A 72,089-nucleotide genomic window follows, 5' to 3' on the forward strand; every position below is an offset into this window, starting at 1 on the left:
TTCTATATTTATGCATTTATATTTACATATATTTGTACACACATATGCACGCACGCACGCACATATATATCTATATACATACATACATACATCTATATCATATTATATTATATAAAGAGTATAATGTATATATATCTATCTAGGAGTAGGAGAGAGAGAGAGAGAGAGAGAGAGAGAGAGAGAGAGAGAGAGAGAGAGAGAGAGAGAGAGAATAATTTGAACAGAGCACGAAACTTGGCATACTTGTATACCAAGGCACCATGCTTTGCATATATATCCACCAAGGGAGATCCACTCTCACACATTGAAATCTCTCTCTCTCTCTCTCTCTCTCTCTCTCTCTCTCTCTCTCCTCTCTCTCTCTCTCTCTCTCTCTCTCTCTCTCGGGCTACACCAACCCCTCCAAGAACTTGCAATGAGAAACATGAATTTAGATCTCTCTCTTCAAAAACTAAATGAAAAACTCTCTCTCTCTCTCTCTCTCTCTCTCTCTCTCTCTCTCTCTCTCTCTCTCTCTCTCTCTCTCTCTCTCTCTCTCTCTCTGTGGCGCACAACACACAATGGAGTAATGATCTCTCTCTCTCTCTATCTCTATCTCTAGTCCCCTTATAAGAGTGTATGTATCTATAAGAGTGAGAGCCTACCTACTTGTAACCTTCCATGCAGACCCCAAAGGGGGAATAAAATTTAAAAACTATAAATATAGAGGTTGCAAAATTAAGATTTTAATTTTGCAACCTCTACATGCCTTCACCAAAGATCAGCTTGTTGAAAAGCACAAAAAAAAACATCCACGTCTTTTAGTTTTTTCTAGATTTTACCATGCCCCGTCCTTTTGTCTGTAGGTACACTCCCCCAACCTTCCAACAAATTTGACTCACCCAACCCGTCCGATTGGGCCACGTTCTCTGAGTGGGTTTACAGAGCCCATGCCTTGCATGGATTCTCTTTGGGTAGTGAGGAAAAACCCGCCAAGTAAAAAAAGAACTCTACTACAAGAAACACCAGATGCAATAGTCTTTGTCCTACTGACTACACATCGCCTCTCTCTCTGCACACTATAGTTGCGGCCCAGCTCCTCTCTCTCTCTCTCTCTCTCTACACTTCCCAACAACAACCTCCTCTCTCTTTGCACACTGCAGCCGGCCTAGCACATCTCTCTCTCTCTCTCTCTCTCTCTCTCTGCACTTCCCAACACCCGCCTCTCTCTCATTTGCTGCACTTACCTCAGTATTTTGTAAAGATTGAGAACCAAGAAGTTACGTCTTTTGACGGCATTGACACCTTTGATGAGTGTTGTAAAGTGGCAAAACATCACATTGATAACTTTATGAGATCATAGCCAATCATCCAAGTGACAGAACTCCCTCAAAGGCCTTCCAGTAGAAGTCCTATCAGAGGCTTACACTTAGAAGGAAAAGGAAAAGCCCATAACAGAAATGTTTATTGACAAGTTGAGTGAGGCCTTTCTCAATAGAAAAGCCCTATTAAACTCAAAATAGAAGAACACTGCAACCCACAAGGACACTTCCATTTGTATGCACAAAATTGGTTTGTTCCGTGGTATTGACAAAATCACACCAACACTAAGTCCCACAGCTAAGGCAACAACCTCTCCTACGTCACACTTGGTTTATATTATCATACATCCTTAGTAACCAAGAGCAAGGAATGTTCATGGTCCCACGTGTTGTGTTACTTTCACCAATCTTTCCACCTCAGCCCTCAATACTATAACAAGAAACAATTGAGGAGGTGCAAGACCTAGACACAAGGATTGTGTATACTCTACTGAAGCTTAAGAACCTTGACGAAACTAAATTAAAATGCAAGGAAACACACCCATCCAAATATTCTAAGACAAGCGTGTAGACTAGAGAAAGAGCCATGTACTCTATTAAAAATAAGAAGGCCATCTGCCTGCTAGTACTACAAAGGACCACACAAAGTAGCCAAAGGCCACTCATTTGGTCAACCTTCTAGGGCAAGCTTGCAGCAAGTGTGTAGTGGACAAGAGTAGCAACGGCCAAGTGTGTAGTGGACAAGTAGATTTCTGTAAGATATAATACACATGGTCACCTACGCATGCATGAATGTGTGCCAATATGTGTCCATAACGCCATACCAATGAAAAGGCAAATTAGATACTTATTTACATGTTTGGACTCTTGCGACCCATTCCAATGACAAGATAAAACTATCCAATTTATGTTTGCCGTTACGCGTTGCAGAGAAAGACAGTAGCCCAAATACATGGTTCTTTCCATTGGGAAAAAAAACAAATATAATAATTAGAATTTGTAACATCTATCAACCTTTGAAAATGTGGAAAGGGGTGCGGAAAAGCTCTTTTTTTTCCCGATATTTAGAGCGGAATCTCTCTCGTAATGCACAATCCCTGTCTGTGTTTAGGTGAACACAATAATGCTTAAAATAATATCTAGTCTCTAGGCAAAAACGGTATTTATATATATCTATATTTATATCTTATAAGAAGAGAGCCCTTCACATAAAGGAGAAAGGAGAATTTTTTAATGAGTTGTTTTCTCATTTAATGAGTCTCTCATATATATATATATGAGTTTCATATTTTTGAACTTTTTAAAAGGAAATGTTTTTTTTCACAAGCCTAGATGCATTAGGACTCACGTTTACTTGTCACCATCAAGTCATTTGCTCATTGAATGAGTTTCTCATCTATATATACCTTATAGGGCTTGGTGGGTTCTGTCACGTGGAGAGTTTTTAGGCTTGGGTGGTATTTTGTAGACCCGCAAGGCTTTTTCATTTTTTTCAAATTTTTGCAAAGACATTGCCCAAGTGTTTCTTTAATGCAGAGACGTTGGGACTCTGGCTCACTAGGGCGCGCCCATAGGTGGCTACTCTCCTCTCTATCATCACTATAGCCACAAGCAGCTTCTATTTCACCATCACCAAGCGGCCTTTGTTGATGCTCCAGCTCATGACCCTGCTCTGGAAACAAGCGACGATTTTTGTCATGAATCTTGGGTCTGTGGCCCTAGCGGACTTGCTTCAACACCCTTCTGGCGGCCCTCATGCTGAGTTGCCTCAACACCCTTCACCTTACTCTCTCTAGGCTTACTGCCAAAGATGGTTTCATCTACGGGCTCACCATCTCCTCTCAGATGCCCTATTGCTGGGTGGCGAGACATTCCCTGGGCTCTCCATCTGCTCGCTAACATTTTTTTTCCTTGCAGCAACACATGGCCTCAACAACTCAATCGTGTCCTCATTTCCTCAGTTGGTCCAGGTTTCGTCTCTGCGACATCATGCTGGCCATGCTGATGCTCAAGCTCACGTCGAAGGCGGAGGTTGGGATGCTATCGGATCCATGGCGCAATGGTATCCGAGTGATAGGCACATAATAGGAGGAGAGGAAGGCAACATTCTGATAGAAATTGAAAGAGGCCGCGAGGTGGCTGGTTCTAATCTGCCGACAAATAGATAGCGTGTGCTGGTGCCAAAGAAGGGGATGGAGACGAGGAAGAGGGAGGTGAAGGAGAGGGAACAACCACCACCCCGTCGAAGGCTTGCAAGATGAGGCTGTTGGTAGTGGTGGTGGAGGTGCTATAGCCGAAGGACACGTTGGGGATGGTGCCTGATCCGAATCCCAACCCAAACGTGAAGTTGTTCCAGCCAAGGTTGCCACGATGTGGAGCTGTCACTCATCGGAGTGTACACAGAGAGGGGGGGTGGTTTTGGAGTGTGCAGAGAGAGAGCGATGCTGTAATGTGTGCGCAAGAGAGAGCGGTGCTGTAGTGTGTGCGCAGAGAGAGAGATGTTGAAATTAGGGCAATGTGATGAGCTATGGTGGATCAAACACTAGAATCAACATCATTAACAAAGTGATTAGTAAATAATTAAGATGTAATTAGCAAATAGATTAATGTAGGCATGGATAATCAAAAACCAGTAAATTCTCATTAGGACAATGCCTCAATTTATAGAGTTTACATCCAAGCATCAAATCCCACTGATTTCTCCTTGATTCACTCCACCTCTCCCTAAATATCTCCATCTCTTTTGTTTGATTCTCTCCACCTCTTCACTTTTCCCAGAATATCTCCACACTTCCTAAATCTTCTCATGGTACCCTTTATTCTCTCCCAGTAGATTCTTCTCACCTTTTCACAGGTTCTTTCACATTTACACATTCTCTTTTACAACCTCTAACCAAGGGCTTGTTCCCGCACACACCCTATTCACTTGTATATTTCAATACCTCCCCTCAAGTGAATACTCCTAGCACACCTGGACCCTATACCAAGTTTCCCTCTTACTTGATAGTCCGCGACCAATGTCTAGCACACCTCCCCTCAAGTTAACTTAGCATATCTGGACCCTATACTAAGTTTCTCTCTTACTTGATAGCCCGTGAGACCAGTGCCTCAAGTCCCTAAACTCATAGTCCTTGACACTCTCTCTCTCTCTATGTGTCCAAGGCTTACTATAGTTGCCCGTGACCTTGACTAAAGTGCTCACACATACATCTACCACGTGGCCTACATCATCGGTGGCTCAGAGGTGGTTTTACTTTGTTGGGGCAAGTTACATTAGGTTGTGGGGTCTCTCTCTCTCTCTCTCTCTCTCTCTCGGAGATTTTCACATGGCTCCTCACTCTTTGGAGCCTCATATCTTCTCTTTTCTTCAGTCTTCTTGTCGTGGCAGCTTCTCTCCACGTATCTGTCTCTTCTTTCAGTCTTCTTGTGGCAGCATCTCTTCTTGTGGCAGCTTCTCTTCTCGTGTCCATGTCTTCCTTCAGCTTTTCTTCTTGGTGTGGATCCTCTTCTTGGAAAGAGATATTCTTCTTCTTCTTTCATGGTTGGGGCCATGAGCTTGTCCGTTAGGTCTTCTTGCTCCATGTGAGCAACATGTTCAAATGTTTTGCTGACAGTTCCTTTGGGTTTTTGATGTTTATCTTGTATCATTATGCAATGCAAACCCAAATTTATGCGGAAGGTCTTATCTCTTGCCTTATTCTAGACAAGAGCAGTGTCTGATCCCATATTTACACTGATGTAATGTGCCCAATACATCATGCGAGCATTAACTAAGGGTTAAATGCACAATTTTATCAACACAATTTTACTAAAAATTACATTTAAATCAAGGGTAACCAATTTGTGCGGGATGGTTGGAGTATCAAACCAACTCGGAATCGCAATCTGAAGTTATAGGGATCTGTATCAGATATCTAATGGTTAATTTGAACCCTCAATTGCACCAAAATATAGTGATTAGCACTGATTAATCACTGATTAATAAATTAATCCAATGTTTTGTGTGCAAAAAACAGAGATGATGCAGGGAGTCCAGATCTGGTGCCTTAGACTGCAAATGAGCTCAAATGCTTTCAAAGCCATCAATAGTAATGAGTCTAGTAGAGGATTAAGCCAAGAACCACAAGATTTGACCAAATATTGAAAGCTTAATCTCTGTTTTACCAAAGTCACCTACAGATTTGATGAAGAGCTTAGATCTCACTGTAGACTTGATCAAATTGAATTCTGTCTTCACCAGCTTGTAACGCATGCTAGAAAACCCCTGGAGCTATGAGGAATTAGAGCAATTTGATTTGATGAAGTAGAACTTTCATATTTTCTCCAAAAAAACGGTGCCTGCATGGAACTGCTGTGTTTCTTGGCGGTTTGCGCTTTTGATTAGCTTGGCTGGAGGAGCAAGGAGTTGGCTAGCTATGGCTAGAAGGGTTTGGTCTAATGTGATGTGTGCAAGGAGCTAGAGCTCCTCCACCAGCTGGAGGTACAGAGGCTAGTTGAAAAAAGAGGAAAATTTATAATTTTTTACTAATCCTAATTAGCAAAATAATTAGCAAGATAATGAGCTCACAAAATGATGGATTCTAGGCATGGCTCTGATACCATGTTGAAATTAGGGCAATGTGATGAGCTATGGTAGATCAAACACTAGAATCAATATCATTAATAAAGTGATTAGAAAATAATTAAGATGTAATTAGTGGGTAATTAGCAAATAGATTAATGTAGGCATGGATAATCAAAAACCAACAAATTCTCATTAGGACAATGCCTCAATTTATAGAGTTTACATCCAAGCATCAAATCCCACTGATTTCTCCTTGATTCACTCCACCTCTCCCTGAATATCTCCACCTCTTTTGCTTGATTCTCTCCACCTCTTCACTTTTCCAAGAATATCTCCACACTTCCTAAATCTTCTCATGCTACCCTTTATTCTCTCCCAGTAGATTCTTCTCACCTTTTCACAGGTTCTTTCACATTTACACATTCTCTTTTACAACCTCTAACCAAGGGCTTGTTCCCGCACACACCCTGTTCACTTGTATATTTCAACAAGAGAGAGAGAGAGAGAGAGAGAGGTGCTGGGTTGTAGTTGAGAGAGAGGGTCTATCTCCGACGGGATGTTGTTGGGTTTGAACTTGCAATAAACTGATCACAACAAACTGATCAAGAAAATGCAATGTAGGAGATTGGATGGCGAGGAGGCTGGATGCTGTGCAAAAGTAAATGGGGTGGGGTGGTGGAGAGAATGAGAGTGCTGGAAACTGGCATGTAGAGAGAGAGAGGGCACGCTATTGTAGTGTTCACAGGGAGAGAGACAGAGAGAGAGGTGGGGCATTGCAAATTGCGCGAAGACAGTGGGATAGTTGCCATCAGCAGACAAGATGGCTTCGTATGCACAGGCAAGGCACTTTCTCATCGCATGCAATCTCTCTCTCCCCCTCCTACACAAAACACATGAGCACCTCCCCTTCGGAGCCACCCAAAACACGCCACCAGTAACAGCACAAGAAGGCATAGCTTGACCACTTGGCTCTACATCCAGGGTAGTCACGGTCCTTGTTGGAACTATAAGGTAAATACCATCATGTCTAGGCCTCAAGCAAGTAAGGGATTCCATACAATTGTGGTACTTCCATCTGAAGACCCAATTACCAATTTACGAATTTCAGTTTGAATATTAATTTGTATGAATTTTATCACACAATTACAACTTTTTACTGCTTCTTCATAAATTTTTGATATTTTTGGCTTCTCTGTTGATCCTCATTATCCAATTTGCTCTGATACCAGCTATAAGATCCCTGACCCCACTGCGCAACGAATTTGGAGGGGCTAGCAGCGAAAGTAGCACTTCTTGCACTGGGCAGGGTCCCACACTCGGGGCCTCGCCCCCACAGATATCCAAACAAGAGACTAATCCATGGGTTCTTCCAAAACCGAACTCAGAAAAACTTCCGTTACCCGAAAAGCACGGGCGATTCCTCCAGGATAACTTTTCTCTAACGTAGACAAAAGCCTGAACTAACTGAACTGATCTGACCGAACCCGTAAGTCCTATAATCAGTCAGGGAAAAGATTGTACTTGGATCATAGAGACCAACGCTTTTTTCCTCATTGAGAGGCACAGCCGTTCATTCTTTTCCATAGAACAATTTTTATCCAGGATTTACCTCATCATCGTACTATATAGAAATTGAATCTCGATTTACGGATCCATCAGTCCAGCCTAACCCCATCCATCAGTCCAGCCTAACCCCATCCAGCTAACCCCATCCAGCTAACCCCATCCAATCCCATGGGTTAGCCAACCTCCCAACCCCTGTAGTGATGGGATCCAATTAGGAATTTGGTTAGGTTTTGCCTGGGGTACCAGGGAAAAGAGTTTCAAGGCCCCCTAGGATCCTTCGCAGGTCACCTAGTGCTTCACTCATAGGTCGCTTCCTCAGTCCCTCATCCACTGTACCGGAAGCTCACCATTTAATCAAACCGAGGCTGGTCAAGACCTCGGCCGACCTTTCTACGCGAGACGTCCTCTGATGACTCTCCGTCAACAGTTGCAACTTTAATAGATAGGTCTCCACGACCTCATTCACAAGATGGTCAAAATGCTTCCCCAGCATTCTTGACATAAAACAGTCATTTAAAAATAGATTTCACAAACAAATACAGTTCCAACAATATTTCCATCTTTTCTCATTACTCCACATGCTTTCACATTAGACCCCATCTTTTTTTCATCTTACCATAATTTTATTTTCATCATCGATCCCTATCACATCACATCATTCCTACATGAAATCACATCCAATCGCATCATCCACACATCAATCCACATCATCCATACATCCATCCACATCAATCCACATCATTCAAACATCCATGCATATCAATCCACATTATCCACACATCAATCCACCTCATCCATACATCCATCCACATCATCCACATCAATCCACATCATTCACTCATCATACACACACCAATCCACATCATCCACATCAATCCACATTATCCACACATCCATCCATATCTTCCATACATCCATCCACATAAATCCACATCAATCTACATTATCTACACATCCATCCATATCTTCCATACATCCATCCACATCAATCCACACGTCAATCCACATCATCCAAACATCCATGCACATCAATCCACATTATCCACACATCAATCCACCTCATTTCATAAGCATTCCCATTCTCATCTAATCACATCTTTTTCTATCTCATCACTTATTTTCTCATTTATCCTCATCAGATCTCACCCACTTGCATCTACCCATATATCTCATCACTTCACATACATTAACATCTATCCAGTTTACATCGCATCTTATCACATTCATTTCACTTCACATCTCATTCATTCACATCCTGATTCACATGCTAACACATTCATTCATGTCCTTTATCGTTCATTCACATCCCCATTCACATCACATCACATCCATTCACATCCCTTATCTTAATTCACATCCTATATCATTCATTCACATCCTGATTCACATCACAGCACATCCATTCACATCCCTTATCATTCATTCACATCTTATATCATTCATTCACATCTCGATTCACATCCATTCACATCCCTTATCATTCATTCACATCCTATATCATTCATTCACATCCTGATTCATATGCTATCACATTCATTCACATCCTATATCATTCATTCACATCCCGATTCATATGCTATCACATTCATTCACATCCTATATCATTCATTCACATCTCTTATCATTCATATCTATCCAATTTACATCATATCTCATCGCTTCAATTCTCGTTCATATCCATCATATTTACATCCACATATATTCTCCCACATACATCCACATCCATACTTACCACATACATCCACATCCATACTTATCATATACACATCCACATCTATCCTTTCACATACATCCACATCCATACTTATCACATACACATCCACATCTATCCTTTCACATACATCCACATCTATATTTATCACATACACATCCACATCTATCCTTTCACATACACACACCCACATCCATTCTTTAACATACATCCACTTCTATTATTCACATACATCCACATCCATCCATCCATCCATTCCCATCTATCAGATTCACATTACTTCTCATCTCATCTATTCACCTCACATTCTTGTCACTCCTATTCTCATCACATCCATCCATCCATTCATTCCCATCTATCTGATTCACATTACTTCTCATCTCATCTATTCACCTCACATTCTTGTCACTCCTATTCTCATCACATCCATCCATCCATTCATTCCCATCTATCTGATTCGCATCCCATCTCATCCCATCTATTTATCTCTCATTCTCATCACATCTATTCTCATCACATCTATCCATCCATTCATTCACATCTATTTAATTCGCATCACATCTCATCACATCTATTCTTAGAATGCAAGAGAATCCTTATTTTTGATATAAAGATTCTTAGAATGCAAGAGAATCCTTATTTTTGATATAAAGATTCTTTACACATCTATTTATGCATAATTTCAATTTTAAGGAGAATAACTCTTTTGAATTAAAAATAATTTCTTTATGCATCTTTCTATGCTTAAAATCAAAATTGATGAGAATAACTCTTTTAGAATAAAAATAAATTCTTTATGCATCTATTTATGCATAAAATGAAAATTGATGAAAATAACTCTTTTGGAATAAAAATAAATTTCTTTATGCATCTTCCTATGCATAAAATGAAAATTGATGAGAATAACTCTTTTGAATTAAAAATAAATTTCTTTATGCATCTTCCTATGCATAAAATGAAATTTGATGAGAATAACTCTTTTGAAATAAAAATAAATTTCTTTATGCATAAAATCAAAATTACACTTTTAGAATACTTAATTGGTGGGGATTACTCTTTTTGGATAATAAAAGATAAAACTTATTTCACCAATTTTAAAAAAATTTTGCCATAACCTCCTTTGTATGGCTGACCATTTTTAAAAATTTTCTAACTTAAAATTACTTTAAAATTATCCCCAATTGGTTTTAAGCACTCTAAACTAATCAAATTTCACTTTTAAAAGAGAAACAATATGAAAAGTTTAATTCCAACAATTAGATTACTTAACTGGGATAAAGAAGGGCTGAATTTAAGAATAAGAGAGGGGGAAAGCCTTTCCAGCAAAGGCATAGCTTCAGATTATCATTTTAAAGATAACAAAAATTAGAAAACCATTAAAAGAATAAAGAAAATTTAAGATTTCTAACTTACATAAATTTCTGAGAGCTTTCCTTTGGCTTGATGGTTTGAGGGATCTACTCTTGTTTGCAACAAGAGTGGCCACCAATTTTTTAGAAGAGGGAAAGGTCAAAAACTAATGAATTATTAAGAAATTCATAGTTCTTGGCTCTGGGGTGGAGTAGAGTAACAGTGCATAAAACACTATTAAGCTTTAACAAAGGGGGAGGCTTCTATTTATAGGAAAAAGTGAGCCTCTAACCAAGCAAACTGATTCTAGAATTTTCTAGATTAGTTTGGTCAATTTTTGACCATTTTTAGGTCAGTTTAGCTCACTTTTTGGATCTAGTTGAAGTAGGAGAGAGGAGAGAGGAGAGATGAAAATATCTCATTATTTGTGAGTTTAAAACTCAACCACACATGTGATTTAGGCGCGTCCTTCATGAGGGGAATTCCCCCACACTGAGGTGTCAAAAATGCATCATTTCACTAAATATCTTCTCTTTTTTAACTAATATCCTTGTCCTTAGTCAACTCTTCATCTTATGTGAGTATTTACTCATTTTTAGGAGGATTTTCTTTATTTCTTCATTTATCTTCTCCATACATTTGGATGAATCTAATTGGCCCCTCAGAACCTTAATTTAAAATTTTTCGAAAATCTAGACCCCCACCAGGATAAGGCCTTTTGAACAGATTATAATTGATTTCTAATGCACCTTCTGAAAATCTTTTTGAACTTCTGTTTTGGGGAGATTTATTTTAATAAGAAGAGATATTTTTCCATCCAAAAATATCTAAAATCTGAATAATCTCTCTCTAGAATATTTTCTCTCTCTAAGCCAGAATAGCTAGAAACAAGATCTTTTATATTTCTGAAGAGGGATTTGATTACAAGGCAAGATACTGCACATCCTGAGAGGTTGGGGAGGAATCTTACACCCATGGCATTATGGAGAATGGTAGTAGTGCCATTCTCCCCCATTTTCAATTCTGAGAGGTTGGGGAGGAATCTTACACCCATGGCATTATGGAGAATGGTAGTAGTGCCATTCTCCCCCATTTTCAATTCTCAATTTTGAATGTGATTTTGAATTTAAACTTTAACCCCCATCATCCTCACTCTCCCTCCTTGTTTTGAATATGAGTATAACACCAATTTCTATCCATGGAATTTTGAATTTCCCCCCTTGGATTCCAAAAATCCTAGTTTTAAAATTTCCCTCCAAAATTTGAGCATTGCCTATCTAATATCCCAAACAAATCTCTCCCCATATTTCAATCATTTTGGACGTGGAAAGAGTGCGCAATCGACAATAGTGAAGCCATAACAATCAAAGGTACACTTTCTTATAGTTTGTTTTTTTTTCTAGTCCACAAAAATAGGTTTAATTTGTACCCATCTACTACTTTTTAACCTAGCTAACTCTAAACTAGACTAATTAATCAAAATTAAATTAAACTAATCAATATAAATTAGGTTATAAAGACTAATTAAGAATAAATTAAATTAAACTAATCAACACTAACTAGATTATTAATAGTAATTAGAAACACATTATAATCTAAACATTGATTAGATTTTTAACTAATTAGTGTAATTAGAGAGAGAGAGAGGGGGTTTGTGTGTATGTCTGAGAGAGAGAGGGGTGTGTAGGTATTTGAGAGAGAGGATGTTGGTATTTGCCAGAGACTAGAGAGATAGAAAGAGAGCAAAGAGATTATTCTTGAAAGAAAACGTTGCATACCTGCCTAGTGTTAGTCTTCTTGCTTCTGCTCTCTCTCGAGTGCACCTACGGCCCCAACGCTCCAACGGGTTCTCCTCACGACGGCTCACGGAGGACTTCAACGAATGAATAAAGGCATGAAAAAAAAAGCTAAAGCTAAGCTAATTAGTTTAACTAACATTAGTTAAACTAATGTTAAATTAATATTAATTATTAGATATAATAGATATATATTCAATTATTCCTTTTAGATATAATAAATATAATAAATATTTTAGGTATATTTAATTATTATTATTAATTATTAAATATATTTAATTATATATTAATTATTAGATATATTTAATTATTCTTATTATTATATATATTAATTAATTAGATATATTAATATATTCAATTATTCCTATTAATTATATATATTAAACTATTAGATATATTCAATAATATATTAATTATTCCTATTAGATATTATTAATTATTCCTATTAATTAAAGTACTTATAAATAAGGAGCTACATGTGGGTCATTCTCTCCCTGACATTCGAGGAAGAATGGCACTGGTGCCATTATCACAGCCTCCCATCACCTTCATTGAAGAGGAGAATAGCACCATTGTCATTTTCCTTACATTCAAGGAAGAATGGCAGTGGTGCCATTCTCAAGGCCTCCCATCACCTTGAATAAAGGGGAGAATGACACCACTGCCATTCTCCCTTACATTCGAGGAAGAATGGCAGTGGTGCCATTCTCAAGGTACCCCATCACCTTGAATGAAGGGGAGAATGGCACCATTGCCATTCTCCCTTACATTCGAGGAATAATGGCAGTGGTGCCATTCTCAAGGCACCCCATCACCTTGATTGAAGGGGTGAATGGTGTGAGGTGAAAACAAGAAAAAAAGACCATGCCTCTATAGCCCTTCACCTCCCAACTTTGGAAACACTAACACCAACGGCGGGGGCACCACCAGCCACCACAGGCTGGAACACTTCTCACGGTTCACCACACCACCCACACCAGAAAGACAGCACAAAACAGGGGCACCATAGACAAGGTAAACACCCAGTAATATATTCCCATTCAACACATCATACAAGCTTCTCCCGACAGAGAAGCCTTACTCACACAACCTTACAAACACTCAGGCCTCGATTTACTGCCAAGGGAATTCGACCATGGCCACACTGCCTCAGGAATTACGACCTTGCGTCTGACTACCAAGCCTCTTCAACCACACAACCCATCAACACTTCTCTGCACTGCACTCTCTCTCCTGATGGCAACCATACACAAACGACCAGCCACCAGTAGCGTCCGTGGCTGCGCCAACCACACCAGAAAGAACCCGGCCACTGTCTCTCTCTTCAGAGGGCGCCCCACCAACAACCCTCAATCCCTCTGTAGCCCATCACTTCTGTGTGTGTCGCCAGCACTCTCTGAAACAGCTACCTCTCTTGCCTTCGCTTGCGTCAGTCACCATCAACACCTCTCTCTCTTCAGATGGTCCTTCACGTTGGCACCATCTGCCACCAACACACAACACCCAAAGCACTTTCTATCTTCACACTGTCACCCTGTCGCCTCTTCTCTGCTTCACTCGGCACCAGCCCTCTTTTTGGCGGCTCCCCAGCTCTCCAAAACCCAACATCAGCACCCTTCTAGGCGGCTCCCCCACCTGTCTCACTGGCGGCTCACAGTCGTCACCCGCTTCTTTGCCAAGACCCTCCACGTCAAGCGCCTTGTCTCACATCCAGTCCCTCGCCTGCTCTGGCGGACGAAACCCAAAACAAAGGCCACTTCTCTTTTCGTGCGCCAACACCAACTTCTTTTTCACGTGTCAGCCACTGCCACGACCACTTAGCCCAAGTAAAAGTAACCTCTGGGCATCCAACGGCGGTCCTTCACCACCTCGTCGCCCACCACCTGTGCTTGCTAGCCCTTGCACCTGCAGAGGTGCGCCCTCAGTTGTCGCAACAGCTTCACGACAACTCCCCAGCAGTCACCGTCCCTTTGTTTGTCCAGCCTCTGTCTACACCCACTGCTCCTAGGCGATTCTCACTAGCCCATCGCCAGCAGCTGCTCTTCTCTTGCATCCAGCTCTGTCTCCCAGCAAAACCCAATGCAGCTTTGTCCCTGCGCCTGTGTGCTGCTAGCCACGCTAGCCCACCAAAAAACCAAGGCTACCTCCTGTACCCTTACTCCCCCCAGGTGGCTCCCTCTCTCTCAGCACCAGCCTCTGCTCCTGCACTCGCAGACGACCATCACCCCCCTGCTGAGCCACACCCAGTTCTGTCCCTTGCGCCTCCACTTAAGGTAATCCTCCCTTCCGCTTTTTAGCAACTGCGCCTCAGGCGCCTTCCAGAAGAACCCGCCGGGTACCCTCTCTTTACGTATTCTTGAAGAACCTGCCAGCTTCCTCTATAGGGCATCTTTTTACATTCTTGCGCCACCTTTCCCTACCATTTACACATCACCCTCAAGCCTTCCTTCTATGCCATATTCAATGCAACATTGGCCCCTTCATCTTTAATTGCTCCCATGCTTCCACACACCTTCAAATACAACCCACGAGTGCCCACTTTATTTTTGGAACGCACACTCATTCATAGTGATCGAACAGCTGATACCACCTCCAGCAGACCACACTCCGGACAAACCTGCACAAGCTCATCAAACCATCTACCCTGTGCATCTGCCAAGGCATTCCAAGGCCAAGTCTTCACACATGCCATGCATCCATATATACACAAGCCCAAAACACCTTTCAGAAAAATGCCTGACAAATGGCACCACTTCCATTCTCCCTTACATTCGAGAAAGAATGGTAGTGGTGCCATTCTTAAGGCCTCCCATCACCTTGAATGAAGGAGAGAATGGCACCACTATCAGTATCCCTTACATTCAAGCAAGAATGGCAGTGGTGGCATTCTCCCACAAGCTTGATCTATGAGAAGCAGAATGGCACCACTGCCATTCTCCTGCAAACTTGATAGGGAGAATGGGAGTTGTGCCATTTTTCCTAATACATCGAAATGAAAGCAAGGGATAATGCCAGTGCCTTTCACGTAATATAAGAAGAATAACACCACTACCATTCTCCCCTCTCATTAGTTTTTCTACTCTGGTTGAATGGCACTGCTACCATTACATTGTTTGGAGCTTGATGTATGTAAAGTAGAATGGCACCACTGCCATTCCCCCCCCCCCCCCTTTTATTCAAAGAAGAATGGTATTGGTGCAATTCTCATGTCATTCCAACACCTTTAAGGGGGGAATGGCACCACTAAAATTCTCCCTTCCTTTCACTTCATGGGGAGAATGGCACCAGTACCATTCTCTCTTACATTCAAGGAATGACAGTAGTGCCATTCTCAAGGCCTCACATGCCATCATCTTGGTAAAAACCCACCACTGCCATTCCCCCTTACTTTCAGGGAAGAATGGCAGTGGATGCCATTCTCAAGTCCCTCCATCACCTTGAAGTGGATAATGGCACGATATGCCATTTACATTCAACAAGGAAGAATGGCAGTGGTGACATTCTCCCTTACATTCTAGGATGAATGGCAGTGGTGACATTCTCCCTTACATTCTAGGAAGAATGGCAGTGGTGCCATTCTTAAGGCCTCCTATCACTTCATGGGGAGACTTACATTTAATGAATGGCAGTGGTGCCATTCTCAAGGCCTCACATCCCATCATCTTGAGAAGTAGAATGACACCACTGCCATTCCCCCTTGCTTTCAGGGAAGAATGGCAGTGGCTGCCATTCTCAAGTCCTCCCATCACCTTGAAGAGGAGAATGGCATGACATGTCATTCTCCCTTACATTCAAGGAAGAATGGCAGTGGTGCCATTCTCCCTTACATTCTAGGAAGAATGGCAGTGGTGCCATTCTCAAGGCGGCCTCCCATCACTCACCTTGAAGGGGAGAATGGCACCACTCCCATTCTTCCTTGAATGCATGGAAGAATGGCAGTGGTGTCATTCTCAATGCCTACCGTTACATCACCCTTTAAAGGGGAGAATGACACCACTACCATTCTTCCTTGAATGCAAGAAAGAATGGCAGTGTGGTGCCATTCTCAATGCCTCATATCCCATCATATTGAGGGGTAGAATGGCACCACTACCATTCCCCCTTACTTTAAAGGAAGAATGGCAGTGGATTCCATTCTCAAGTTCTCCCATCACCTTGAAGGGAAAAATGGCACGACTACCATTCTCCCTTGCATTTGAGGAAGAATGGCAGTCGTACCATTCTCCCTTACATTCAAGAAGGAATGGCAGTGGTGGTGACATTCTCAAGGCCTCACATCCCATCATCTTAAGGGGTAAAATGGCATCACTGCCATTCCCTCTTACTTTCAGGGAAGAATGGTAGTGGCTACCATTCCCAAGTCCTCCAATCAGCTTGAAGCGGGTAATGGCACGACATGTTGTCTCCCTTACATTCAAAGAAGAATGGTAGTGGTGCCATTATCCTTTACATTCTAGGAAGAATGGCACTGGTGCCATTCTCAAGGCCTCACATCCCATCATCTTAAGGGGTAAAATGGCATCACTGCCATTCCCTCTTACTTTCAGGGAAGAATGGTAGTGGCTACCATTCCCAAGTCCTCCAATCAACTTGAAGGGGGTAATGGCACGACATGTTGTCTCCCTTACATTCAAAGAAGAATGGTAGTGGTGCCATTATCCTTTACATTCTAGGAAGAATGGCACTGGTGCCATTCTCAAGGCCTCCTATCACTTCTTTGGGGGAGAATGGCAGTGGTGCCATTCTCCCTTACGTTCAAGGAATGGTAGTGGTGCCATTCTCAAGGCCTCCCATCACTCACTTTGAAGGGAAAAATGACACCACTGCCATTCTTCCTTGAATGCAAGGAATAATGGCAATGGTGCTATTCTCATCAAGGCCTCACATCTCATAATCTTTAGGGGTAGAATGGAACCATTGCAATTCACCCTTACTTTCAGCGAAGAATGGCAGTGGCTTCCATTGTCAGGTCCTCTCGCCGCCTTGAGGGGGAGAATGGCACGACATGCCATTCTCCTTTACATTCAAGGAATAATGGTAGTGGTGTCGTTCTCCCTTACATTCTAGGAAGAATGACAGTGGTGCCATTCTCAAGGCCTCCTATCACTTTATGGGGAGAATGGCAGTGGTGCCATTGTCCCTTACATTTAAGGAATGGTAGTGGTGCCATTCTTAAGGCCTCCCATGACACACCTTCAAAAGGGGAGAATGGCACCACTACCATTCTTCCTTGAATTCAAGGAAGAATGGTAGTGGTGCCATTGTCAAGGCTTCACATCCCATCATCTTGAAGGGTAGAATAGCACCATTGCCATTCCCCCTTACTTTCAGGGAGAAGAATGGCAGTGGCTTCCATTCTCTCCCATCACCCTGAAGGGGACAATGGCACGACATGCCATTCTCCCTTAAATTTAAGGAAGAATGGCAATGATGCAATTCTCGCTTACATTCTAGGAAGAATGGTAGTGGTGCCATTCTTAAGGCCTCCTATCACTTTATGGGGAGAATGGTAGGCAATGGTGCCATTCTTATGGCCTCCTATCACTTCATGGGAGAATGGAACCAGTGCCCTTCTCCCTTACATTCAAGGAATGGAAGTGGTGCCATTCTCAAGGCGTCACATCCCACCTTGATATCATCTTAAATGGTAGAATGGCACCACTGCCATTATCCTTACATTCAAGGAATGGTCTTAAGGCCTCACATCCCATCATCTTTTGAGGGGTAGAATGGCACCACTTCCATTCCCCTTTACTTTCAGGGAATGGCACCACTGCCATTCTTCCTTCTCAATGCCTTCCATCCCATCAACGTGAATGGTAGAATGGCACCACTTCCATTCTTAAGGCCTCACATCCCATCATCTTTTGAGGGGTAGAATGGCACCACTTCCATTCCCCTTTACTTTCAGGGAATGGCACCACTGCCATTCTTCCTTCTCAATGCCTTCCATCCCATCAACGTGAAGGAAAAAATGATAGTATTAAATTCATGGAGTACTGGCAGTAGTGTCATTCTCTAGGACTGAGGACTAGGGAGCACACATGTATGGGAAGGGATCTTATGGAAGAGTTCCTGGAAAATAACTCTGAGAGTATACCTCACAAAAGTAGAACCATGTTGGATGGTACTAGAGAGACTCAATTGGTAATACCTGAAGTATATAAAAAGGTAGATATCCAACATGAGATAAACAAAGGCCTATTCCATTTGGGTTTAGAAAATATGTCGAAATCTTCTTTTGGTAGGATATGGAATGAGGAATTCAAGAATGTTTCCTTGGTCAAAAGTAGCGACTTCTCCAAATGCAGTTTGTGTTGTGGGATAAAGGAGGCACAGCTGGCAACCATTAAGAGTCGAGAAAAGTGTAATATACTGATGAAGGAAAGAAATAAGCATATGATACATCAATAGAGTTGTAGGTACCTTCATTATACATGGTGCAGGTACTATGAGATGGATCCTACTAAATAATTTTGCATAATTCATGACAAGATGGACCAAAAGAAAATAGCAATCCCAAGACTTCGGGTGAAGTCAAAAGGACACTGATTCTTCTTGGCAATTACAAGTGTCTCTAATTGGAATGATTACTCATGGGCATGGGCATGGTCGTTATATGGACACTTTGTAAATGGTTTGTAGCCCTTAGATCCAAATCTCATAGTTGTCTCCCATGCATTGTGTTTGCTCAACTTGGAGAGGATGGACATGCATGTAATTGGGGGGACCTATCTACTAATGGAGTCCAAGAAAGCAACAATGTTCCATTACTAAATGCTCTAAACTCAAGAAGTGCCTTGGATTGTCATTATACTTCAGAAGGTAAGGAACCTCTCTAGTGTGGTGGGTCTATAAGTTTATTATAGGAAAGTGTTACTAATGCAAACTCAGGGGATATAAATGCCATGACTTCTACTACCAGATACTATAACAAGCACTACCTACTCATTTCGTAAATTGCCAGAGAACTTGCTACTACAACTAGATAATTGTGCATCAGAGAGCAAAAATCGGTACTTATTTGCATACCTTTCTCTACTTGTTGCAAGAGGTGTCTTCAATACAGTTCAATTAGGCTTCTTGATGGTAGGGCACACACATGAGGAAATTGATGCAATGTTCAGTAGGTTATTTGAGAAATTGAGACTAGGTCAAACATTCACATTTCCACATCTAATGGATATATTTAGATGATCTTTCGAATCCAAACCAGCACCATTTCTTCTCAAAAGGATCCCCAACTTCAAGAGTTTCATTGACGGTTATCTTAATGATGGGCAGGATATGCTTGTGGGTCATTCTAAACCATTGCAATTTCATTTCTTCATGTTTGAAGAAAAACCGATGATGCAATACAAAGTGCCTTCCAATTCACCTGACTGGATGACTAGAGAAGGAGGCATTGAGTTGTAGAAGAAATATTTAGATGGACGGCCACTTCTTCCAACAGGGTTTCCAAACATGCTACCAATGGCTGAATTTGTAAGGGATCACTTGCAAGTAATGATAGGTATAAAGGACTACATTAGGTTTTGGGAGAAGTGTGCAGATAGAAGGGGTGAGACAACATCATATGAAACCTATATTAGACCAGTCATAGATTACTGTAAAAATGTGCTAGAGGAACTTGAGCATCCAATTTTATCAGAGACAAGTGTGTACTCAGATTTTTGGCCAAAGAGACAATTGCTAGATCATGTGGATAACTTTGATAGGCACAATAATGAGTTCATAGACTATGAGGAATAGAACAATCACTATTGCGATCCTTTAAGTGCTAAGCCAAGGGAAGAGTTTAGCCCAATGATAGATGTTAAGAAAGGAAACTTTGTCTTGGTGAGGCCATCTGATCCAATTTATCCTATATGGCTTGGTGATGCCCAATCACAAATAGAGATAGATGCAACATCACCTAATTTCAATAAGGTACTAATTTAATATTGGGTACATTGTGCTAAGAAAAAAGGACTAAGTGTTGGAGAAGTCTACGAGAATTGTTGGAGCAAGTTTTAAGTAGAGAATAAGAAGGATCCCCAAGTTTGGGAATGTGTTGATATAGTTGTATGGTCATGGATGTCAAAAGTCACAAATACTAAGAGGATCAAGATTCCACAAAATGTGCGTACAAAAGCACAAGAAGGCTTGCTTAGCAATGGAGACTTGTAAATCAAATGACTTATCTGGTAATGTGTTCTTACGTTTACTTTTCTCAAATTCTACATAATTCTTGTACACATTTTGAAAAAAAAGGTCTTTCATGGATTTTATTATTGGTGTAGGAAAGCATTGTAAACCCCTAGGAGAACATATATTAAATGGTGTTTATGAACACCACCCACCCATTTGTATGATTATCAGCTTGTATTAAAATCCATTGTACCCCTAAATGGTGTGAAGAAAATGATCCGTTGTTTGATCATTCAATCTCTTAAAGTTGTAAAATTTCACCCAAATTTAATGAAATCCATCCAATCTTAAATTCTGAGAAGGCTTGCTTAGCAATGGAGACTTGCAAATCGAATGAAATAGTTGAAGAGAAATTCTAGAATAGAGGGAACATGAGTTCATATCATCTTGGCAGCATGGGAATCACACCTCACATGTGTACAACACCCATGTGTGGATATAAAGTTCCAAAAATTAAGAAAGCATATACTTACAGGTCGAGGAGAGCAATTAATAATAAGGAGAGGAAACCATGTTTTGATAGTGGAACACATCGAGATGTACTAGTGGAAGATGTCTTGTCTCTGTTTCTTTGTTTTTCACAATTCTAATCCCTCATCTGAAGTTGATCCATGAAGTGGATGATATGCAATATCTCCCAATGCTTCCCTAGCCTTGGAGGAAGCTATTGAGCTTCTGGTATGCTAAGAACAAATGATACAGGTGATTGTGGTCCCGTACACCAACTAAAGCAAAGACACAAGATGTGCTCCCCGCTTCAAACTTAGAGGCCAGTAAGCATGGCTCGAAGGCCAATGAGTGTGGCACAAAAGGCTTAGACGCTCAACAAGCATGGCTCAGAGGCTTAACAAGCATAGTCGTAGTGAAAGACTCAGAGGTTAAGTCCTGTCTCATGTGACAAAGTCAGTCTATATCGGCATACCAAAACAATATCCCTTGGCCTAAATCAGGGGGAAAAGGGCTGTGATAGAGAGGAGCCCTTTATAGAAAATAAGTCATTAGAAAATCCAAAAGGATCCAAAAGATAAATAACTCAAATTTTGGGGTACTACCGGGGTACAGAACCCTAGACTCGTAAAAAATAGAAAACTTATAAGTATAGGACGAAACCCCCCTCGGTGCCTGCGTAGATCATTTTTGGGAGTTGTTTCCAAGCCAAAGTTACTTGGGCCGTCATTTTAGGCACATGGACTAAGGTAGAGAACCTGGGATAGCTCAAATTGTGAGTGAAAATCACGTGCAATGTCCATTGATGTAGCATATTCGACTTGATGCACAGGGCTGGATTTCGAGAAAGCCACGATCGGTGGGGCTGCCTATAGAAGCTTCACATTGATGATTACAACCATATTTGAAGCACATGTGAACCTCCCCTAAGCTGACTAAGGTCGATTATCTAGACTAGAGCGAAGGCTGCACATGTGAAACGACCAAAGGCTGCAGGTCTGTCATCAGCAAGGCGCGTCAGAGGAGAAGTCACCAAGAAGGAGAGGCTGGTGGCTAGGGTGTAGGGCGGAAACACATGCCAGAGAGGGCGGCCATGGAGGAGACACTCGAAGGAGAGGCTGGTGAAGAGGTCCAGGCAGCAGCAGCTTACTGACGTGCGATGTTTCACAGAGGAGGCAGCCGAGCCGAGCTGGATCGAGGAAGGAGATGCTAAAAGAGGACAGCCTGCAACGAGGTGACCTGCTTGTAGGCGAGAGGAGGCAGGTGGTGACTCCAAACAAAAACGCACGTAGGTGGGTTGGCTGGCTATTACACATTGGAGAGTGCCATGCGATATAATTATACCATGGAGAGTAGCTGTTTGCTGCTCTGCAGCAAGAAGAAAAGCATTTAAAAAAAACGCAAAATGAAGCTTGAAAACGAGCCGTGTGCTACTCCTGCAGGTGGGCTGGAGATCCGGCGTGGAGCGCCCTGTAGTGTGTGCAAGCAAGCGGCAGAGCGACAGTTAGGAGGGCGGAGACGATGCAGTTGGCGGTTGGTCTGAGTCGTGCAAGAAACTCAATAGGTTGATCAGCAGCAGTCGGTGAAGATGGTGGTCGTAGCATCAAAACGCAGATCTTGTTGAAGGTGTTGATGAATCATGATGATGGCAGCTCAGATGAGAATAGCAACGATAACAGCAGAAGTGCACAAGGAACAAAAAAAAGAGGAAAACACTAGGTGAAGATCATATTAAAAAAATGCGTTATGGGTAGGGTGATGAAGAAGACCAAGATGAAGTTGGTGGCTCTGATACCATGTTGGCATCCACAAGATCACACATGGAGCTATGGAGGATGAAATATCATCATCATGGTGGAGTGTGTGAAGGAGAGAGAGAGAGAGAGAGAGAGAGAGAGAGAGAGATTGCACAATTTGAATGGTACTCATATATAAGAATGAAGGACCCAAGTACATGCTTTTATAGGTACCAAGGCCTTTGTCTTTTGACCCTAAACCTAAATAAGGGGTGTTCACACCACAAAAGACACTAGACTAGACTCCAGACTAACTCCAAATTAATCAACAGGTACAAGGTAGATTTCCTTAGAATTTTGATGAAGCTATTACTTTACCTAGGCAAAAGATGAATTTCCTCATAATTTTGATGAAGCTATTACTGTAGCTAGGAAAAAGGAGAGGAAAACCAGATTTGAATAGGAAGAGAGGAGGATCACATTTCTAGAGAAGATCAAGGAGCTACTAATTAGACAAATCAAGGATGTGCTATAAATTCTCATCTACTTCAGAGGATTACTCACAACTGGAAAATCTGAATCTACATATGATGCAAGGTTTGACACAAAGATAGGATATTCCAAGGGAACCAAATAGACCAATTAAGAGGCAACAACTGGAATCTGTGTGCCATAATTGTAATGAAAGTGGTCGTGGAATTAAAAATTGTCCATATCTTAGAGGAGATCTTGTCAGGACTATGGTCCTACGGAAGTCGAGCCCTAGCATAAGTTAATAGCTTTCGGAGTCTCGAGAGTATTATTAGTGCTAGCGGGGTTCAGGGGTTAATGGGCGTTAGGGTTTGGTCGATGTGTGTACACATCTAAGTTAGCACGACTCTTAAGTAAGATGGGCGGCCGGGCTAGGAGGTGTGGACACAGGATAGGGTTTTGGTATAAAACCCAACGAGAAACCCTAACTCGTCATTATATGGTTGGGAGGTGAACCGACTTCCACCCTCTCTTCTTCTCCACGCCTAGGCTATGGCGGCTTGAGGAAGACGCAGCCGTAGCGGAGGCGTTACACTGGTATCAGAGCCAGCGGCGGTAGGCGTGACCTGCACGAGAAAGAGCTCGACGCTGCAGCAAAAGAAACGAGCGCAGCCGCCGCCCGTACGATGACCTGCACGAGCGCAGCCACAGCCTACGCGCAGCTGCGTGAACAGCCCACAGCGAGCGCCTAAGGCGGCGACCAAGGCAGACCGGCAGTCCTAGAAGGCGATCGGTGAGCGATCGTTGGCGCGCCGTTGGCGAGCGCGCGAGAATTCTCCCTTACTTGAGTGGCACAAGGGGGAGGCTTCACCATCCAAGGAGTGGGGTTTTGAACCCACCACCTCAAGCTCCAAGGCAAGTGTGCTAGCCACTTCACCTTTTCACTTGTGTTGTTCTTCTCTTCAAAAGAGCTCTACTTATTCTTTCAAGGGAGGACACAAACTACAAGGAAAGTGACACAAACTACAAGGAAAGTGACCTTTTCACCTTCAACTTTCCTTCTTTCAATTTGTGAGAGGAGTTTTCTATGCTCCAAGTTTGGAGTTTTTGGTGGACGGATCTTCAACGACATGCTACATGCAACACACTTTTTTGCATGCATGTGTTGATTGACGACTCGAGTGGTGATTTCTTCTCGATTTTTGTGCATGCAAGAGGAATTCTTCTACGACGCTTCAATTGGAGTTCGCTTTTGAAGGTAATCCGTTCTCTATTTGTAAGCACGTGCATACCATGGCCTCAGCAGAACCGTCTCATGTTCACTTCGATTTTGAGAATGATATGCATGATGTTAGTGAGGCACACCCTTTGGGTGGTGGTGTGGGTGATTTGCGACAGGCCGTTGCGCCTGATCGGAATGACAACATGACCGATGCCGAAGGGGGTGCGAGTCCAATAGATGATTATGGTTTGGTAGACACGGTAGAGTTTGGGCGTCTCACTGCAAGGGTAGTTGCACTTGAGCGCACTATAACAAATGTCAATACCAATCTCACAAACATGAGCACGCTTTTTACTGAATTTATGGCACATTTTGCAAGTGGATCGGCGGCAAGTGGAGGGCCTATTCCGATAGTTATGCCTCCTCTTGTTCCAAATCCTACAGCAGAATCTATTGCACCATCTGCAACGCAGGAAGGGGCTATGTTGAAAAACGTGAAGCCGCCTGTGTTTAAGGGAGAGGAGCGCGATCGTAACAAGGATTCGGTCCATACATTTTTACACAAGTGGACGGACTTGCATCGCTTACGCCGCACTCCCGCTGCTGTTATGGTCACTGAGACGAGTCTCACACTTGAAGGTAAAGCCTACAAGTGGTGGATGAGTCTACCTATTGAAACTCGCCCTAAGACTTGGGAGGAGTTTGCGGCAGCTTTTAAAAAGGAGTTCTTACCGCAAAACGAGAAAGATCGGAGTTGGACAGCCTAGGACAAGTGCAAGATGGAAGGTCTTACACTTAATCAGTATGTGTCCAAATACCGTGAAGTCATTCTCAAGCTAGACGGTTTGGACGACTTTCAAAAGGTTCGTGGGTTTGTTAGAGGCCTTCATAAAGAATATCAGGCAAAGGTTAAAACCCAGTATCCTAAAACTTTGGAAGCGGCTATCCAAAGTGCCCTTATCTTTGATGACACCATGGATAAGAAGGGCATGGATAGACCGGCCAAATTCAATGGCTCGCAATTTAATGCTAATAAGCGTAAACTTGCCAGCAATTCTACTGAAAACACAAAGAAGTCTAAAGGGTCAAGTGGTCCGTTGTCTCCACAAGACTATGAACGGGCCAAGAAGGAGAAACTATGTTATCATTGCTTAGGTAGTGATCATGAGAAGAAAAATTGTCCACAGTTGCCTCGCAAGAATAAGGATAAGGTCAAGGAGAAGGCTGTACACATGGTGCAAACGCTTCCCTTGGATGCTGATCCTAAGTATTCTGCGGTAGAGGTTTCGCACACTGTCGAGATGCATGAGTGTAATCTCACTGCATCTATGTGGCAAGAGACAGTTGGACCACATGATTTGGTCCGTATGCATGGCTCCATTTATGGTCATCGAGTACGTATTCTCATTGATGATGGTGCCACGCACAATTTCTTGAACTATGCATTAGTTAAGAAATTAAAGTTACCGGAGACAAAGAGTTCTCATCGTTATGTGGTGTCCACCATTCAGGGGGATGATCACGATGTGTGGGATACTCTAGTACGGCAAGTGCCTGTGTTTGTGCAAGAACACACTATGGTTCTTGACTTCCAAGTGATGAATATGTCTCATGCGGATGTCATCTTAGGACGGGAGTGGTTGTATGGGTTAGGGTCATCACTCAAAAGGAGTTATGAACATAATACGTTTACGTTTGAGGCCAATGGTAAGCATGTTTTACTTATTGGGGAACGTGATGTACCCCCAACACCACTCATATGTAATGCCGAACTCTCTTTTTTGGAGCATAGTAATCAAATAGAAGAAGTCTATTTTTGTTATTGTGTGTCTCAAACTAGTGGGTTTGATGTGCATGATGTTTCTTCTTCAAATGAATCTTCCTCAGCGATGCCTTCTTTCTCTTTACCTTCTTCTAAAATCTCTTTAAATAATCTTAAGCAACCAGTTAATGCTTTGTCTTTGCAACAACTGTTACAAGAATTTAAAGATATTTTTCCTAATGATTTACCAAAGGGTTTGCCACCCGAACGAGCTTTGCCTCATCGCATTGATGTCGTTCCGGGCACCAAACCAATTAGTAAGCCGTCGTACAGGCTTAGTGCGACTGAAGTAGCTGAGGTGGAACGTCAGCTTGCTGATTACCTTAGTAAGGGCTTCATTCGCCATAGTGCTTCACCATGGGCATCGCCCATTCTTTTGGTGAAGAAAAAGGATGGATCCATGCGCATGTGTGTGGATTATCGCTCCTTGAATGCGGTAACCATTAAGAACAAATACCCGCTACCTAAGATAGATGAGTTGTTTGATCAACTCAAAGGTGCGAAGTATTTTTCTAAAATTGATTTACGTTCCGGATATCATCAAGTGCGTATTAACGCTGATGATATAACCAAGACTGCGTTCCGGACTCGCTTTGGACACTATGAGTTTTTGGTTATGCCGTTTGGGCTTACTAATGCCCCGGCAACGTTTATGACGCTTATGGATAGCGTACTAAGGCCGTACTTAGGCAAATTTGTCATTGTCTTTCTTGATGACATTTTGGTCTATAGTTCGACTTTAGAAGAGCATTTGGAACACTTACGAAAAGTTTTTCATTTACTACGCGAGAATGCACTTTACGCGAAAGAAAGTAAGTGCGAATTTCTCAAGGATAGCATACAATACCTAGGTCATGTAATTTCTGCAGACGGAATTGCTATGGATGCTAGTAAGGTTGATGCTATTACGCGATGGCCAACACCTCGAAGTAAGGAAGAACTTCAAATCTTCTTGGGAATGGCAGGATTTTATCGCAAATATGTGAACGGTTATGCAAAGATTGCCGCTCCCATGACTGATCAATTGAAAGGTGCGGCAATTACCTTTCAATGGCGTGAGGAGCAACAACGTAGCTTTGATAAGCTTAAAGTTGCTTTGGCTACAGCTCCCATCTTGGCAATTGTGGATCCTCAAAAACCATTTGTGATTGAAACAGATGCCAGTGCTAAGGCAGTGGGTGCGGTTCTCATTCAAGATGGTCATCCTGTTGCCTATGAGAGCAAGAAGCTCAATTGTGCTCAACAAAACTACTCAGCTTACGAGCATGAGCTCTTTGCCATCATATATGCCTTACGAAAATGGCGACATTACTTATATGGTGCGCAATTCGAGCTTCTTTTTGATCACGAAAGCATAAAGTGGTTTATGAACCAAACAGATTTGCAGGGTTGAAAGGCCAGATGGGCTGAGATCCTTCAGGAGTATGATTGCAAGCTACGCTATCGCAAAGGACGTTACAATATTGTAGCTGATGCTTTGAGTCGTATGCCGGAGATTAATTCGCTGCTATTCACAGAGTTGAAAAGTGAATTGTTAGAATCTTTACGAGGCAAATGCAAGCAGGATTCAACATACTCAAAGGTGTGGAATCATGTTCAAATGAGGGGTCCCTCTCACTCAAACGGTAGTGTTCCCAGTTCTTCCACACATGGTTCTTCTTTATCACAAGATGAACTACAGCAATGGAAAAACTTTTCCATCGATGATGGATACTTACTCCACAAGGGGAGAGTTTGTGTGGACCGTTTAAGATACTCAAGAAGGTGGGCCCAGTAGCCTATAAACTTGAGTTACCAGCACATTCCAAGGTTCATCCCATATTTCACGTAAGCCGTTTGAGGAAACGCCTTATGGGTCATGAAAGGCCGGTGGATGATTCTTTCTTGGTAGAATATGTGGAACCTCCAATACTGCCTCATGAACCAGAAAGAGTATTGGATTACCACATGTTACGTACTTGCCACCAAGTTCGGAAACAAGATCTTATCAAGTGGAAGGACCGCCGTCCAGAGGAAGGCTCCACTTGGGAAAACATTAGTGTGATGCGGAAACGTTTCCCCACTTTTGTTTTCGAGGACGAAAACTCTTTTCGAAGGGGGGAGTAATGTCAGGACTATGGTCCTACGGAAGTCGAGCCCTAGCATAAGTTAATAGCTTTCGGAGTCTCGAGAGTATTATTAGTGCTAGCGAGGTTCAGGGGTTAATGGGCGTTAGGGTTTGGTCGATGTGTGTACACATCTAAGTTAGCACGGCTCTTAAGTAAGATGGGCGGCCGGGCTAGGAGGTGTGGACACAGGCCAGGGTTTTGGTATAAAACCCAACGAGAAACCCTAAGTCGTCATTATATGGTTGGGAGGTGAACCGACTTCCACCCTCTCTTCTTCTCCACGCCTAGGCTATGGCGGCTTGAGGAAGACGCAGCCGTAGCGGAGGCGTTACAGATCTAGGGAGAATACTTCCTACCCAAATCACAGACTAGAAATTAGACCAGCCATATTACATGGGCAGAAACTAGTAGGAAGGATGTTTAATCAAGAGGATGGGCTACCCCCACTAACTATGCAAGAAAGAAGGCATGTGTAAGTAGGAGGACCAGGCCCAGTAAATCCACCTATTCAGCCAATTCAAGGCATGGGCAGAAACTAGTAGGAAGGATGTTTAATCAAGAGGATGGGCTACCCCCACTAACTATGCAAGAAAGAAGGCTTGTGTAAGTAGGAGGACCAGGCCCAGTAAATCCACCTATTCAGCCAATTCAAGGAGCTGACAGAAACATCAACATCATAGTTAGTGGGCTACCCCCACTAACTATGCAAGAAAGAAGGCATGTGTAAGTAGGAGGACCAGGCCCAGTAAATCCACCTATTCAGCCAATTCAAGGAGCTGACAGAAACATCAACATCAACATCATAGAGGTTGAGGAAGCTAAATTGGAAGATGATGAGGAAACAAATGAATTAGAGGTTGATCTTATGATAGTGCAAAAAAGAAAATTTAGATCAAATCAGAAAGAAGGAGAAAGAACTGGAACTTCTAAAGACTATGTAAGAAGGAAAAAGGGAAAGGATGACAAAGGCAAAGATGTGAATATGCAAGAGGAACCAAAAACAAGTAAGAAGAAGAAGAAGATTAGAAGGAAGGTAACCCTTGCTGATTTTCCACTAGGATATGGTCAGAGATCCTTAAAACTTTTTCAAACACTTAAACATAGGAAAAGGAGCAAACATCACACAATCTCAGGTTTTGGAGTTAGTACCGAAGATGAGAAGGCAATGGAGTAGCTACGGCTATTAGCATTACATTACCCAAGAAGAAGAGAATTGTTTATTCAAATCTGATTAAACTCAAGCCAAAATCTGATGTGGGGCCCACCTTGGATGCTTGAATAAAAGGACATAGGATTTCAAGGTTCTACATAGAGGGGGGAGCACATGTGAGTATAATGACTGAGGATGCCATACATAAACTTGATTTGAAGACACACTCATTCTCTCCATTCAAAGTCAAGTTGGCCAATAACTCTAGGGAAGGTGTGTTGGAGTTATACAAGCTCTAAAAATTACACTAGGTGAGTTTTTGGAAAATGCCACTACGCACAAGAAGATAGTGGGTAGCTTAATCTACATAATGATCACCAGGCCATACATGAACTACACAGTTGGGTTGAAGAGTTAGGTAGGAGAACTAGTTTATGCAAGTTCCTTGAAAGTCGCATTTGGATAGTGTGACGCACACAATACACTACGTGAGGTCCATAGTGGATTATGGCCTCTCTATAAGTCTAGTATATACAATTGTAGGTGTATGAATACATTGATGCAAATTGGGATGGTAGCATCTTGGATAAAAAATCTATTTGGCAGGTTTACATTTTCCTTTAGAAGTGGTGCTATGACATGGAGCAGCAAGAAGCACTTGATAGTTGCCTTGTCAAGTGTAGAGGCAAAGTACACGGGTGTTATGATGATAGCATGTGAGGTAGCTTGGTTACATAAGCTACTTGGAGATTTGGGGCTACATATGGATAGGCAGGTTGTCATCTATTATGACAGCCTTAGTAGCATATAGCTGGCTAGGAACCTAGTGCTTCATGCATGGACTACACACATAGAGATCCATTATCACTTCATTAGAGAGAAGGTTTGAGCAGGAGCATTGGATCTCATGTAAATTAGTACAGTGGAGTAGGTAGCTAACATTTTCACCAACAAGGCCTTGGGAGCAGAGAAGCTTCATAGATTTTGCACTATTCTTGGAGTCTTGGAGATGGATTTGAGCTTGAGGGAGAGTGTTGAGATGTCAGACTCAACACAAGCCAACATATTAGATTTTCCATCAACATATGAATGCCCTACTGAAATGTCAGGAATACTAAGAGGCTCATCAACCTTCTCTTTAACTTTATATAATGCACTTGTTACTAAACTCGTAGGCCTAAGTTTCTAATGTAACTTGCCACTCCATGGTCTATCAATAGACGCACTGCTGGGACTCTATTAGTCCACTCAATGACTGTATACTGACTTGTATTCTATACAACCACCTATCTTGTGCATCAACCCCAATAATCAAGTCTTGTACATTAGTACACCAACTTATCATTACTCATCCCATCACAAAAGTTTATAACATATGTACCCCTTTTGCTCAAAGGAGTAACCAATGAACACACCATTTTCAGCCTTTGGATCTAACTTACTGTGTGTAGCTCATCAGGAATGTGTACATATGCAATGCATCCAAACACTTTCAAGTGTGACAAATGCAGTTTTCTTCCAGTGTACTTCTCCTCTGAAATCACACCATGCACTACTATTATGGGGATCATGTTCATAATGTAGAGTGTAGTTGTCTCACAGCCCAATAATGGTGAGGCATACTCTTCTCAACCTTCAATGCACGAGCAACCTCTAATATCATTTTGATGCGGAGTGTACCTACATGTGAATTGCCTCTAGATTCCATGATTTGTCAACTAATCATCACTGCTAATCATCACTGAACTCATTTGAGAAGTACTATCCCCTTCCATTTGACCAAGGTAAAAAAATAAGGAGCATATCCTATGGTCAAAGTAGAGATGGATTGGTGAATCTTTCTTTGAATAGAAGGTAGAGTTTGTAGGAAACTTTGGTGAATGTTTGAAAATTTTTAGAACATATGCTCACTTTTAGTTTCAATTTGGTGATTTTTCCTCCTAAAATTTACCCAACCAAAAATACTAGGTTGGGCTAATATATTTAAAAAATCACCATTTTTTAGGTTTAAAATAGCCCAAGACTTTCGGAAGACCCTTGAAAATTAGCCTTTGGGCTTAATTTTGCCCCTAATTTTTTCTTTGCATTTGACCTTAGGCACTTAATGTGCAAGCCTATTTACATTAAGGTGTTAGCATGGTACTGTGGATCACTTTTAAAACTATATAGGGCCCTTTATAGTGCAAAATATAGGGCCCGAATATGGGTGCCAAATTTCTAGGATGTATTAATTAATTAGTTCAGGAGAGTTAATTGATTTACACCTTAATTTGCACCTTAGGTGGGACCTTAAATTGATTAAGTGGTTTAGGGTTTAGGTGCCATTGGTTGGTGGCCAGTGGTTTTTTTCCCACCACAAGTTTCTTTGGTGGCTGGTTTCTCTAGAATGTTCACCCGTGGTTTAGATTCGGCGCTCTTCTGATGTTCTTCTCTGATTTTTGTTTGCATGTCCCTCCTTCTCTTCACATGTCTTGTTTTAGCGTTGTTGAGAGAGTAGGGGCCAGAAATGATGAACATCTCCTTATCCTCAGTCGTGTTTGGCCACTTTGGTTTAAATTTGGTAATTGTATTTGGGCGCTTTGGTTTGTTTTGTATGCTTATTAATATTCGATTGGCTAGCACGTTGCTTGTCAATAGCACATCGAGGTCGTGTAAGTTGGTTTGTTGTATACATATGTGCATGTTTTCTTTTTACATGTTCATGGCTCGAACCATCCGATAGGAACTCCGTTGGGAGACCCCGGACAAAGGCCTCTACGGGCACTATGGTCCCTCTTCTGCATGTTGCATTACAACCTTTGAATGACTCTGTGCGCATGCCTGTTCAAAATCGCTCCTTCGTAGGCAAAGAGAACATAGATTCTCAAGGAAGCGCTCCTCCTTCTCTGAGGACATTGAAAAGGAAGCCAGAGATCTAGGTTTGCCTGCATGCTTTTTTTACATGTCTATGTATGTTTTTGATTTCTCTATTTTCATGCTGCTTGTATGCTTGTTTGTAGGTGTATCTAAGTCCATGGATGCACCTTCCAAGAGGAAAAAAATATCCAGAGTTTTAAAACCTATGAAGGTTAAGGATTTTGAACTTTCCATTACGGTGGGTGCGAGAAGCAGTGATCTTAACATTTCTTTATGGGCACCCATATGTAATTTTATAAAGAATGAATGTATGAAAGAGCCTGCTACATTAGAGAAGGGTGGGACTATGAATCATCTCCATTATCAAATGGTTGTGAAGATGCGGGCATGTTCCCTAATTGCTATCGAGAATGCACTGAAGTCCTACATGCATTGGGACACATGCAAGCTGATGGTGGCCTTGTCATGTGTCGTGCTCTTCATCAAGTGTGAAGATACATACCTTTGAGGGCATGTTGGGTTATTTCTACTGATGAAATAAACCGAGGCAAAACTGTCTATGCACAGTACAGTCAAGGTGATTTTAATAATAGAGTGTTCTTGACCTCTCTCAACATCTTCGAGAACGCATTCATTTTCATGGAGAACTTCATTTCAAATAGAATGTTGACAACCCTTGGAGTGACACTGTTAAAGATGATTCGCACTGGCAAGTTCTTCCCCTCTTCCTCTTGGGTTGTTCCCCGCACAGGAAACCGCATGAGCTCAAGAGCCGCCTGGAAGTGCATGAAAGATTCTGGTAGTGCTAATCTCTCCGATGTGCATAAGGTTTTCTTGCATGATAACTACATCAAAGGACAACATGAACGTTATTTCTTCCATGCATCACCTCATGCCAACCAAGAAATGGAGTCTCCTGCTATTGATCCATTCGACGTGGAAGACCAGGAAGAGAATATTCAACACTTTCTTCATGCTGTAAACCAAACAAGATGAATATATTCTCGTTGCACCTCGTCTAGATCTCACTTGTGATTCCGTTTTATAAATTTGTAAATATTTGTAAATGCTTACTAGTAGGCGATGTAACTATGTAAGCGATGTATGCAAGAAATACAAAATTTCTTTTTTGCAAATATATCCTTTCACAAAAATATTTATCTTTTTAAATACCTAAGGTCTAGAACCTTAGTCTATGTATTGGAAAACCTAAGGTCCAGAACCTTGGTTATTCGTTAATTTAGTGCCTGAGCGAGCACTAATTAATGAATATGTCACTATGAGTGATTGAGTCTACTATCAAGTATATTTCAAATAAGGTTGGCCATCTCATGATTACTTTTCTTGATCACGCATGTGCATGGCGAGTTCTTGCAATGAGCATGCAAATGTTAGTCTTTTGACAAGGCTATTTTTGCACTGTGACTCTTCTTCATTAGATATGAGCTAGAGATCCTCTTCTTTGAGGAATAAACTAAACAATGCTTGTGTGTCAAGACAAGTCTAACTCTCTCTATGTCTTCTGTAGGTAGATTCTGAGTGAATCACAATACCACATACATGAGAACATGTCTCCAAAGAAGGCAAAGACAAGCCTAGTAAAGAACTTTAAGAGAAGAGCCATTACAAAATCAACCTCCAAGCCTAGCTCCAACTCCGCTCAACCCTCAAGAAGCCTTCACCTCCTAGAGGTCAACTTTGGTACAATATGGAAATTATGCAAGACAACAGAAGAGTTCAAGGATGTACTGGCTAGGAGTTAGTCCATGAAGTTTAAAGCTTTTACGCATTCTGGATGAGGACTGGTCTTTTTTTTTCACATGCCCAAAGCTAGAAGCATGCAACAAATTAAAGTGCTAGTACGTGAAGCGGGAGTTGTACACAAAGTTAACGGTGCTTCATGTCAAGGTGTACCAAGAGCTGCCACCCAACAAGGAGCTCTTCATGTGGTTTGCCCATGGATTTTTTTGGGAAAATTGCAATTCTGCATTGGTTGCTCTAATAAGGATAATACAAGAAGATTTGGGCTCGCAAAGCAAAAGCCATTATGCATGCATGCATGTGAGTCAAAGGGTGAGCTTGATGCAAAGAAGAGGAGGGTTTACTAGCTATTCTCTTCATCTACTTTTGAAATAATTCATTCTGACAATGTTGCAATGAAAATTTGGTTAGGCAACAAAAAATGCATGGTGGTTATCATGATGAAGGGAAGCAATCATCGGATGCTATGGAGAAAAAAGTAGCAAAGCACATCATGCAATTGAAGGCCGGTTTTGCTTATGAATGGCAGGTTGCTATTGAGGAGGTTGTATGTAACCTCCATAAAGCAAAGGTGCAATGGAGAAGAGAGAGGAGCTCCTAGCCTTCAATAATAAGTGGCATGCTAGCTTTGCAACCATGGAATCCTTGTCCAATGCAAAGTGGGTTCCAGCTCCTATGTTGCCTTCTTCATCATCATGAGCCGTGATGGGTAGGTCATGGTACTACCATGGTTGTGGGGCTATTTTTGTGCATTTATGTGGGTGATGGCTAGCAAGGTAAAAGTTCCTGCTCTGTCCTCCAATGGTGATGGCTAGGCTGTTACACTTGGGTGGTAGAGGGCTAGTAAGGAAAAGTGCTAGTGCATCTTTTATGGCATCTATCTCCATTGGGCTTAACTTCTAGGGGTTTTTAGAATGGAACCTCACCCTCTCTTCTCTAGCTGACATGTGTACATGAATAATCCCATAACCTTGCCTAAGGGCTAAACCCCCTTAGGATATAGAGTAAAATACCCTTGGGCCTGAGTGGGCTCATGGTGGATGGAGAGGCACCCGGCTGCAAGTTGGTTGTCTCCTTGTCTGCTCATCCTTGATGCTACTACACTTATCCTCTATGTTTTGACACTTCTTTCTTTACCAGCAGAAGCATGCCTTAATAATATGACATAGTGACTTCCCAATTTGCCTATAGCCCTCATAGCTACCAAAGGTGGTGCTCCAAAATCAAAGAGGGAAAGAGATGGAAATACCCTTCCTCATGTACCACTTCCTTGATTACCTTGTTCTTGGCTCTTTCTTGCCTCCTTAGTGTTAAATTTACAGCAATGTGATGAGCTATGGTGGATCAAATGCTATTTATCAGCATAAATTCACCAGAAATTACATTAAACTAAGGGTAACAAATCTGTACTGAATGGTTGGAGTATCAAACCATCTTCAAATTGCAATCTAAAGTTATAGGGATCTGTATCAAATACCCAATGGTTAATTTGAACCCTCAATGGCACCAAAATACAATGATTAGTGCTGATTAATCATTGATTAGCAAAATAATCCTATGTTTTGTGTGCAAAAAATAGAGTATGCAAGGAGTCCAGATCTGGGGCCTTAGAATTCAAATGAGCTCAACCCCTTTCAAGGCCATCAATAGCAATTAGTCTAGTAGAGGATTAAGCCAAGAAACACAAGATTTGACCAAACATTGAATGCTTAATCTTTGTTTTACCAAAGTCACCTGCAGATTTGATGGAGAGCTTGGATCTCACTGTAGACTTGATGAAATCAAAAACTATCTTCACCAGCTTGTAGAGCACCCTTGTAAACCCCTAGGGCCAAGAGGAATTAGAGCAATGTCTTCTCTGTGGAAGTGTAGATCTGCAGTTCTCTTCAAAAAAGTGATGCTAACAAATTCGTGAAAATCTGCAGTTCTAGAAGGCGGTTTGACAAATTGCATTGATAGGCTAGAGCATAAGGCTTGTGACTATGTGTGGCTAAAGGCTTGAAGCCTATTGTTAAGCCTGGAGGGAGATCAAGCCCCTCCACCAGCTGGGGGTACAAAAGCTCTTGAAGAAAAGAGATAAAAACTTGATTATCTACTAATCCTGATTAACTAGGTGATTAGTAAGATAATGGGCTCATAAATTTGATGGATTCTAAGCTAGGCACTCTGATACCATGTTAAATTTGCAGCAATGTGATGAGCTATGGTGGATCAAATGCTAGAATCAACATCACTAGAAAAGAGATTAGATGATAATTAAGACGTGATTAGATGATAATTAAGACGTGATTAGTGAGCAATTAACAGATAGCTTAATGTAGGCATGGATAATCAAAAACTAGCAAATTCTCATTAGGCCAATGCCTCAATTTATAGAGTTTACATCCAAGCATCTAATGCCACTGATCTCTCCTTGATTCACTCCACCTATTTTGCTTGATTCACTCCACCTCTTTTGCTTGATTCTCTCCACCTCTTCCCAGAATATCTCCACACCTCCTAAATCTTCTTATACTACCCTTTATTCTCTCCCGGTACTTCTCACACCTTTTCATCTTCTCACTCATTTACAGATTCTCTTTTACAGCCTCTTGCTCTGCTAAGGGCTTGTTCCCACACACACCCTATTCATTTGTATATTTCAACACTTAGCTCACACAATCTAGAGCTATGATACCATAAAGAGAATGCAAGGGAGAGGGAGAGCTTACAAGAAAACACACACACAAGGGATAGAAAGACACAAGAGAGAGATGGATGGTCGGCAGTTCCTCCGAAAACCAAACTCGAAAAAACTTTCCTCGCCTGGAAGGCACAGGCGATTCCACCAAGGAAATCATCTAGCAGGAGAATTGATCTAACGAGTCAAAGTCTTAACTATCCAAACTGATCCGACCAAACCCGAAAGTCACATGATCAGATCAAAGAAGAGACTTGCACTTGGTCCATAGAATTGCCTCTTTTTTCCTCCTTTAGGGAGGCACAGCCGTTGATTCCCTCCTACAGAACAAGGGTCTTCCTAGGACAACCTACCTAACGTAACTTAATCGCGTAACTATTTGTATCACAGGATCCCCCAATCCAGCCCCAACCCGTCCATGGGTTATTAGCCAACCGCTCAACCACTGTATTGGTGGGGTTCCTTTATAAAAATTTGGTTATATTTTGCCCAGGTGAAAAGCGTTCCCAGGCCCCCTAGCCGGCACTTCAAGAAAAATTTAAGGTAGGCATACCACTTACACACCCAATATGAAATTGCCATTATAACAGATTTCCAGGACCTTGCGCACATGATCTTCATGATCAGCAGCATTCTTTGAGTATACTAAGATATCATCAAAGAAGACAAGAACAAAATCATCCAAGTATTCTCTGAGAATATCTTGCATAAGATGATTAAACGTTGCCGGGGCATTAGTCAATCCAAATGACATAACTGTTCTTTTATGCATAAAAGAATTTTTTTATTATAAAAGTGTTACTTTCATCATTATTGATTTTTATGCATAAATAGATGCATAAAAGAATTTTTTTTATTATGAAAGTGTTACTTTCATCAATATTGATTTTTATGCATAAAAGAATTTTTTTATTATAAAAGTGTTACTTTCATCAATATTGATTTTTATGCATAAAATGATGCATAATTTTTTTTAAAAATTATAAAAGTGTTACTTTCATCAATATTAATTTTTATGCATAAATAGATGCATAAAAGAATTTTTTTATTATAAAAGTGTTACTTTCACCAAAATTGATTTTTATGCATAAATAGATGCATCAAAGAATTTTTTAAATTATAAAAGTGTTACTTTCATCAATATTGATTTTTTTGCATAAATAGATGCATAAAAGAAAAAAAATTATCAAAGTGTTACTTTCGCCAAATTTGATTTTTATGCATAAATAGATGCATAAAAGAATTTTTTTACTATAAAAGTGTTACTTTCATCAAAATTGATTTTTTATGCATAAATAGATGCATAAAAGGATTTTCTTTTATATAAAAGTGTTATTTCCATAGAAGTTGGATTTCATGCATAAATAGATGCATACAAAATTTTTATATCAAAATAAGAGTTCTCTTTAATCTTATGTTTAAATCCCATTAATATTAGAAAATGAATAAGTAAATACTCAGTGAAGGAAAATTATACCGTTTCATATTCTCTAGGATGGTAATGAGAAAATTCAGAAAAACTATCGAAGTCGGAATTTTAGATAAATGATTAATTTATTCCTCATAGGAATTCGTTGACTAGTTTTGAATTCAGTTAAGCAAAATACTCAATGAATGAAATTCAGTAAAGTAATAATTGAAATATTACCCTTCGAGAAAGATAGTTCAGGGAGAACCTTTCCATACTCGAACCCTGAATCAGACTATGACCATGACTTAATCTCCTTCGTCAGTTTCAAGTCAGTTTCAAGAAAAGACGATGTGACCCGTTCAAGAAAATTCAATCAAATCACCCACCGAATCTGAAACTAAGTTGAGACCTTTGATTTTGATCTGAGGATCAAGAATTCAGAATTCGAGCAATTCTGCTTGGGAATCCAGACCTGTGATCTAGAAGTCTTGGGATACGGAATTAAGATATACTCATTGTATTCAAAAGAAAATCAAAACTAAAAACTTGCATAGAAAACATGTTTTTTTAAAGGACTGTCTTACGCCAGAATGCTGGAGGGAGTATTTGGTATATGTGTTTTCTAAGGGAAGTTCGGTTGCAACAGCTGGCGACGGGGAGTGTTCAAAGGATGGCTCACACGGCAAAAACCTGCCTAGGTCTTGACCAGCCTGGGTATGGTGAAAAATGGTGTGCTTCTAGTACGATGAGGGCCGACGAAGTGGTCCCTGAGTGAAGTGCCAGGACACCTAAGGAGGATCCTGTAGGGTTCTTACCAGGCGATGCACGGGCTCGTGGTTCTTAGGACACCCATGCATATGTCGTGGAAGATATATATATGTATGATGACAAAAAAATTATTGTAATCTGTTACTGGATCTCATTGTTGACCTGCAGGTCTCAACGGAGAGTCCAGAGTGATACTGTTTTGTGAGAAAAAACTTCTTAACTTCTTCAACCCAAGGGCAGATGGAACTCCAACCTGAAGAAATCCTTGATGTTTGAGAAAAGGTTCTCAAGAACTGTTACCATATTATAGTAGTGATGTGTGTGAACACACTTAGGACCGCCGGGGCACTTTTTCCCTCACTAGGAGGTTTTTTCCCCCGTGCATTGTATATACGCCTATTATCTTCTAGGGCTTGTTATCTTTCATTTTTGGCACTCATAATACACTACTGTGTTGTGCTCAAGCTTCCTCATCTTATTGAAGTTGTGTGTGCATTCCTGCAACCCTAATTCCAACAATTGGTATCAGAGCAGGCTTCCTCCTCCCGGGCAGCATCACCGGCACCTGCCGCTTCATCTCCTCCGATTGCGACGAGGTTTCACGAGCGTCTGCAGATTAGTATATGCCGTGGGACAGCCCGTAGGGCTTGTTCGTTTCAGAATTTTGATCTGAGGGCATTTCGCCCTCCGTTTTTGCATTCCAAGTACTGCGCAGGCAAAATCGTCCTACTGTGCAGATTTTCTGTCAAGATTAAAATCTGCAGGACAGGTGCCCATTCGTCTGTTTTGGGCTGTGCTACATAGCACAGGTCGATTTTATACAGGTTTACCTCTTACAGACAGCATTTACATCTAGTAGTACAGTCATTGGCCATGGCTGACAACAATGATGTATTCCGCATGTTGGCTGCTGAGGATAAGTTGGATGGCACCAACTATCCATTGTGGGCATATATGATGCGACATGTATTGGTAGCAAAGGGGTTATGGAACATTGTGCAGGGTATTGATGCACGTCCTATTGTGGCTGGGAATGCTGCAAACACATCAGAAACAGGTACTGTTGATGATGGTGCAGGCACAAGTGCTGTAGCAGCTGTTCGAGAACCACCACTTTCAGCAGAGCAGATTCGTTGGGATGGTAGAGATGCGCAGGCTCATGCCTTGATTGCGCTGTCTGTCAAACGTACCATTATCCCACATATTCGCTCCTGCAGGACTTCTAAGGATGCTTGGGATGTACTTGCCACATTGTATCAGGCAAGAAATGAGGCTCGTGTTGCTTACCTCCGAAAACAGTTGGAGAGTGAGCATATGAACGAAGGTGATTCTATGGATAGCTTTTTGACAAAGATCAAGGATTTCAAAGAGCAGCTCATTTCTGCAGATGAAATCCTGTCAGACAGTTCACTTGTGCAGACTGTTTTGAATGGTCTACCAGATTCTTATCAGGGTTTTGCTTCCACTCTTCGCTTGATGATGAAAGGCAATCCCAATGCCTTATCATTTGAGGAGTTAGTTTCTGTTTTGCTGCAAGAAGACCAGTCAAGGCAAAACAGGAATATTATGCGTGTCGCAGATCAAGCTTTCGTTGCTAGTCAGAGAAGCGGGAAAAGTAAAGCTGGCTTTTCTTCTAGTAAGCAGAAATCTGCAAATGCTGCGCAACCAAAGAAGGAAGACAAAGATGAGAAGAAGGGTGACAAACAGAAGACATTTTGCAAGTACTGTAAGGGAAATGATCATGTCATCAAAGCGTGTCCTAAGCTGGCTGCGAAAGAGGCTAAGAAGAAAGAGGCTGGTATGGCTGTTGCAGATGCCTCTCCTTCTAACAATGAATCTGCTAATGTTGTTCAAGATACAGAATGGGCATTCAATGCGCAGTGCAGTTATGACCCATCTTTGCATGACACATGTATGTCTGCAGTAGATTCAGATGTATGGTACTTTGACAGTGGTGCCACTAAGCATATCACCTCGCAGCGTAGTTTATTCACTTTCCTTGAGTCTGCTCCCACAGGGAATACTGTCACTTGTGCCAATAACTCCTCTTATCCCGTTAAAGGAGTTGGACAGATTGTGCTGAATGTTGCAAATTGCAACACCTTTACACTTTTTGATGCATTGTATGTGCCAGGGATCAAAAAGAATCTGCTGTCAGTCTCCGCATTTGCCAAAACAGGTTTGGTTGTAAAATTTGTGGATGACAGATGTACTGTTCATGATCTCTCTTGTGGTGACATCATTGTAGCATCTGGTTCACTATGTCGAGGGCTGTATAAGCTCAATATGGATGGCAAATGTGTAGAGGATTCAGCATGTGCTATTATGGATACGCAGGCTATTTCAAATGCAAAACTGTGGCATGCACGTTTTGGTCATCTGAATTTTGCAAGTTTGCTGCGCCTGCAGAAATCTGAAATGGTGTCTTCTTTGCCTAAGCTTGAGGCACCTGTCAAGCATGTTTGTGAGGGCTGCATATTGGGTAAAATGCAGCGTGCTTCCTTTCCCAAAGATGGATCAGTGAGAGCTGAACGCAGATTGCAGCTTGTTCACAGTGATGTTTGTGGTCCCATGCAAACTCCATCATTTGGAAACTACCTTTACTTCGTGACTTTCATTGATGATTTTACCAGGCATGCATGGGTATATCCTTTGAAGGCAAAGTCCGAAGTGTTTTTGTGCTTCAAACAGTTTTTGGTTATGGCTGAAAATGTGTCAGAAAGTAAGATGGGCACCCTCCGTTCAGATCGAGGGGGGGAGTATATGTCTTCAGAATTTAATGCATTTCTGGCTGAGCGTGGGATAAAACACCAATGTACAGTGCCGTATACACCACAGCAAAATGGTGTGGCTGAGAGAAAAAACAGGTCTCTCATGGAAATGGCAAGATGTATGGTTAAGAGTCAAAGTCTACCACATGGTTTTTGGCTTGAGGCTGTCATGTGTGCCACTTATGTACTAAACAGGTGTCCCACCAAAGCATTACAGGTTGTCACTCCATATGAGGCTTGGCATAGCCGCAAGCCATCTGTTGGCCATTTACGTGTTTTTGGTTGCCTGGCATATGCATTAGTGCCTGTGCAACATCGCAGAAAATTGGATGACAAAGCTGTCAAATGTATTTTTGTTGGATATAGTGCTGAGAGCAAAGGCTATCGTTTGTATCATCCACAGACAAAGCGCATTTTGGTTAGCCGTGATGTTGTATTTATGGAAGATGCAGTTCAGCCCTTGGTTTCATGTACTAAGGAGACAGATATCAGCTCACGTGATGTCTATGATACATTGTTGCCTCTTTTCAGTGGTGCACAGTCAAGTGCAATACCTCATGAGGCAGTTTTTCAGCCTATGCAGGTTTTAAATGATGGCACAGATCAGCCTATATCTGATGCAGATGTGCATGATGCACTTGAGGATGAGAGACAAGAGATTGAGGGCTCTAGGAACATGCCTAGATGGCTGGTGCAGACTTTGCGTGACAGCAAGTTGGATGCCCCTTTGTCTAGTCGCACTCGTTCTGGCTCTCATGGTGCCTCTTATGCGTTAGATTGTTATGCATTGGCTGTTTCTAGTATGTGCGATGAAAGTGAGCCTGTTTCATTTGATGAGGCACAAAGTTCAGAAAATTGGATGGCTGCTATGCAAGCAGAATACGATGCTATTATGAAGAATAGTACATGGTCTTTATGTGACTTGCCCCCTGGCAAGAAGGCCATTGGCACTAAGTGGGTATACAAATTGAAGCGTAAGCCTGATGGCACAGTGGATCGCCATAAGGCTAGGCTTGTTGCAAAAGGTTATGCTCAAGAGAAGGGCATTGATTTTGATGAGACTTTTGCTCCCACATGTCGTATGACCACTGTTCGTAGCATCTGTGCATTAGCAGCTCATAATGGTTGGAATGTACATCAGCTGGACATAAAGACTGCGTTCTTAAATGGAGATTTGCATGAGGAGGTGTATGTATCGCAGCCTCGTGGTTTTGTTCAAAGAGGGCAGGAAAACAAAGTGTGCAGGTTAAAAAAGGCTTTATATGGTTTAAAGCAAGCTCCACGAGCTTGGTATGAAAAAATACATGCATATTTGACTGCACATGGGTTTCAGAATAGTCCAACAGAAAGCACTTTGTATGTTAAACGTGTGGATGGTGTACATCTAATCATTGCTCTCTATGTCGATGACATGCTGCTCACAGGACCAAATGAGAGTCATATTGCTGATTTTAAGGCTGATTTGAATGCCTCTTTTGAGATGTCAGATTTGGGGCATTTGCATCATTATTTGGGGATACAATTTAAGCAGTGTGATGGAGGTATTGCTTTGTGTCAGACAAAGTATATTGAAACATTGTTGCGGAGATTTGGCCTTGAAGACTGCAAGCCTATTGCTACTCCAATGGAGACAGGTTTGAAGTTGAGTCTTCATGATGCTGGAGATCACTTTGATGTCACACTCTATCAGACAGCTGTTGGTTGCCTCATTTATGTATGCATTACGAGGCCAGACATTCAGTTTGCAGTCTCACAGGTGAGCAGATTTATGCATAGCCCAGGCATTAAGCATTGGCAGGCAGTGAAGCGTATCTTTCGCTATTTGAGTGGTACTCGGCATCTTGGGTTGTTTTATCCCAAGGGGGGATCATTGCCGCCAGATTTACATGTTTTTTCAGATTCTGACTGGGCTGGTTGTTATGACACACGCGTGTCCACGAGTGGTTTTTGCTTCATGCTTGGAAGCTCATGCATATCATGGTTGAGCAAGAAGCAGCCTACTGTGGCCACTTCTAGTTGTGAAGCTGAGTACAGGGCAGCTTTCACAGCTACGGTTGAGTGTGTGTGGCTCAGACGCCTTATGGCTGATTTGGGTGTTGGGCAGCCATCTGCCACCACCATCTTCACTGACAGTCAGAGCGCATTGGCAGTTGCGCGGAACCCAGTGTTCCATGCTCGTACGAAGCACATTGAGGTGCACTACCATTATGTCAGGGAGAGACTCTCTGCAGGAGAGATCAGTTTGGCTTATGTGCCAACACAGGATAACCTTGCAGACCTTTTCACAAAGGCTCTGCCTCGTGAGAAGTTCGAAGCTTTTCGCAAAGCTTTGGGCTTACTCCCTTTTGTGGATTCGTCCACATAGCTAGACACTTCCCTATACATGAGTGCTAGCTCTTGTTCACCGCATCACTCCAGGGGGGATTTGTTACCATATTATAGTAGTGATGTGTGTGAACACACTTAGGACCGCCGGGGCACTTTTTCCCTCACTAGGAGGTTTTTTCCCCCGTGCATTGTATATACGCCTATTATCTTCTAGGGCTTGTTATCTTTCATTTTTGGCACTCATAATACACTACTGTGTTGTGCTCAAGCTTCCTCATCTTCTTGAAGTTGTGTGTGCATTCCTGCAACCCTAATTCCAACAAGAACAGAATTCTGAGGGAATTATTGGTCAAATGGAAGTTCTATCCTTTTGAAGATGCCACCTGGGAGAAAGAAGTCGAACTGTTACGAGATTATCCCCAGTTTTTGCGAGATGAGGACATCTCACATTTTTCAAGTGGGAGAGAATGTAAGATTCCTCCCCAGCCTCTCAAGATGTCCAGTATCTTCCCCTGTAATCAAATCCCTCTTCAGATATATAAAAGATCTTGTTTCTACCTGTTTTTACCTAGAGAGAGAAAATATTCTAGAGAGAGGTTATTCAGATTTTAGATATTTTTTGATGGAAAAATATCTCTTCTTATTAAAATAAATTCCCCCGAAAGAGAAGTTCAAAAAGATTTTCAGAAGGTGCATTAAAAATCAATTATAATCTGTTCAAAAGGCCTTATCCTAGGGGTCCAAATTTTCTGAAATTTTTAAATTAAGGTTCTGAGAGGCCAATCAGATTCATCCAAATGTGTGGAGGAGATAAATAGAAGAAATAAAGAAAATCTCTCCCAAAAATAAGTAAATACTCTGTTAGATATCCGTAACGCCGCTACGGGCGTTACCACAAGAGGGGACGGCCTCTGGCTCACCACCCAGCCATAGAGGAAGAATGAGGATTGCCCCTCATCCCCCAGGCTATATAGTGTGTGGCCTGCCGTCCACACTAGTCTGGCTGCCCATGACTCCGCATGGGCGTCCTCTCCCACTGAACCCCGGACATGGCCATCCGGTCTGCCGTCGATCCACAGGCGTTATAGCCTACGTGACATTACCCCCCCTTAAGAAGAGTTTTCGTCCTCGAAAACAAACTGGGGAAACCTTTTGGAAATTGCACTACGGCATTCCCAGGTAGCTACCTCCTCATCTCTATCTGTCCATTTAACAAGTACCTTTTGGTACACTTTATGTCGGGTTTGTCTGTCTCGATACCCAAGAATCCTTTCCGGTTCATGTGGTGTCTTTGGTGGAGTGATCAATTCCACCAAAATTTCTAGAGAAACTACGTTCTCTAACCCGTGAACTGATTTCTTCAGTTTACTAACATGGAAGACAGGATGAACTTTAGAACTCTCCGGTAACTCAAGTTTGTAGGCTACGTTCCCAATCTTCTTAAGGACCTTGAAAGGACCGCAATATCTAGGAGAAAGTTTATCACACTTTCCCGTTTTCATGGTTGCTGATTGCGCAGGAACCTTTAAAAATACAAAGTCACCTTCTGCAAAGGTCACTTATCTGCGTCTTTTATCGGCAAATGTGTTAGCGCGATCCTGTGTGCTACGAATGCTCTCACGTGCGGCTCTGAGCATATCATTCATATCTTCAAGGAAATCCTTGACAGATTGAATCTTCTCCTTTTCCAGGCCTATAGCCATCGGAGATCTCGGCTGGAATCCATACATTGACATGAATGGTGTAAATCCAGTCGCTGAATGCTTGGAGCTGTTATAAGCAAACTCCAATATGGACAAATATTCTTCCCAATTTGATTGCTTCTTACTTACATAAGAACGCAACATATCCTCGAGTATTTGGTTAACCCTTTCTGTTTGACCATCAGACTCCAGATGGTCCGCCGTACTCATACTCAGAGTAGTATCCAGCTTTTTGAAGACTTCCCTCCAAAAGTGGCTGTTGAACTTTCTATCTCTATCTGACACTATATCTGCGAGCAGGCCATATAGCTTGTAGAGATGTTCAATAAAGAGTTTTGCCAACTCTGGTGTTTTAACAGTTTTCTTCGTGGCAATAAACTTTGCCATTTTTGTTAACCTGTTCACTACCACCCACACCGAGTCATTCCCTCGACTCGTTTTGGGTAAACCGGTAATGAAATCCATGGAAATGCTTTCCCATTTCCCTTGAGGAATGCTTAAAGGATGGAGCAAGCCCCCAACCTTTAGCCTTTTATGCTTATTGACCTGATACTTATTGCATTGTAGCACATAAGTCCGGACGTCCTTGAACAAACTAGGCCAATAAAATTGTCTGTTGACTAGTGCATAGGTCTTTTGTATCCCGGGATGACCAGCACTTGGACGATTGTGACTTTCTCTAAGAATGCATGCTCGAAAGTCACCAATAGTTGGTACACACACCCTACCCTTGTAGAGTAAGTACCCGTCGTCAATGGAGTAGTTAGAATACTTCTCCCCCCCCCCTCCCCCGACGAAGTTTAGCATCATCCTTTGAAACCGTGTAGGAAAACAAAGGTGATGAAGGGCCTACGTCTGAGCTCTCCGGCTCAAAACTATACCCCGAAGACTCGGCTAGCCTCTCCGGACTAACTCTCGCCTCGCTACCCGCCGCACCTACGGCCAGTCTCTCCGGACTAGCATTACGTGTCGACGAGGAAGGTGGGCGCGGCTGTGACAAAGTGCGTACGCGTACAGCGCGCCAGACCTCTGTAAAAGATGGATCGTGCTCACATAAGCCACGGAGTGATTCCAAGAACTCATTCTTGAAAACCGTAAAGCTTAACTCATTAATTTGTGGCATGCGGCTAAGCGCATCCGCCACAACATTATATTTACCCCTTTGGTAGCGAATCTGAAGGTCAAACTTCTGTAGGAGCTCCGCCCACCGAGCTTTCCGACCTTTCAACTCGTTTTGACTCGAAAGCCATGTCAGGCTTTTGTGATCCGTACGTACTTCAAAAGTGGCACCATATAAATAGTGTGTTCACTTTTTAAGTGCATGTACGATGGCCAGTAACTCCCGCTCGTGAGCCGAGTAGTTACGCTGAGCCCTATCTAATTTTTGCTCTCAAATGCAACAGGGCATCCCCTTTGCAAAAGCACGGCTCCAATGGCCTCACCACTAGCATCTGTTTCCAAGACAAACGGCTCAATAGGGTCAACTATAGTCAAAACAGGTGCAGCTGTTATGGCTACCTTAAGTTTTTCGAAGCTTCTTTGTTGGTGTCCCTCCCAACATATATTCTTTGTTTTTGTGCGCAACTTATCCATTAACGGGACTGCGATCTTCGCGTAGTCCTTTACATACTGTCGGTAAAACCTCGACATGCCAAGAAAAATCTACAGTTCTTCGAGATTTTTCGGGGCTAGCCACTTGAGAATAGCTTCCACTTTCTCAGGTTCCATCCGCGTACCATGGGCGGATATAATGTGGGCCAAATAGTGAATTTCTCTTTCAAAAAATTCACATTTGCTCTCCTTCGCAAATAGCTTGTGTTGTCGCAATAACTGGAACACTAATCGCAAATGTGCCAAGTGTTCTTTACGCGTTTTGCTGTACACAAGAATATCATCTAGGAAAACTACTACGAATTTTCCTAAGTATGGACGTAAAACACTGTCCATCAGCGTCATAAAAGTCGCTGGAGCATTGGTTAGCCCAAACGGCATAACCAAAAACTCAAAGTGAAATATTTCGACCCATAGAGTTGATCAAACAACTCGTTCATACGTGGCATGGTTGTACCATCTATCAAGAAAAATTCCAAACTACTAATAACCACATTATCAATCCACAGATAATGACTGAGCTTGCTCTGCGAAGCCATAGGTTACTAGATAATTGATGGTAATTACACAAGCCCAATGTCTCATTACATCATACATTCAATATAAATGCAAACATCACAGTACTTCGTGATGATGAACTTAGGAATTTCATCCTATCCCTGTTTGGTGTTGGTATGAAGTATAACTATGAGAACATTGTTTGCTGCCTCCTCATTATAGCGGCAAAGCTACCTAGTCATCACAGGTGGCAATCTCTACCAAGCTATAACCGATGACAAGCAAATAAACGAGTACTCTTGTAAGAACTTCATAACCATATCTCACACCAAACTCATAATCACTACGGATTAAATTCCAGGGCTTGCAAAATTGAATGTTGTCTGATAGGTAGAGGGGATCATCAAACTACGGATGACCTTGACAACTCACTAGGACTAGTGATGTGTAACTTTTAAGTTACTCCACTCTCCTTGCTTATTCCATACCATCGAACAAATCGGTCCCTCGATTTGAGCAACGTCAACATATTTATGAGTACCTCGATACTCATGGATTGTGGTTCGGTAATTTAAAATGTTGATCTAGAGTATCTTTCACTCGAGGATCTTAATTTTATTAGCAGCTATGTATTAGTAGTGAGTAACTACGTACCCACTATCATCACACTAGTAGCTCCATACTAGTTTGTGAGTAACTCCGTACCCAATGGCGTACCTCCCCCGAGTGGGAGTACCATATACAACCATCTATAACAAGATACTTAAGTCACTTGCTGCTAAGAAGTGACTACACAAATTGACCCCTCCATTGCACATTGCAGTACAATCTCTGGTATTACAACACGAATTTTTGGATGTCTTATCATAGAGGTCAACTTAAAAACTAGTGCGTAGGTCTTGTGGAGTCTCGGCTGACTTAACCACACCACTGGTGACTTCCTAGAAAAAATGTGGCACCAAAGTCACCACCTATGTACTTTAACTCCGTAAAGTACATGGTCTCATCAATCATCTATGGAAAGTTGTAAAACATTCCTGCGATGGATTTTTATCACCCTAAAATTATTGTGCACTATTTTAGTGTGAAGGGCTTTTTTTCCTGGGTACCATGGTTCACCCCAAGCTCATCTGTTGCTAAATTCTCCGATTTAACAAAAGATATGTCTGCCTCCGAACACTCCAGTTCAGCCCCCCCAGACTTTGAGTTTACTTCTTTACACTCCGGTTAAGTCAAAACTCACCAGATACAGTAGGATTTACCACTAAGCTCTCCGGCTTAGCCTCCTATCCTAACTCAGCCCGAGTTTATGTACAGTACATATGTCAGATCCGATGCTAACAACAACCAGGCTTGTCTGGAGTGAGATACTCACTATTGCCATGTAAAACCTTATTAAATCCTAGAAATGCTCCACTCATTCCCCAGGGGTCATACGACTTATAGGGTTTACACGCACATGAACTTTGTAAGCAAAATAGCCTGTCATGCAATATTACAATTGCTTATGTAGGAAAGTAATATATTTCCCAAATTCATATGGTAGCAACTAAAATGTGCTCACAATCGCACACTTATGTTGAACATAGGCAAGACTACGCTTACAAAATGCTATAGGGCGTCCCCCATGCATGAAACTGTCCAACCAAACTAGTCTTACTGCTAACCTCTAGATTTAGATCACTCCGGAACTAAATCACTCTGTTAGCACTAGTACACCATCATGGTCTTGTTACCTAGAGCTTCTTCGAACTCTGTAACTGGGTTTTATCCCAACTTATGGCTATATTTGGTAATTTTCAAAGTTCAAATTTTATCTTGCACACTTTATCACTACAGACAAGTGTACATACAGACCTGCCAAAGAGTCAAGTTACATGCACAAGCCTTGGCGTCCCATTCCACCAAGACTACAATCGATTCCGTGAGAATTTGATGTCCCATACCATCAAATTACCACCAAACCAATTGATGTGACATATAAAAAGGCCCTTTCCCCCCTCGAAAGATCACCACAAACTCTCGAGCAGTGGGATGTCGACGCATGGCAATAAAAAGAAGAGAAAACCATGCTAGTAAGTTTAAGAACAGTTCTCTTCGATCAATTTCTATAAGGGCATTGAGCATTACATCTCAAGACTATACCCCTTCAGATTTACCTTTGATTTCTACAAATCAATCCTAAATCTGCTATTATTATCTAGGTGTATGCTAATCCCTCAGATTAGTACTCCTAGATAAACCATTCAATTGAGTACTGCTAGCAGCACTGCTAGCCCCTTTATCCCAAGTAATACACACCTTAGGGATTACTTTTACAAGGCAATCTACGTGACTAAATCAAACTAGTCACTACTCTCTAGGCCCAAGTAGTGACACTATTTTGTTACTACCAACAAGGGCCAGCTTGCCTCTACGGGCCAAGGCTCTCTTGTTGCTACAAACAGTAAGCAACTTGTTTGGACACAAGGCATAACCACATCAAGACTACGCTTGTACATGGTTCTCATTTGCCAAAGTTTATCACAATCTTCTAGCAACTGTTAAAAGGTTGTGAAGGGTTATGAGCACTACGGCTCAATTAGGCTTACCTTGATTTCTCGTGATAAGCACTTCATCTAATTTGGGCACAACTGACGCCACTGCCGGTCCTCTTAGCCCAAGTAAAACACACCGCAGTTTTAGATTTACACTATAGCCAAACTACGTGACTTTGATGGTCAATACTAAGTCTATGCTCAGCTTAAATTTAGTCTCTTTGAACCAAATGTGTGATCACCACATGTACTACCCTCGATTCACTTCGAACTAGGACCAAGTCACTCCGGACTAGACCTGAGTGGTGACACTGCAGAGAAGGTGTGTCTACAGAAGAACACATTTGTTTGTCACTACAAAACAAACACAAATTTGTCCGAACAAAAACTTTAACTCTAGCAAGACGACGTTCGCAAAAGTGTAAATTGAAATCTGGCGAGGCTACGCTCCCAAAGTCTTCATAACAAAAATAAAAATGATCGAGAGGCTGTGCCTTGCCGGGATTATCCCTTGCGGGGATTATCTTTCCTCCCCTTCCGAGAGAGGATTCGTTTGAAATTTTCTCATTTTTAATTTCATAAAAATGAATAATGAAAATATATTTAAAAAAATAAATGATTTTTTTAACCCTTTTCTTTTTTCTTTTTTCTTTTTTTTTCTGGCCGCCTGCAGCGCTGGTGGCTGGCCGCCGCCGCCCCTGGCTGGCCGGCGTTGTGGCTGCTTTAGCCGGCGCCGCCGCCTGGCTGGCCGCCTACGCCTGGCTGGCCGCCTAGGCCTGGCTGGCCTGGCTGGCTACGCAGGCCAGGTCTCACAGGCAAAGGCGTCCCCCCTCTCTCTACACAGGTCGCAATACTTCGCCCCCCCCCCCCCACACACAAGCTTCAGCAACGGGCCTGGGCTGGCTTTCGCCCCCCCCCCCCGCCTTACAAGCTTCAACGAATCTCTTTTGTAGACAGTGGGGCTGGTGTTCGCCCCCCCACACACACAAGCTTCAGCAACGGGCCTGGGCTGGCTTTCGCCCCTTCTGCCGCCTTACAAGCTTCAACGAATTTTTGCAAACAATTTCAGCGCAGAGAAAGAAAAAAAACAAAACGAAAATTGCTTTTGCTTACCTGCATTTTTGCTTGCTGTGTGTGATGGGGGGGGGGGGAGAGAGAGAGAGAGAGAGAGAGAGAGAGAGAGAGAGAGAGAGAGAGAGAGTTCTTCCCTTCCAAATCTTGGCCGCCTCCCTCCACACCCTCCATTGGAGATAAGGGTGAGAAGATGAATGGTTGAAAACCATCGAGTGGGCTCCGGTCCCCCGTTCACGCGCGGACTCTGACGATCCCATCGAACCATGCTCTGATACCAGTGTTAGATATCCGTAACGCCGCTACGGGCATTACCACAAGAGGGGATGGCCTCTGGCTCACCACCCAGCCATAGAGGAAGAATGAGGATTGCCCCTCATCCCCCAGGCTATATAGTGTGTGGCCTGCCGTCCACACTAGCCTGGCCGCCCATGACTCCGCATGGACGTCCTCTCCCACTGAACCCCGGACATGGCCATCCGGTCTACCGTCGGTCAGGCGTTACAGCCTACGTGACATACTCACACAAGATGAAGAGTGGACTAAGGACCAAAGGAAATACTAAAAATTTAAATTTTTGACACCTCAGATGTGGGGATTCCCCCTCATGAAGGAGGCGCCTATTTCACATGTGTGGTGGAGTTTTAAATTCCCAAACATTGAGATATTTCATGTCTCCTCTCTCCTAATTCAAGTCTAGTTCCAAAAAGTAAGCTAAACTGACCCAAAAATGGTCAAAAATTGACCAAACTGATCTGGAAAATTCTAGAATCAGTTTGCTTGGTTAGAAGCTCACTTTTTCCTATAAATAGAAGCCTCCCCCTTTGTTGAAGCTTAATAGTGTTTTATGCACTGTTACTCTACTCCTCCCCAGAGCCAAAAACTATGAATTTATTAATAATTCATTAGTTTTTGATCATTCCCTCTTCTAAAGAATTGGTGGCCACTCTTGTTGCAAACAAGAGTAGAACCCTCAAACCATCAAGCCAAAGGAAAGCTCCCAGAAATTCATGTAAGTTAGAAATCCTACTTTTTCTTATTCTTTTAATGGTTTTCTAATTTTTTCTTATCTTTAAAATGATAATCTGATGCTATGCCTTGCTGGAAAAGCTTTCCCCCTCTCTCATTTTTAAATTCAACCCTTCTTTATCCCAGTTAAGTAATCAAATTGTTTAAATTAAACTTTTCATATTGTTTCTCTTTTAAAAGTGAAATTTGATTAGTTTAGAATGCTTTAAATAAATTAGGGATAATTTTTAAGTAAATTAAGAATAGGAAAATTTAAAAAATATTCAGCCATACAAAGGAGGTTATGGTGAAATTTTCTTAAATTTTGTGAAATAAGAATTACCTTTTATTATTTAAAAAGAGTAATCCCCATCGTTTGTGTATTCTAAAAGTGTTATTTTCATTCTAGGCATAGAAAAATGCATAGTAAAAATATTTTTATTATAAAAGAGTGATTTCTATTAGATTTTAATTCTATGCATAGAAGGATGCATATTGGTTATTTTTTTATTATAAAAGAGTGATTTTCATTAGATTTAAATTATATGCATAGAAGGATGTATATTGGTTATTTTTTATTATAAAAGAGTGATTTTCATTAGATTTAAATTCTATGCATAGAAGGATGCATATTGGTTACTTTTTTTTAAATTATAAAAGAGTGATTTTCATTAGATTTAAACTCTATGCATAGAAAGATACATATTGATTATTGTTTTTTTATAAAAGAGTGATTTTCATTAGATTTAAATTCTATGCATAGAAGGATGCATATTGGTTACTTTTTTATTATTATAAAAGAGTGATTTTCATTAGATTTAAACTCTATGTATAGAAAGATGCATATTGATTATTATTTTTTTATAAAAGAGTGATTTTCATTAGATTTAAATACTTTACTTAGAAAGATGTATATTGGATAATTGTTTTTTATTATAAAAGTGTTACTTTCATCAATATTAATTTTTATGCATAAATAGATGCATAAAAGAAAAATATTTTATTATAAAAGTGTTACTTTCATCAATATTTATTTTTATGCATAAATATATGCATAAAAGAATTTTTTATTATAAAAGTGTTACTTTCATCAATATTGATTTTTATGCATAAATAGATGCATAAAAGATTTTTTTTATTATTAAAGTGTTACTTTCATCAATATTGATTTTTATGCATAAAATGATGCATAAAAGAATTTTTTTATTACAAAAGTGTTACTTTCATCAATATTGATTTTTATGCATAAACTGATGCATAATTTTTTTTTAATTATAAAAGTGTTACTTTCATCAATATTAATTTTTATGCATAAATAGATGCATAAAAGAATTTTTTTTAAAATTATAAAAGTGTTACTTTTACCAAAATTGATTTTTATACATAAATAGATGCATAAAAGATTTTTTTTAATTATAAAAGTGTTACTTTTATCAATATTGATTTTTTTGCATAAATAGATGCATAAAAGAATTTTTTTTAAATCAAAGTGTTACTTTCACCAAATTTGATTTTTATGCATAAATAGATGTATAAAAGAAATTTTTATTATAAAAGTGTTACTTTCATCAAAATTGATTTTTTATGCATAAATAGATGCATAAAAGGATTTTCTTTTATATAAAAGTGTTATTTCCATAGAAGTTGGATTTCATGCATAAATAGATGCATACAGAATTTTTATATCAAAATAAGAGTTCTCTTTAATCCTATGTTTAAATCCCATGAATATTGAAAAATGAATAAGTAAATACTTAGTGAAGGAAAATTGTACCGTTTCATATTCTCTAGGATGGTAATGAGAAAATTCAAAAAAACTATCGAAGTCGGAATTTTAGATAAATGATTAATTTATTGCTCATAGAAATTCGTGACTAGTTTTGAATTCAGTTAAGCAAAATACTCAATGAATGAAATTCAGTAAAGTAGTAATTGAAATATTACCCTTCGAGAAAGATAGTTCAAGGTGAACCTTTCCATACTCGAACCCTAAATCAGACTATGACCATGACTTAATCTCCTTCGTCAGTTTCAAGAAAATACGATGTGACCAGTTCAGGAAAATTCAATCAAATCACCCACCAAATCTGAAACTAAGTTGAGACCTTTGATTGGGCATGGGAAATTTTCCCAGTCTCAGTTTTCGGAATGACCATCGACTTAGTCTCGTCGGCGGACATTCGAGGGCGAGACCCCGAATGGGAAACCTTGCCCTGCGCAAGAGGGAGCTGCTTCCGCTGCCAACAATCGAGAATCCAGTGCGCGGAGGGGGCAATGGGATCTCACAGCTTCTTTGAGATCAACCCCCCACTCTAAAGCATGTGGCAACAAGCTAGAATAGATACCCTATGAATTTACCTTCCACGTATTGGATGTGAAAGGAGATAAGCTGCACACACTCATAGACAAGACATACACACAAGGAACTTCCCAGATAGAAGAGGAGGTCCTAAAACCTATTTTCCATCACTGTCTCAAGACGGAAATTTTTTTTGAGAAATTTTCCCTATTTCACAGTTGTAGTATTTTTCAAGTACTACAACTTTGTTTCCCTGAGTTGTCTGTGATTTTGTCATTTAGACCCTCAAAAAGTAGCCCGAATATGGCTCGTTTTTGTCATTTTCGCGCTATTTTTGTGGTTTTTGGGCTGTTTTACCCTATGAATTTACCTTCCACGTATTGGATGTGAAAGGAGATGAGCTGCACACACTCATAGACAAGACATACACACAAGGAACTTCCCAGATAGAAGAGGAGGTCCTAAAACCTATTTTCCATCACTGTCTCAAGACGGAAATTTTTTTTGAGAAATTTTCCCTATTTCACAGTTGTAGTATTTTTCAAGTACTACAACTTTGTTTCCCTGAGTTGTCTGTGATTTTGTCATTTAGACCCTCAAAAAGTAGCCCGAATATGGCTCGTTTTTGTCGTTTTCGCGCTATTTTGTGGTTTTTGGGCTGTTTTTTGCCTCGATTTTTCGGGTCGAATTGTGAGGCTGCTGTGGTCGAAGGCCAAAATGGTCGATTTTGACTTCGGACGACCAAGTCCAAAGTCGAAGAGCTCGATGTCAACTTTTCCAATGAGCCCTACAGGTTCATATCGGATATACGGTTTAGGAGATATGGGCCTCCAAACAGGGGTGTTTTCCAGAGTCTTCCCTCCCTCCCCCCCCCCCCCCGATGTGAAACTCTGGTGTTTCATGCCATGAAATGGTTTTCACGTTAGACTTCATGGAAAATTAACTTTGGTTTTTTTTCTTCATGCCAGATTTCTGTTCACGTCGAATTTCTGTTTACATCGGAATTCCGTTCACGTCATTTTTCCGTTCACGTCGGATTTTCGTTCACGTCGTTTTTTTTGGCCGCGTGAACTGGTGTTTCACGCTATGAAACGGTTTTCACGCGTAAAAATCGGACTTCACGTGGAAATTAATTTTTGTTTTTTTTTTTGGCCGCGTGAACTGGTGTTTCACGCTGTGAAACATTTTTCATGTGTGAACCGGACTTCATGTGGAAATTAAATTTCAATTTTTTTTTCGCTGCGTGAATTGGTGTTTCACGCCGTGAAACAGTTTTCACGCGTGAACCGAACTTCACGTGGAAATTAAATTTTGATTTTTTTTAAAGAGTCTAGTGGGAAATACGAATTTTCCTTTTGGGGGGGATATTTTTTGAATTTAAAATGAAAGGCATATGGGCTTTTTTCCAAAAAAGTAAGTGGAATCAAAAAAGTCAACCTTTTAATGACACACCTTACACCCTTCACATAAATGACTCCCAAAATGGACAAATTGACAACTCATGAGCATCTTCTCATTGAATGCTCATTAGCCTTAATGAATTATGTAAAAAAGTGATTAAGTATTGATCCACGATTAATCCTTTCACTAATCTTTTTCTCTTTTACACTACTTAAGGACTCTAATTAATCATTAATTCCTAATTAATTCACATAATTGAGCACATCATTGGTGGATAGTGCAAGGGAATGCTAATCTTTGTGCATCAACAATGGTGTAAATTAATCTAATTTAGGGAATTAATTAGACTTTTAATTATAGTCTCCTCTTTAAGGCAAAATTAAGCAAAGAGTTAAATTTCTCCAATTGATCAAAAAATTGTTGTGATTAGATGTTTTGATGCATATAGTTGCTCTCAAAACACTTAAAAACCCCAATTTCAACTACTCATATGATCAATTCAAATCCCAATTAATACATTTTTTAAATTTTTAGCCTCTTAAACAAGATTAATCACCCTTAATGACAAAAACTAGTCCATTAAGAGAATTTAGTCAAATTCAAAGGTTTTTTAATGGTTTTAAGAATTTTTTGAAAGATTAAGCTACTCCTAATGCTTGCTAACACTCTAATCCAAATAATTTCAACAAAAACGCACAATTAAACTAAAATTAATGATCTTAGATCTATGTTTAAACTAAAGAGAGCTAACACCATTAAGAAATGCATTCTCTTACATTGTTTGATGTAATGGATGCAAACTAAGCCTAATACAAACTATGTGCAAGCCCTAAGAACATGAAAAACCACGAAAACAATAACAAAAATAACAAATTAATCTAAAAATTAAGCAAAAAGCATTCTTTTCAAAAACAAAAAAGAGAGCTATTCTACACCAAATCTCACACAAATCACCATCAAATCCACATCTTTTTTTATGGAAAACCCCTAATCAAGATAATGGGCGATGGCTTATGCATAGATTAGAGACAAAACAATGGAAAAAGCCAAGGAATGGCTCCCCGACAGCAGTAATGTTATGGCTCACCCTAACCCTCCTTGTTGAAACACATCCAAAAAGAGATTACAACTGTCGTGAGGATCATGGCCGAGCTCGTAACCCTTGAGGTCTCCAAGCTTCACAACTCCTTGAGAAGCAATTCCACCACGTCTCCCACCCGCGAGCGTTGTCACATCACCGCGTTGCACTACGGGTCCTCGTCCCTCCTCTCACCTCACTTCACTCATACACACACTCACTAGCATGCATTAGGGAGAGAGATTAGCAAGAGCAAGACTCAATTGCACAATGGGAGAGTCTGTTGTATTATGAGAGAAATTCACTTATATACATGGCCATAAGTGTTCACACTCACTTAAACTATGGGCCGGCCGGGCACTTTAGGCTCATAAGAGGCCTAATGCTATTACAATGAGTACTCTCATAATATATCCATGAAGTACATCACTTAGGACTTCATCCTAATTTGCTGCCACACGCTCTTGAAGCGGGAATTGCCATAAATACTCCGTCACACCATTACGGATGCCCGTCCAAGTTGTAGCTTTGGACACTATTGCTTCATATCTTGAATGTATGACTCTTTGGTGTATCTACCATGACTTCTTGATATAAGATAATGGCGGTAGATCTTGTTAATCCTAGAATTAGATTAACACAAAGGAGTAGCTAATTTGTTATCTGGAAATGTATGCACCACCATTAACTGTTTTGGCATACGAGATGTTGGGAAAAGGTCTCGTCATAAAGTAGATTAATGAGAATGAGTGAAGTGACATGATAAGGTCACTTACACACTTGATTTATAAGAGTGTCTACACATGCTTGGGGAAAAAACCTTCTAAGGAGGAAAAAAGTGTCTTGATCCATTATTAGCCTATGTCCACACATCACTACCATATAAATGGCTTTAAATCCCCTTTATAGTGATGATGTGAATGCGTACGAGGATCACGTGGCTGATAAATCCTGAAATGGTAATAAGCCCAAAGCTTTGTGGGGAAAGCTTCAAGCTTCTCTCGTGAGAGAGCCTTTCGTGAACATATCTGCCACATTATAGTGCTAGAGACATAAGCCAGGCTAATCTTTCTTGAAATGAGCCTCTCCTTAACATAATGATAATGTACCTTGATGTGCTTTATGTGAGCATGTAACACTAGGTTTTTTCCACCAATGCACTCTAGATATGGAAAGATGGAGGTGGAGGACTCTTTTCCAATGCCAAGATATCAACCAAAAGGCATATTAAGCCATATACACTCCACAGTCACTATAAAAGCTACCCTCTACTCAGCTTCATAGCTCAAAGTGGCCACCTTCAAATGATTTCTTATTGAGACATGATATATATGAATAACCAAGATGAAAGCAAAATCCACTAGTGGAAAATCACATGTTATAACATCCAAGCCAATTAGAGTCACTAAAAACATGCAGCTGAATATCACGCCCCTTAGCATAGAATAGCCTAAGGGACTGAGTGCCCTATAAGTATCAAAACACTCGCTTGATAGCCTGCCAATGCTTATTTCTGTGCATAAACTTGCTCAACTAGGAGAGCCCAAACTGAATGTCTAGCCTGATATTGCATAGATAGATGAGGCACTCAATAGTCTGTTGAAAAAGTGATGCATCAAATCCTAGAGATTGAGCTTAGTATCTATCTCATTTGATGTAGCACTTTCAGTCTTGAAGACCAAAACATGTAAGCAACCTTTATATGTACTTTGATTGTAACATTACAATACCACCATCACGTTGCATACACTGTATGCCCAAATAATAATGCAATGATCCCAAATCTATCATATGAAATGATGCATATAATTTAGCCTTGAATGCTAAAATCTTGCTCTCATCAAAAGGGCCTATGAGGACCATGTCATCAATGTACAAAATTATGATTTTAAAAAAATCTTACTTCTCTTTACATAGAGAGCACTCTCTTTATAAAACAATGATTTAAGAAAAAACCCGACTTCTCTATAAAGGATACTCTCAGTGAACTGTTGTAAAAACCATTTATGACCAAGTATACATTTATCTTCACATACATGTTGTGGGAGCCTACATAAGGCCATATAAAGCTTTTCTTAACTTGCATACTAGACTCATGCCACTTCTTAACAAAATTATGAGGCTGAGATACATAAACCTCCTCATGTAAGTAGCTTTGATATTCTACTGATGTTCCATTGCATCCATGATGTGAGCACTGCTAATATTGCAATAATACACCAGATTATAGTCATGAGACATGGAGGCAAAGACCCTACTCCTGATCATCACCCTTTTCAACAAGCCTTACCTTGTAGCATGCTACCATTAGCTTTATGCTTACGCATATAAACCCACTTCATACTAATGGCATTTTTACCATAAGGTAAATCTGCCAAATACCAAGTATCCTTTTTAAGGATTAAGTCGTACTCATCCTACATGGCTTGCATCTAATGATCATTTTCATGTGCTTCCTCAAAAGAAGCATGTTCCTCTTCATACTGGCAATGAGAGTATGATCCATAAAATAATAACATGCATAGTGAGAACTTGCACATATCCTACTAGGCAAAGGAGTAGCTAATTTGCTATCCAAAAATGTATGCACCACCACTAGCCGTTTTGGCATACGAGATGTGGGGTAAAGGTCTCATCTCATAATGTATGCCCTACTCTTGACCATAACCCTTTGCAACAAGCCTTGCCTTGTAGTGCACACTACCATCAGCTTTATGCTTAAGCATATAAACCCACTTCATACCAATGGCAAAGGTCTCATCATAATATATGCCCTACTCAATCTACCAAATACCAAGTGTCATTTTTGAGGATTGAATCACACTCATCCTACATGGATTGCATCCAATGATCATTTTCATATGCTTCCTCTTCATTGCATATACTACTGGCAATGATCATTGGATTGCATCCAACGATCATTAGATTGCATCCAATGATAATTTTTATGTGCTTCCTCTTCATTAGATATACTAATGGAAATCAGAGCATGATCCACAAAAGAATAAGATGCATGATGAAAACCTACATGTGTCCTACTAGGCAAAGAAGTAGGCAATGAGAGCATGATCCAAAAAAGAATAAGATGTATGATGAGAACCTAGACGTGTCCTGCTAGGCAAAGAAGTAGCTAATTTTCTATTCAAAAATGTCAGCACCACCACCAATCATTTTGGCATATGGTTTGACCCCTATATGGCTACCCTTTCTTCATCTACCACTACATTATACAAAATTGCCTCATCAATATAGGTTGATCTATGGGTTGAAGTTTGAGATGTAGATTTCATTTTCCAGATAGTATGGGATGATTTTAAAATCGTTTTGTTGAGCATTAGAGTACATGCCTAGAGTGCCAACATGGCCATATGCTATGGGCGGATTTAAAATGGCCATATGCTGGGCGGATTGGAGGCATTATTTATATGGTGCCATATTTGAGATAGTCTTTAAACATGAGATTATCAAATGGCTATCTAGTGAAAGAGAGTTGAAAGGACGCAAAGCTTGATGGGCAGAGTTTCTCGAGGAGTTCGGCTTTCAATTGAGATATAGAAAAGGACGTTACAATGTGGTAATTGATTCACTAAGTCGCATCCCCATGGTTAACGAGTTGAGTTTTACTCAAATTAAGAGTGATTTTCTAAAATCACTTAAGGGAAAGTGCGTTGATGATCCGCATTATGCCCACGTGTGGAGTGTCGTAGATAAGAGGGATCCCTTGACTATAAATAAAGATAACCTCGTTAACGAGACTATAATAAAGACACTTCCAGCAGTAAGTCTCGAGAGATGTCTCAAGGAGACATGTCACTTTACGAGTGATGAAAGAAATCATTGGAAGAATTTTTACATCAATAATGGTTACTTACTTTACAAATGTAGAGTATGTATACCCTCGGACTCAGACATTAGGCGTTGTATTCTATATGAATGTTATGATAGTCCGAGTGCTGGTAATCCTCGAATACAAAAGACATATGCACTAGTTAAGAGACAACTTTATTGGTCTGGCTTAAGTAAGGACATCTAGGACTATGCCTTAAAATGCCAAAAAGTGCCAGGTCAATAAAGCAGAATTTCTAATAGTAGGTGGTTTACTAAGTCCACTAGAGATTCCAAATGGCAAGTGGGAGAGTATCTTAACACTAGTTTGGTACCAAAAAAGGACACTTAAGTGTCTTTTTTCGGACGATGCAAATAAAATGCTACTTGTGCTAGGAAAGACATATTCAAAATCCCTCTTGAGGAGTTTGAATATGTGACCTAGTGTGTCTTTAAAAAATGTAACCTTGCAATTTAGATGCTGGCACGATAAGGAATTACACCCATAAATAGGACTTGCATGAGACTGCAACTCAGGTTTGAGAAAACCGCCTTATAAGCTTAGAGAAAAAAATCACTAAGCCTCGTGAAAAATTCCAAGTAATTATTTCATATTTGTGTCAAAGATTTTGCCAAGTTTCACATGAAATAAAATTCAATTGAGAGTGTCTAAAATAGTAAGAAGTTGTGTGTGTTTGATACACCACTTTTTAGCATCCATTTCTATCCAAACCAATACATGGTTTTAATGTGTTTGCAAGTTTTTTAAGGTGATACAATGCTTACTCTATCCATTGAGATCTTAAAGTTATATGTAAAAGCCCCTTAGTAAGCTACAAATATTAATTGTTTTAAAATGTCAAAACTGCACACAACAAAAATTTTGGATTTAGATTCTTGAGTCATACGCATTACATTCCTTAGTAAACTTACAACATTTTGTCTGTATAGAATAATTCCACTAAGGTACATTGTACAAACATAATTTGGGCACCTAAAACCTTTGTTTCATGGTTGTTGAGAGAGAATTTAGAAATTTTGAAAAATGTAGCACGATTGAAAAACTAAGATAGCGCTCAAGTAGCAAGATTTACTTGAGCTTGGGACCCCAAAAAATATGTATTAACTTGGTTTTGAACTATATAATCATTTTCGATTGCCAATTTGCACTAACATAACCCTAGTTTTATGGAAGTACCTTTGGAAGGCCAAAATTTTTCTCTTTTTCAGCATCTTGGTAATTATGAGATTTTTGTTATAGTTCACAAGTAGCTTAGGAACTAGGACCTAAAGGAGATTGTGTTGTTTTGAAACCCCAAGTTCTACCAATTGACTTTTACAAACATGAAAAACATGATTTATTCAAGAAGTTATACGCATTTTATGGGATTTTTGACAAAACAGCTTCAAATTTCAATGAAAATTTCAAGTTAGAGTTTTTTGTCAAATTTCTAATATAGCTTGTGTTTTGACATCATGAAAAATCTCCTTTATTTTTTGACTTTTAACTGACCTATGGTTGAAACAAGGTGTAGAAATGTTGTTTGTAGGTTCCCCAAAAAATTCCAAAGTTTTGGTGAGAAACAAGACACTAAAGTGTCCTCAGCTAAAGTGTCCTGAGGACACTTTAGTGTCCAATTACAGAACTAGTGTTAATGGACTTTATAGTTGGATTCCCTAAAACAAACACCATGACCTATGCTCCCAATATTGAACCAACCGTTAGCCTTACCTACCCCCCAAATAAGTTAACAAAAATGTGTCGATTTATTCCGATAAAAATAACAGTGACTACACCTGAGTTAGCACGGCTTTTCATTGAGAATATCTATTGACTATATGGGTTACCTACCGCCGATATAGTTAGTGATAGAGATACAAAGTTTAATAGTTATTTCTGGCATGCTGTGTTCAAGAGATATGACACCATGCTAAGTATGAGTACGGCTAGCGATGGTCAAATCAAGAGAGTCAACCAAATCCTAGAAGATATGCTACGAACATATGTAAGAAAAACGCAAACCAATTGGAAAGAATATTTACCCATATTGGAATTCACTTATAATAGTGCCAAACATTCAACAACGGGATTTAGTCCATTCATGTTGATGTATGGTTTTCAACCGCGATGCCTAGTGGCCATTGGACTCGAGAAAGAAAAGATACAAAAGGTTAAAGATTTTCTTCAAGATCTCCAGGAGATGACAAAAATCGTGAAAGATAATGTTAAGACTCAAGAGAGCATAGGACCGTGCTAAACATTATGCAAACAAAGATCATAGACAAATCATCTTTGTTGAAGGTGACAAAGTGTTTTTAAAGGTTCCCAAACACTCTGAATCTTTGAAAACGGGGAGAAGTCTGAAGCTATCTCCAAGGTATTGTGGTCCATTCACAATACTTAAAAAAGTAGGTAGTATTGTTTATAAGTTAGCTTTACCAGAAAGATCTAAAGCTCATTAAATTTTTCACGTTAATAGGCTAAAAAAGAAATTGGGTGATGATGATAATCTCGTCATCAGTTAAGAGATCCTAGTAGAACTTATTGAACCCCCATCCTTACCACATGAACCAGAAAAAGTCTTGGATTTCCAAGAGAAAAGGACTCGACACTCTATACGACAAGAGTGTTTAGTTAAGTGGAAGGATAGACTAGAAGAAGGCTCTACTTGGGAAAAAATAAGCACACTCAGACAAAGGTTCTCGAATTTCATTTTCGAGGACAAAAACACCTATTATGGGGGGAGTAATGTCACGACAGTGGTAGTTCCGGGAGCCTAGAGAGCTCAACAGTCCTCCGGACAAGGCACGGGTGGGGTTTAGGGGAGCCAATATGACCAGCAATGGACTCAAATGTGGTCGGGCACTAATGAAAGTGGCTGGGCACATGTAAAAGGAGAATAACTATTAAAAGAGAAGGGGTCCAAACATAGAAGAGCCGTGTGGAAGATTGGCTAAGGTTGGGTGGAGAAAATAGGGAGCTCTCAGCTTTTGGGATTCTTAGATTGCAGGTGACCTTATAACAAGGCCATAAGTGTTCACACATACTTCAACTCTGGCCGACTGGGTGCCCAAGGCCCATAACTAGCCTTCTTCTTATGCAATGCTTAATCTCATAATACATGTGTTGTTAGCCTTCTGCCTCCAGGAAGTTCAGGTGTGAATAGAGCTGATCTCATGGGCACTTTTTACCCTATGCTAGTGGCAGGGTTTTTTCCTTGTGAGAACACACCCTTAGTGTGTTATCAGCCATCTCAGCCTTCTAAGGGCTGCTAGTACATTGCACTCCACACACTGATGATCAATCGAGTACATTCCAGCTATCGCTATTGTCTCAGTTGCTCTCTGAGATTTTTTGTATGTCTTGTCTATGAGTCTATGGTGCGGAGCATCTCCTTTCACATCCAAATTGATATCAGAGCAGTGTTGTCTTGAAGAAAGTGCCTAGGGTTTAGAGTTGGACTCCTAAGCCAATAGCTATCGCTATTGTCTCAGTTGCTCTATGAGATTGTGTGTAGCTATCGCTATTGTCTCAGTTGCTCTATGAGATTGTGTGTATGTCTTGTCTATGAGTCTGTGCAAAGCATCTCCTTTCACATCCAACATTGATATCAGAGCAATGTTGTCTTGAAGAAAGTGCCTAGTTAGAGTTGGACTCCTAAGCCAATAGCTCTTCACCTCCAAACACTATCCCTTGCAAGTTTCAGAGCTCTCATTTTGTTGATGCTCCTGTTGACCTTCGTCTTATTGGCACTACTGCATGTTTTGGGTAAGATCTTGCTCTACGCACTTTCAATAAGATCTAGGGTTTTGCCTTCTTTTGTACATTGGCATTATTTTTGTTAATAATGTCATACATTCATGGCTCACCCTCACACTAGCTCTTAACTCGGCTTTCCACAGAGGTTTTCAACTGATACTACTCTTGCTGTGCTGTTTAGTCATATAGCTTTCTTTTGACATTGGACTCTCCGATATCCAACTTTGAAGTGTCAGCTTCTTAGCATTCTTCTTGAGCATTTGACTCTTGTATTAGTTGATTTTACTTTGTCAGCTCATTAAATTGTGTTAGTCAATATTGCCTTAGTTGTAGCTCAGCCCTTTGCTTTTTGCATTCGGTGTCTGGCTGTCAGTCTTTAGCATTCAATGCTTTGCTCTTTGCTTTTAGCGTGTGGCTCTCTGCCTTAAGCATTCAGCACTTTGCTCTACATTCAAAAGTCTATTTTTTTATCTACAATTTCCTATCTTCAAAAGTTATCACTTCACATTTCAAATTTCGGAGTTGGCCAGATTTACTTTTTTGGCTGGGGTTTACTTTCAGAAAAGAAAATTACACGTGTATCGACTTCGAACTACTGACTTTATGTCAACTTCAGAGTTGATGACACCACGTCACCTTCGAACCCACTAACTCCACATCTGCCTTAGACCTGCTAATTAACGTCGCTTTCGGTAAGCTGATTCTAACTTGCTGCCTCCTGCACATCCAACTAAGATTCAACAATCTGCTTCTGGGCAATAAGTTTGCACATCCCTCTACCGACATTTTAAGTACCTTAGATGGGACGCCAAAGATGCACATGCGCATGCACTTATTGCCCTCTCTTAGTTGCAAACGGCAAGTTATTCCTCATATCCAATCATGTTCCTCCGCTAAGAGCGCATAGGATGTCGTTGCCTCTCTATATCAAATCCGCAATGAAGCCCGAGTTACTTATCTTGAAAAGAAGCTTGACTTGGAGCATCTGACAGAGGGTAAATCTATGGATGCATTTTTGACCCGTGTTAAGGATCTATGGGAATAGCTCATCAATATTGATGAGGTTATTCTGGATAGTTCTCTTGTCTCTACCATTCTTAATGGCCTGCTTGAATCATATCAAGGATTTGCTACCACACTTTGCCTTTTGATAAAGAGTAATTCAAAATTGTATACTTTTGATGAATTGGTGGCTCTCCTGCTTGAGGAAGAGCAGTCTCATTCCAATCGAAATAATATGATTGCTTTCTATCAAGCATTTACTGCCTCCCATTGTGGCAAAGGCAAATCTGGGGTTCCATCTCATGCTAAGTCTAAGGGCCCACAATAGCACCAACCTAGTTAGATAACTCAAAGCTCAAAGAGAAGCCAGTTGAGAAGAAGAAGAGATGCAATTACTATTGAAAACCTGATCATGATAGAAGACTGTTAGAAGAAGAAGGAGAGTGAGAAAAAGAAGAAGCAACAAGGACTTGTTGCCACTACAAGTGACAATGCAGAGGAAGCCAATTTTGCACATGATGGCTATGCATTGACAGTAACATGTAGTGATCTACCTATCTCTTGTCTGTCCTTATCAGATGCTAATTGGTACTTTGATTCTAGTGCTAGTAAGCACATTACTTCATGTGATGATGTGAGAAGTTGTTTTCTACCTTGCGTGATGCTAACAATGCATCCTATGCCATCAAAGGCATTGGCAATGTGGAATTGACTTCATGCTTTGGGGATCCTTATACTCTTGCTAACACCTTGTATGTACCCGAAATCCACAAGAATCTCATTTCTATCCAGCACTTGCCAAAGTTGGCTTGAAGATTTAGTTTTTTGATCATTACTGTTCTATCACGACGAATAGAATTGATTCAGATGCACTTCTCTTATCTGGTACACTGCGCAATGGCCTATACAGGCTTGACATGTATGAAAGGAGTACTGATCCTCATGCAGATGCCCTGACTATTTCCACGCCATAGATTCAGCGTGACACTAAGCTTTAGCATGCTTGGTTTCGTCACTTACTCTTCTACGGTTACAACATCAAGCTATGGTTCATGAGCTACCACCTATGTAACTCCCCCACAAGCATGTATGCGAGGGATGGATACTGGGAAAAAAATTACATCGTCAGTCCTTTCAAAAGATGGCACTATTCGTGCTACTCACCCATTGCAGAGCTAGTTCACAATGATCTCTGTGGTCCTATGCGGGCTCCCTCTTTCGGTTGCACTTCATGACTTTTATTGATGACTATACACGCTTCTGCTGGGTGTATGGTCTGAAAGTCAAGTCAGATGTCTTCTCAGCTTTCCGTCAGTTTCTTCCTCTTACTGAAAATGCTTGCAACAATCATAAGTTGCCGACATTGTTTACCAACAAAGGGGGGGAATATTTGTCAAATGAGTTTACTGCTTTCATGCTGTCCCATGGCATTTCTCATTAGTGTACTACTCTTTATACATCACAGCAGAATGGTGTAGTTTGAGAACGTCAGAATCAGATACTCATAGAAAATGCTCAAAAGTAAGGATCTTTCTTCTAGATTTTGGCTTGAAGCGGTCGTGCCAATTATGTACTAAACCACTGTCCAATTAAAGCCTTGAAATCTATGACAGCTTATGAAGGTTGGAATGCAGAATTCCAGTCATCATTCATGCGTGTATTTGACTATCTGGCTTATGTGCACGTACCACCACAACACATACATAAGCTTGAAGTAGAGGTTTTGAAATGTATTTTAGTGAAAGCAAAGGATATCGGCTATATATTCCATCTAGTCAAAAGCTCATTGTATCCAGAGATGTCATCTTTGATGAATTTGCATCTCAACCCATGCTTTCCTGTCGGTTATAGAGCCTTCAATTGATGCTCCGGATGTATTTGATACATTGATGCCTTTGTTTGGTATTGGTGCTAACTCCTATGAGCCCACCTTGGCTCCAACTCAACCACCTACAACTCATCATCAATAAATTCAGTAGTTCAAAAATATCCCTTTAGCTCTGGATCAGCAACCCTTTAATTCGGATGCCTTGGGTGATGCATTAATTGAAGAGGATGCAACTATTCGTGATCTTTGCACGATGGGATTTTGCACTAGCTCTAGGCTACTTTGTGTGATAGTAAGGTGCCTAAACCTTTGCTAGGAAAAGGACACGAGCTACCTTTAGACATACATCTCATTTTGTCAACATAGCCGTTGTCACTTACTGCACTGAATGAGGAACCAATTTTTCATTTTAATGCTTTGGACGATGACAATTGGGTTTCACCCATGCTTTTAAAATTGGATTCCATTGCCATAAATGATACATGGGGGTTATGTGATCTACCTGGCAAATGTGCTATAGGCACCAAATGGGTGTTTAAGTTGAAATGAAAACCTGACGGATCGATATAAGGCTCGATTAGTCACAAAGGGCTATGCCCAAAGGGAAGACATAGACTACGATAAGACTTTTGCACCGACATCATGTATGACGACCATTCGGACTCTGGTTGCATTGGTTGTGCTAAAGGTTGGAACGTGCATCAATTGGATGGTGATCTACAGGAAGAGGTTTATGTCACACAATCTCCTGGCTTTGTTCAACATGGTGTAGAGCATCAGGTATGAATATTACACAAAGCACTATATCGCCTTAAACAAGCTCCTCGTGTTTGGTATCAGAAGATACATGCATACTTACTCTCTTGCCTATTTTAGAATAGCCCCATTGAAAGCACTCTTTATGTCTACATGGAAAGGGATCATCTCCTTATCCTCAATCTTTATGTGTATGATCTATTCGTGATAGGCCCTAACGAGGGGCACATTGCAACTTTCATCGCCCATTGACCTGCATAATACATTTGACGTTTCCGACATGGGTCTTCTACATTATTATTTGGGTATACAGTTTGTTCCGACTGAGGGAGGCATCATGTTATCTCATCGAAGATACATTCAATAGCTCTTGGAATGCTTTCAAATGATAGATTGCAAACCTATTTCTACTCTCGTGGAACCTGGTCTCTGCCTGTCAATTGAGGATTCTTATGAACCTTTTGATGTAGCCACCTATTAGCAAGCTGTTGGGTGCCTTATATATCTGTGCAATATCTGCCTAGATGTTCACTACATAGTGTCACGATTAAGCAGGTTTATGCATTGTCTCGGCACTCAGCATTGGCAGGCAGTGAAACATGTCTTTCGCTACCTTTAAGGCACTCAGCACTATGCATTGTTTTATAGCAACAATGAGTCTTCTTTATACTTGTCTACATACATAGACAGTTGACATCTGGGTAGGATGTTTCGACACAAGAGTGTCAACCTGTGGATACTGTTTCCTTCTTGTTGGCAGCTCATGCATCTCATGGCTCAATAAGAAGCAACTGATAGTAGCCACATCTAGCTATGAAGCTGAATACAAGGTAGCATTCACAGCTATTGTGGAGTGTGTCTGGCTCTGCCATCTTTTTGGCTGATCTTGGTATCGGATAGTAGTTTTCTACCACCCTTTACACTGACGGTCAAAACACATTAATAGTTGTGCAGAATCTAGTATTCCATGCACGGATAAAACACATTGAGGTATATTATCACTATGTCAAGGAACAACTCCATGCTGGAGAGATAGCCTTGAACTATGTGTCGACACAGGCCAATGTGGTAGATGGCTTTACCAAGCCCCTTTCTAGGGAGAATTTTGAAGCTTTACGACAAGCTTTGAACTTATTACCTCTGCTAAGGTAGTCTGCTACACCCTGTATCAAACCATTCACTCCAGGGGGTTGGTTAGCCTTTTATCTCGAAGAAGTTCACGTGTGAACAAAGCTGAGCACGAGTACTTTTTACTCGTGTTGGTAGGGTTTTTTTCCCATGATAATATACCCTTAGTGTGTTATCAGCCACGTTAACCCTTTAAGGGGGCAACTAGTACGTTGTACTCCACATGCTGATCAATCGAGTACATTCCAGCTATCACTACAATCTCTTTTTTTGAAAAAATATCTCAGAGGTTCACGTGCGTATAGCACCTAAGCTAATTAGGGCAAATGGACACCCGTTTGATCCAACAAAGAGTATGCCAAGCCTCTTGAGGCTGTAAAAACGGGCTGTGGAAAAGTATATTTAAAAAAAAAACTGTGATTGCTCATTAAGGAGCATTTAGGTACTCTGACATGGCTACGATAGAGGGATTGCCAGGGATCACACAAGGACTCAACCCAATGGGTGACATCTTCAAGCCATTGAGATCTATGCCACCAATTCACCTCCCAATGTCATTGGCCATGCCTATAACAAGCATGTCATCGGGTTTTACACCCCCCTGTCACTTCGATTCAACCGAACTTTGGTCCCTTGCCTAACATTCCCGCAAATCTTATAAGTACCAACCCTTTCCTGGATGCCTACACCTTGGACATACTGACTAGTCTAGGAAGGGAGGTGGCCCAAGGACTCAATGAGTCTCTTCCAACAAGAGCACTCACATACGGTCTCAATGAATCATACAGAAATACGGCCGTACGAATTGCCAAAATTATGGGCAAATAGGACGAAACAACAAACCCTGTTCAATTCATTCAAATGTTTGAGCAGAGATTTGGAAATCCTAATTACCCCACTAAGGTACATGCATTGAACTTATGCTTAGAGGGGAAAGCTAGTCGATGGTTCACCGCATTGATGCCAGCGCGATCAAGACCAACTTCAAAACCTTGAAATCGGCCTTTATACATGGCTTTTCCATACAAGGTGATTGGTGAAGTGCGATAACAGAACTCTAATCAATTGAGCGTCAACCAAATGAATTCTCATTAGAGACTTCATCCTTCAGATAAAACTCTTGAACTCACGTTGTGAGTCATGGGAAAAATTAAATGATGTTCAATTGAGGAGATGTTTCATGATAGGCTTGAAGAATAATAGCCTACACAACTTGATCATTGTATCCAATCCGGAAACATTCGATCAATGTTGTAAAGAAGCAATACGTTTAGATGACAACACTAGAAGATGATCATGCTACGAGATGTTCCTCATCTAAACCAAGTGAAGCAATGGCAAAAGAAAGATTGATCTCAGAATTGACATTCCCAGAACTTTATGTAGCCTTGTTTAAAACCTTACAACCAACATCTGTAAACAGAGGATGAAAACCTTCAAAACCAAACATCCTTAATGCCTATAAAAGTGACGAGCGAAATGCCTTGTATTGAATGCAATCACTACGACCATCCCAATGCTCATTGTGCGCATACAAGGCACCTGTCCTTCTATACTGCATATATTTTGAAACCTCTGACCATGATACTAAAAAGTTTCCAGCTTCATCCACCATAAAGGACTCAAAACCTCCATCTCCCGTGCACCAAACAAAAACAGTCCAAAGGGGAGAAACTGCTCAGTAAGCAGTTAATCAGACACTTCAATGTTTCTATTGTCGTGGACCTCACAAGGTGGCAGACTGTACAGTTTGGAATTCTTACATGGCCATAGTCACTGACACCTTGCGACCCATGTGTGAACGATGTGGCATTGATCACATGTTCCAAGATTTCCCAAGACGAGTTGCTTCAATGCAACTTGTCTCACAAAATACAACTCTTAACATGTTAAGTGTACAAAACGGGCAATTGTCCACGGTGCCCTTGAATGTGCTTACACGCTTACAAGACAAGGCACGAGAAACATTCGAAAGAAAAGCAAAAGACAATACCTCAACATGGGTAGAAGAACATGCTTTAAAACAGAACCCAAAAGAGAAAACAAAACCTTCTAAAACCAAGAAAAACAAGGGACTACAAAATGTCAAAACCAAGGTCGAGTTAAAAGACATAGAAAAGAAGCCTGTAGAGGACAAACCCAAAAAGGGACATAAACACGAAAGAGCCAAAAGCTATACATGATGCAGAAGCATCCACCTCAAAGACCACCATGCAAACCACAACACCCATACGTGCGACACAGGACACAAAAACCCAAAAGAAAATTCGATCTCGTCGCATGGGTAAACATAATGAGAAACTGACAAACCAAAGAAAGTCATAAAATGAAACAAGTTCTAGTACATCACTAAGTGAGGATGAAACAAGTTCTTACTCTTCGCTCAGTGCACCACAACATAGACCAATCAAGAAACTAGAACCCACCCAACCATCCCAAATGGATAATAATGATCACATGACATATGCGGAATGCAAAAAGCAAGCTCACACGACATATGGATAATGATGATCACATCAACAACCAAATTACAGTGTTCATCAAAGATGGGTGACTGTGCATGTACTTCAACAAC

This window comes from Cibotium barometz, chromosome 55 (genome assembly GCF_041138505.1).
Source record: "Cibotium barometz isolate CiBa-2024 chromosome 55, ASM4113850v1, whole genome shotgun sequence".
Classification (NCBI taxonomy): Eukaryota; Viridiplantae; Streptophyta; class Polypodiopsida; order Cyatheales; family Cibotiaceae; genus Cibotium; species Cibotium barometz.